Source organism: Phyllobates terribilis, unplaced genomic scaffold (genome assembly GCF_046119375.1).
Source record: "Phyllobates terribilis strain yellow unplaced genomic scaffold, ASM4611937v1 Scaffold_9__5_contigs__length_417890890, whole genome shotgun sequence".
Classification (NCBI taxonomy): domain Eukaryota; kingdom Metazoa; phylum Chordata; class Amphibia; order Anura; family Dendrobatidae; genus Phyllobates; species Phyllobates terribilis.
Window position 1 is genome coordinate 400960802 of NW_027362769.1, and position 58150 is coordinate 401018951.

The 58150-nt window shown below is 49.4% G+C and overlaps 1 protein-coding gene across 1 annotated transcript; it reads left to right on the top strand.

Annotated features, from left to right (window-relative positions):
* The first annotated feature begins 11878 nt into the window (after positions 1-11878).
* LOC141162626 (serine protease 33-like) lies at positions 11879-23604 on the top strand. Its single transcript, XM_073648911.1, has 5 exons — positions 11879-12120; positions 18879-19083; positions 20126-20397; positions 20894-21063; positions 23208-23604. Exons 1-5 carry the CDS (start codon positions 12078-12080, stop codon positions 23484-23486), a joined length of 969 nt encoding a protein of 322 aa, XP_073505012.1. The 5' UTR covers positions 11879-12077; the 3' UTR covers positions 23487-23604.
* The last annotated feature ends 34546 nt before the right edge of the window (positions 23605-58150 follow it).

Here is a 58150-nt window from a genome sequence, read left to right on the forward strand (position 1 = left end):
CAGAGAGGAGTGCGGGCAGTAAGGGATCCATAACATGGAGAATAGAGAGAGACATGGAGCCCAGAGAGGAGTGCGGGCAGTAAGGGATGCATAACATGGAGAATAGAGAGGGGCATGGAGACCAGAGAGGAGTGCGGGCAGTAAGGGATCCATAACATGGAGAATAGAGAGAGACATGGAGCCCAGAGAGGAGTGCGGGCAGTAACGGCTCCATAACATGGAGAATAGAGAGGGGCACGGAGCCCAGCATACATAAAGACGAGAGCTGGTACCAAGCATGCATATTGCAAAGAAGAAAATGGGCACAAATTCCACCATAAAACAACGGGAAGAAGAATGAGTGGGCACTAGTGTTGAGCGAGCATGCTCGACACTGTTCGGTACTCGCCCGAGCATCTCACTACTCGGGATGTTCGGCGAGCACCGAGCATTTCCGGGTTACTCGGGCAGGAGCTCGGGTCCCCTCCCTGCATGTTTGGCGCTCTTTACAGAGCCAATGAACATGCAGGGATTGCCAGCCAGTCACTGTAATGCTGCAGCCATGTTGGTTGTGGGCATTACAGTGATTGGCTGGCCGCACAGCGTCACCTCGAGTATTTAAAACCGGGCTCCGCCATCTTGGACACAGTCGCTCCGGATCAGACAGTGTAGGGACAGCGCTGCTGAGCTAGGGAGAGATTTATACTGCGAAATAGGTAGTGTAGGGTCTGTAAAGGCTGCCAGATCAAACAAACAGTCCTTCTGAGGACTAATATCCATCCCAGGTATATCAGGCAGGCAGGCAGGCAGGCTGTAGCGGAGACGCAGTGGATATGCCAGCAAACGCTGCATTACAGTCCTGTGTGCTCCTGTTGCTGAAATTGCTGGACTTAGCACCAGGTGTCTGGGGCCAGGAAAAATCCTTTTTTTTTCATCTAAATCCTCTTTTTTTTTTTCCCTCAGTCAGGCTGTACATATACCCGTCTTATTAACTTTTGGTGTCCCCCCCCCCCCCAAAAAAAAAGAGTGTGTCTGTGAGTGTTCAAGAAGAGAAAGGGAGAAAAAAAGCGCGCTATGTGAAGGACCTGATAGGTAAATGTGACGGAAATATCCAAAGGGCCACTCTCCTATTTGAGTTGTGCACCACTGCACAACTCCGGTGTTAGTGTGAGGATAGAAGGAGCAGATACGTCTCACCTCAGGGTGCAGGTGGCTTGGCACACCACGTGCCGTGTGCTGCAGACCGCCACTCGTGCTCACCGCTTCCAGGTTCCAAAGTTGCAGACCACGTGACCGCCCACAGATCACATGACTCAGGATCACAGGTCCTGAAAGTTAGGAGAGTGCAGCCCCTAACCGCAGGTCCTGAGTTGAGCAACAATGGGGAATTTTATGGTAGGGGGATTAGGAATGGTTGACTAGAAGCTGCTCCTGCCGCTAACCCCCAAAGGGGTACTGAAAGTGATCCAAATTAAATAAAATAAAAAAGCGGTCTATAGGGCGCTAAAAGAATGAACACTAGAGGTAAAAGATTTAGGGCTAAAAAATAAATTTAATGAGCCCTTTCCACAATGCGTTTCGATAGTAAACTATCTTCCTCAGGTGATACTTTTAGCTCCCTATAGACCGCTTTTTTATTTTATTTAATTTGGATCTGTGATTGTTCAGACACAAATATATTTTGTAATATCCAGCTTTTTGCCTTTTTTTCCGTAAAAAAAACAGTAATAGTGTCTCCCTGACTGTTCAGACACAAATATATCTGTTTAACAGATTCTGGTGTAGGCCAGAGAAATAGAACTGTGGTTTTCCTCTTCTACAGTTCTAATCTCCTTTTTATTACCCTTTTTCCATTGATAGTGCGAGTGTAAGCTATTTTACTTCATTTACAATGGGCAAGACGCGAGGCAAGGGACGTGGAAGTGGACGTTCTGGTGATGGTGCGTGCAGAGGACGGGGCCGTGGCCAAGGTGAAAATGTGCCACAACCAACAGCCACATCTTCTCACTCCCAGTTCTTGACCGAATTACTAGGGAAGCACAGAACAACACCAGTATTGAGAACTGATCAGTGTGAACAGGTTATTAATTGGATAGCAGACAATACTTCCAGTTACCTGGGCACCACCACCTCCGGTCTGTCTTCCACACGGTCAAGTCTAAGTAGCCGTGAGTCTCGACCGCATACATCTCCTCACCCTGATGCTCCTTCCTCCCACCATGCCGAGTGTCGTCAGACAGCAAGTGATCCCACACTTGGACACTCTGAAGAGCTGTTCACTGGTCCATTTCCAGATTTGTGCCCCTGGCCTGCTCCGCTTGAAGTGGTGGAAGAGGAGATCCCATGTAGCGATGCCCAAATATTTGAACAGCCACGGCCATAGGAAGGCGACGCTGGCAATTTGTCACAAGAGGTGGACGATGACGAGACACAATTGCCACGAAGTGAGGAGGAGGATCGTGGTGCGCAAGTGGAAGAGGAGGAGGAGGTGGATGATCTAGTAACTGACCCAACGTGGCAGGAGGACACGCAGAGCGAGGCCAGCAGCACACAGGGGGAGGGAGGCAGAGTACCCCAACAGGCAGGAAGAAGCAGTGTGGTGGCCGCCGACAGAAGGCAGGCAACCGATCCCCGTAACACCAACATGAGGGTCGTTGCCAGTACAACCAGTAGGTCTTCCAGAGTCTAGAAGTTTTTTAAAGACTCTGCTGAAAACCCCAAAAAGGCCATTTGTACCACCTGCCATGCCAGCATCAGCAGGGGTGACAAAACTACCAGCCTGACCACCACCAGCATGATCAGGCACATGTCAGCAAAGCACCCGACTTTGTGGGGCGAACCCCAGGGTCCACGACCAGTGTCAGCGGGTGTCACCACTGCTTTTTCCGCTGTTGTGCGTGTAAGAGAACCCCCTGTTGTGCATGTGACTTGCCCCCTGGGCCGAGGGGCACACGAAACCGGGCTTCTGGGGGTTGTAGTATCCGTGGCAGTGACCCGGTCCCGTGGCTCAGGGTGGTCAGGCCAATGGCGGTATTTTATGGGGGTTTTTAGTTTAATTGTCCGACTACGCCACCCGTGGATTGCGGTCAGTGCGGACCGCCGCTGCAAGGCAGACCTCTGGGGCTAATGGTGTATGCAGCTGAGGTAGTATGACTCCCCACGGGAAGAGTGCAGCCCCAGGGCAGTGTAGTTGATGGTGGGGGTGATAGTGCACGGGAGTCCCAGCACTAGTAGTGCTGGTGCGGCGATGAGCAGGAATGACTCAGAGTCTTTGCAGTGCAGTTCAGGGTCTTTACTGGTGATATGAAGGCAGACCCTCCCGGGAGTACTGGCTAGCATAAGGGGCCTGGTCAGTCTGCGAGCAAACAGGAGTTCCCCTGGCCAGGTGGAGTTGTAGGCCTCCCCGTCTATCTGCACTCTTTCTGGCTACCTTGCTGTAAGCGGGTAGAAGTAGCCCACGTCCCTGAGTATACCGTGTGGTGCTCACCCGTATGGCTGGTGACTTGGGGCCTTCTGTTAGCCTCCGCTCCTGGATGGCGGTGCTGGTCCCTTCCTTGTGACTGAGCCTCTGGGCTTCTATGGCCAGAGGACCTGGAATCCCCTGCCGGCTGGTTTCTGCTGGGTGTATATCAGTCCTCACAGCCGCGGACTCCGGTGTCCGGTTATTAGGTTCTTCTGCCAGGGCGAGCTATATCTCTGCTTAGCTTCCAGCCCCTGGTCTTCTGCTCCTAGCTCCTACAGAGCTCCTTGCTGACACTTTCCCTGTGACTGGAACTGTCTCCAGGCTCTGACTCCACTAATCCCGCCCCAGACCCAGTTTATAAGGGCAGATTCCTCCCCTCCCAGGCCTGGGCAGGAAGGTGTTGCATGCTTAAGGGCTCCTGACCAGAAAAACCTCCCACTTGCTCTCAGACGTAATATTTCTATTACTGTGGTAACCAGACCCCTGGGGTGCCACATTCCCACCTAGTAAATTTTAGTACTCCGGGACTAAACACATTTTTAAGAAAACACAAATACAGGGTATAAACAATAATACAATAACATATGTACAAGAAGCTTTAGTCTTTAGAGGTCACGGCGTGTCCGTGACCAGGTGTCCATATCACCCAACAAGGTGAAGTCTTGGCACAGAGTAGGGGACCTGTCCAAAGCAAACCCCAAGCGTTGGCCCTGGGCGTGGCTGCAAGGCTGAGACTAACTACTGTGGGCCACAAGGAGGCCATGCCAGACAGGTTTTCTCTTCTGCGGCCATCTTCGCAAGAGGCACCAAGGTGCAACTATCTACAATGTAGTTCCAGTTATTCAGCGTCCATAACCTGTCAGTCCAAATAAACCTGCAGGGTAACTAGAGAAACATAATCAATGAACAGGCAACAAAAACATAAACCTTTTTCAACATTGGCAATTTACAAGTATTACAATTTAGATTCTCCAGCGAGCGGGCATCTGTCCTCTAGTGCTCCTGGTGGACCTATGTAACCCACTATCTGGTTCTGCACTACAGGGTGTAGGAGGTGTTATGGGTAAGCTGGGCAGCTTTCTGCGTACTCTTTGGCTTACTAGGGGCACGGCAGGCTCACTACTAGCAGAGGGTTGATTCTCCTGGTCTGATGGTATGGAATCTTCTGCCTCCTGGGCCGGCTGCTCTTCTGACACTACCTGTTCTTCTGTAGGCCCTTGAGGGGCTGGCTGGAGAAAGGTGAGGACGAGTACCACGATAGCGTTGTTTACTTGTGTCCAACACCGGGGAAAGTCTCCGAGTACGGTGCTGATCATTTCTTCTCTTTCCTCGGCGGGTTGAGGGTTTCCTTGATCGTCATCATTGGCTTTGCAGCTGCTCGGGACACTTTTTCAGGTGGTCTCTGGAGACAATGGCTGTGGTCTCTCCTCCATCCTTACTGATTACGCAGACTTTTGGGTTCTCATGACTTGAGGGCAGTACGGTGTACAGGTCCTTCTCCCACTGGTCATCCAACTTGTGGAGCCGCCTCTTTCTCTTCAAGACCTGCTCTCCAGGTACCAGGGAACTGCGGGAGCGTACTGGTTATAAGCCTTCTCTTGCCTTTCTCTTGCTTGAGACAGACTTCGCTCGACGCTCTCCTGTACTTTCCGATACTGCTGCTGCCGTTCTGTATCCCAGTCTGCCTCTGGCGAGGTGTCCTCAGGTGTCAGGACTCCCATATCCAGGTCAATAGGCAGCTTACCAGGTCTTGCTCTCATTAGGTAAGCCGGGGTACAGTTGGTGGAACCTACAGGGATGTGATTGTACAAGTCCACCAAATCAGGCAGTTTTTCAGGCCACAGACTGCGTTCTTCCAGGGGCAACGTTTTTAGCAAGTCTATCACCACCTGGTTCATTTTCTCACATAGTCCATTGGTCTGAGGGTGATAGGGCGTTGTTCTTATCTTCTTGCAGCCATACAGGTTGCAGAACTCCTGGAAGACCTCCGCTTCGAAGGCTGGTCCTTGGTCCGTCAACACTTGCTCCGGATACCCGTGTGGACGGCAGAAGTGCTGCTGGAAGGCTCTAGCTGCTGTTTGAGCCGTTAAGTCCTTGACAGGGACCACCACCAGGAACCGGGAGTAGTGATCTACTATTGTGAGGGCGTAGACGTACCCAGATTTGCTTGGAGCCAGTTTCACATGGTCCAGGGCTACCAGTTCCAATGGCTGCCTGGTAATGATGGGCTGCAGGGGAGTCTTCTGGCTGGCACGGTCCTCTCTTCTTAGGTTGCACGGGCCACAGTCTCTGCACCACCTCTCGATGGCTCCTCTCATGCCTACCCAGTAGAACCGTTCACGCAACAAGAACTCCAGCTTCTTCCATCCAAAGTGTCCTGCTCCGTTGTGGTATGCCTCCAGAACCATAGCCGCGTCTCGTCTTGGGACCACTACCTGCCAGGTCAGCTCATGTGTTCGAGAGTTGACCATCCTCCGGCACAGCTTCTCCCTGTAGAGAAACAGCTTACTTTTCTCCTTCCACAGTTGCTTGGTCTCCTCCGTAGCGTCTGGGTCGAGACGGGCATCAGCCTGTGTCAGCATTTCCTTCACCAGACGGACTGCGGGATCACTGTCTTGTGTCTCCGCCCAGCTGTAGTGGGATAAGGGATTGAACGTAGCAGAGCGCCTGTCCTTCACATGGTGGAACGCAGGGAGTTCGACTTCTTCCAGATCTTCTGGATCTTCCCCTACATCCGGTAAGTTTGGCATTCTGGACAGGGCATCTGCGTTGGCATTTGAGCATCCCGCCCGGTATTTGATGGTGAATTCGTAGTTGGACAGGCGGGCCATTCATCTCTTCTCCAGGGCACCAAGCCTTGCAGTGTCCAGGTGTGTCAACGGGTTGTTATCCGTGTACACGGTGAACTTGGAAGAGGCAAGGTAATGCTTGAAACGTTCGGTCACTGCCCACACTACTGCCAGGAACTCCAGCTTGAATGAGCTATAATTCTCAGGGTTTCTCTCCGTGGGCCATAGTTTTTGGCTGGCGCAAGCGATTACCCGTTCTTTCCCCTGCTGGATCTGGGACAGTACGGCTCCTAGCCCGATGTTGCTTGCGTCCGTGTGGAGGATAAAGGGCTGGCTGTAGTCAGGGTATGGCAGGATTTTATCCCCCGTGAGGGCCATCTTCAGCTGGCAGAAGGACTCCTCTTCCAGATTTTCCCACCTGAAGGGCGGCTTCTGGTTTTTGGCTTTCCGAGATTGACCTATCAGGAGGTCCTGCATAGGGGCTGCCATTTTGGTGAAACCGGGAATGAATCTTCGGTAGTAGCCTACCAACCCGAGGAACTGCCGCACTTCCTTTATGCTGGAGGGTCTTGGCCAGTCTTTAATCACGGTGATCTTATCGGGGTCAGGAGTCACTCCGTCAGCACTCACCACGTGTCCCAGGTACTGCACCTTTGGTTTCAGGAGGTGACACTTGGAGGGTTTCACCTTTAGGCCGTAGCTTGCCAGGGCGTCAAACACTTCTGCCAGGTGTTTCAGATGGTCCTTGTAGGTTTTGGAATAGACGATGACATCGTCCAGGTATAACAGGACCGTCTCGAAATTCCGGTGTCCCAGACAGCATTCCATCAACCGTTGGAAGGTTCCTGGTGAGTTGCAGAGCCCGAACGGCATACAGTTGAATTCGCTGAGACTCATCGGGGTGGTGAATGCGGTCTTCTCCTTGTCTGCCTCTGCTACAGGAACCTGCCAGTACCCGCTAGTAAGATCCAAAGTGGAGAAGAAGTTAGCAGATTTTAATGCGGCTAAAGATTCTTCTATACGAGGTAACGGGTTCGCATCTTTGTGTGTGATACGGTTGACCTTTCTGTAGTCTACACACATTCTCATGGTGTTGTCCTTCTTTTTCACTAGAACTAGTGGAGCTGCCCAGGGGCTACAGCTGTCCCTGATTACCCCAGCCTTCTTCATGTCCCGCAACATCCCCTTTGCATGCTGATAGTGTGCAGGGGGCACAGGTCGGTATCTTTCCTTTATGGGCGGATGGTCTCCCGTGGGGATGTGATGTTCTACCCCCTTTACTCGCCCGAAGTCTAGCAGGTGTTTACTAAAGACTCATTCGTACTCCTGAACCACCCGGTAGACTCCCTGTTTTTGGTGTGAGGGAGTGGAGTCAGTACCCAAATGCAGTTGCTGACACCAGTCCTCCATTTGTTTCTTAGAGCCGTTACCTTCCTCTGGTTGAGATGGAGGCAAGGGTTCTACGGCCTTTACAGAATTTTGGTTTATGGTGAACAATTTGGCTAGCGTGGCATACCGGGGCAGGTATACTTCTCTCTCCCCGATATTTATGATGCGGACGGGCACCCTCCCATGGCGTACATCGACCACTCCCCGTGCTGTCAAAATGTTGGGCCTACTGTCTGAGTAGACGGGTTCTACCATTGCTTGGTAGTCTCTACCTCTTAGACCAATAGCTGCCCGGCACCAGATCATCATCTCACTTTTTGGGGGCATGGCAATAGGGAACGGGTCACACATTCTCACTGGCGTTCTTGGCAACCTGCTGTAAAATGAGAATCACCTCTGCAAGACAATTTTCAATCAAGTTAGTCCCTAAGGTTATTTTAGGGTGACTCTCATGACGGTCAATGTCCACAATGATCAGTCCTTGTGCCGCCAGTTTGACCTTACCGATCTTAATGGTCACCTCTTTGAATCCCACCTGCGACACGGGCTGACCATTACTGGCGATGATACTCAGGTCGTCATCTGGGTAGCGGGTTATGTCCGAGTCATTCCAGTACCGCTTAAAGAGCACGTACGGGCTGGTAGTCACTTGTGACCCAGTGTCCAGGAGGGCACTCATAGGAATGCCATCCAGTACCACAGGCAAGACCGGACGTTCCCCTACGTATTTATCACGCCAGTTCGATGGGCCTGATGATCTCATGCCTGGGGGTTGGCCCTCTACCCCAGGTTGTGCCCGTTTAAATGACAGTACCTTGCCATATGTCCAGGTTGATTGCAGCGGCGGCAGATGGGTCGTCCGTCCTCGTTGTATCTGTCGCTGGGTCTTCCTCTGGACGTTGGGACCCTCCTCTGTCGGTGCCACGGGACGTCCTCCGGTCCGGATGCCAGCTGGATCTTTTCTGGAGGGGAGACCTGCAAAGACTGCACAGTTCTGGTTAGCGCGGCTACGCTTTTGGTTAGCTCTTGGACCTGATGGTGCAGGTCTGTAGCCGGGTTGTTATCCAAAGCCTGCGCATCAGCTCCCACAGGCCCTGCAGACAAGGGCGCCGCCTCCTGGTGATAGGTAATAGCAGGGCACCAGTGGGTTACAGTGCTACCCGGTGCCGGTTCTTGGAGCACCCGGATGGCCCAGTCTTTGAACGTTGCAAAGTCTAAAACAGGGTTCTGCAAGGCCATTGCACGTGACTGGGTTCGGTGGGCGTTGGACAGCAGACCCTCAATGAATTGCTCAGTTAACAGTTCATCTGCATTCCGCACGCTGTCAGGGTCTGCCTGTTTAATGGCTCTCAGGGCCTCTTGTAGGTTTAGAGCATAGTCTCTTATACTTTCATGTGCCCGCTGCTTGCACCCGTAAAATCCGAGTTTTATTTTAGCTGAGGTGCTGGTGTCAAACGTGTCTTTCAGACGGGCTAGTATTTCTCTGACAGTCCTCTTCTTCCCAGGTGGCCAGGACTTTACCTCCCTTTGGGCTGCCCCGATTAACTGGGCCACCAGGATGCTTATTTTTTGCTCTTCCGTGAGGGGGTATACCTGGAAGAGGCTGTCCAGTCTTTCCCTAAAGTCACTTAGGCTATGTGACTCCCCTGAGTACTGGGTTAGCCAGGTTGCCCCCGGGATATAGGGTATGGTGAATGGCATGACCGCAGCAGCGGTTGCGTTGGTGGTGGCTGTGGCGGTGGAGCTCCCCTCTGTATCCGACATCCCCTTTCCCCCCTAGTGGGCCGTGGCCTACCTTGCGATGATCTTCCTCCGTAGGCCGCGGCTCCGCAGTCCACCGTCGGGGTAGAGGACCTTGCATTGCGCTCCGATGACGTCAGCGTCGCTCTTTCTCCCTTCCAGCGCCTTGCGCAGCGTCGGTGCGTGGGGCGGAGCTTCGGGTCTCGCGCGCTTTCGGCATCCACGCCCCTCTTCTTCCCGCGCGGCGTCCTAAAGATGGCGTCCGATGGCGGGAAACCGACTGCAGATGGCGGGAAAACAGCTGCGGATGGCGGGAACCGGCTCCGGATGGCGGGGACCTTCACCACGACAGGTAGGACAGTGTTTTGAAGGCGCGCAGTACCCGGTGGTTGCGGGCACGAAATGTTTTGGTATACGCGCTTGTGTATAAGGTGCACCGGGACAAATAGGGGCGGCTGGGGACCGTTTATGGACACCCGGCCATCCCCATGCGGCTGGGGACCGTGTGTGGGCACCCGGCCGCGGGGTGGCTGGGGACTGAGTATGGACACCCGGCCGCCCCCTGGCAGCTGAGGACCAAGCGTGGACACCCGGCCGCCGGGCAGCTGGAGACTGAGTATGAATACCAGGCCGCCGACACAGCCATGACGTGGTGGCCAGATTCCGCCTCCACATGCCTAAAAGGCGCAATTTCAAGTGCAAGCAAGCAAGCAGTTTGGTATTGCAGCCTGGGGGTGGGTGGGTGGCAGGCTGCATACTTGCGCTTGCATTGCAAGGAATGGGGGAGGTACAATTGAACACTGCCCTGGGACAAGGACTTGCACGGGGATAGTTGCAAGTCTGCATCTTCTGATGTGGCAAGGATCAATTCTGATGGGCACACTTTTAGGCAGTGACCTGGGTGTCAGAGATGCTTCCAGGGGTCTTCCCCATGCTGTTCCCATGTCTTTTCAGCACTGTATGCATGTGTCACACAGCACATGGCCAGATAAGGTTGTAAAATGTTAAAATGACATTTCCCAGTGAATGCATTTGTCCCGGTTGAAAGCAATACAAAAGTGCAAAAACGCATAAAAAATGCTACTTGTGAACATAGCCCAAGGTGTGGAGGAGTATTTTTGTTTTTGGTTATTTATTTTACTTTATACACAAGTCTTTACCCTGGAAAGGAAGTTCCTTAACATATTTCACAGGAAAACCGTTTCAGTTTCGTTTTTGAACGTTTTATTGTGAGCCCATAAAAGTGGCTTAATACCTCTGACCACGTTGTTGACAGCAATGACCTGGGGGGTCAGAAATACTTCCTGGGGCGATCCCCATGCTGTCCCCATGTCATTTGAGCACTGTCACTATCGTTTTGGGCACTTTTTAGGCTTTCTACAGACTGCCGGGGGTGCCGCCGCAAAAATGCTCGGGTCTCCCATAGACTAACATTGGGCTCCCGAGTATCACGGTGAGCTCGGCCTGAGCTTCGAGCACCCGAGCATTTTAGGGCTCGCTCAACACTAGTGGGGACAAAACCCACCATAACATGAGGAAAAGTGGGAGGAGGTCTCCAAGCTACCATAATGCAGGGAAGAGTCAAACCTGAGTTGTGGAATCTAAGACTTCCCTAGTTTTTAAGTCCTTTATAAAGATCTGGTCTTCACTGCATCAGTTCCTTAAGGACTAGTCTTAGATTTGTGATGGTAGCGTTGGAGTATAAGAAACGTGTTAATAACAGGTCAAGAGTCCACAATGGCAAGTCAGAAATTGCAGTGAGAAAATATTGTCAGGAAAAAATTGAGGCTGATACACACAAAATGGCTAATTACCAAAAACAACAGTTCATACAACCCACCTGGGAATAGAGCTGGCTGTATATCGTTCTCCTTCAAATTTGTCCTCCTGCTATGGATTGTCTTCAAGGTTGATGATTGTGCCCGATACATCCCTGGGGCACAACTAAGTTTGATTTCGGTTTTGTTTGACAAGAGGGGCTTGAGATCTTTTGGTTGAAATATTCGTTTACAAATAATTAGCCCAGCTTCTGAGACCTCGCTGTTCAGGCGTGTGCTACTAAGTTCATGTCAAGAAAATGACTATCTTGACTTGTAGAAGAAGCAGTATGGATGATTGTAGACTCTGGTCAAGAACTCTATGTTGGAGAGGAGATGTCCGCATCTTTCTATGACTAGTCTTTCCTATTACTAGGCTTCCCAATAATGAGTCTAATGGTTACGAAAGGCCATAAAGTGTGATAGGTAATGGTTGAAGTACGGTGACCACAATCAAGCATGACAACTCACGGACTGGCTTTATTTGGACATTGTATGTCTTTACATTTTATTAAAATGAACGGGAAATACAGAAACTGTCAGGAAATATAAGGAGCTGTGTACCATCACACTATGGATTCTTTAAAATGCCATCAAAATCCATACCAGCTATTAATATTCTACCAGGAGCAGATCACGGCCGAACATGTGGACTTTGCCTAAAATATAGATTTGGGTATTGTGCTCAGGTTACTCATTTACAGGTACCTGCAGAAAGGAAGGAGAGAATGATTCAAGTTGTCAAATCCTATCAGGAAATTGAACAGAGGTGATACAAAGAGAAAAATCAATGATTCCTTGTAGATCAGTGTCAAAAATTTCCTTTCCCACCAATTCTCCGATATCTGATGAGCTGCGAGGAGTCATCTGGTCACCAAGAAGAGAAGACAAAGCGAAGGCATGGAGAAGAACCTGCTCGGTGTCCTGCTACTCCTACATGTTGGTAAGAGACCTGCCGTATATATAGTGTCTGTTGTGTTACAAAGGGATGAAGGTTGCATTGACTTTTATCTGTGAGATGTACCGCTGCTGGTATCTGGGGTGTTACACAGGACTGCAGAAATGGCAATTCCAGCATCTTCTGATTATCTATCACCCCCCCTCCCATTGTCTCTTCTCTCAGTTTCCTTCTCTCTTCTCTATGGTTCTACCATCTTTTTCTGATTGTCACTGACCCAGTCTTCTCTCTTCTCTAAGGCTTCACATTCTTATTCTGATTATCTCTCCACCATTGTCTCTGTTCAAAGTTTTATTCTCTGTTCTCTAATCCTCCAGCATCTTATTCTGATTATCTCCCCACCATTGTTTCTTCTCTCAGTTTCCGCTTCTCTTCTCTTCAGCTCCAGCATCTTTTTCTGATTGTCTCTAGACCATTGTCTCTTCTCTCAGTTTCCTCTTCTCTTCTCCAAGGCTCCAGCATCTTATTCTTATTATCTCCCCACCATTGCCTCTTCTCTGTTTCCTCTTCTCTTTGGCTCCAGCATCTTATTCTTATTATCTCCCCACCATTGTCTCTTCTCTGTTTCCTCTTCTCTTCTCTTCGGCTCCAGCATCTTTTTCTAATTGTCTCTCCACCATTGTCTCTTCTCTCAGTTTCCTCTTCTCTTCTCCAAGGCTCCAGCATCTTTTTCTTATTGTCTCTTGTCAAACTATTGTCCCTTCTCACAGTTTCCTTCTCTTTACTCTAAGGCTCTGTTCACATTTGGGTTAGAAGTTTTAAGAGAAGTCAGCATTAGCATAAAGGTCAAAAACGCAATGTCGATTCTCAAAGTGTTGGTAAAATATATATTATTTATTGATATAAATAATATCAAATAACCACAATCGCACAATATAAGCACAGGAGGCCGGCACCAAATCTCCAGCTGCTCGCCAGCACATTAGTAATAGAAGGATACTGTATATATTGTGCATCATTATAAATAGAGAATATAGAGAAATTGTACAGCGAAGAATTGTAACCTCAGGTAATATAGAAAAAGTTTAATATACATGTAAAATATATACAGTACAGACCAAAAGTTTGGACACACCTTCTCATTTAAAGATTTTTCTGTATTTTCATGACTTTGAAAATTGTACATTCACACTGAAGGCATCAAAACTATGAATTACCACATGTGGAATTATATACTTAACAAAAAAGTGTGAAACAACTGAAAATATGTCTTATATTCTAGGCTCTTCACAGTAGCCACCTTTTGCTTTGATGACTGCTTTGCACACTCTTGGCATTCTCTTGATGAGCTTCAAGAGGTAGTCACCGGAAATGGTCTTCACTTCACAGGTGTGCCCTGTCAGGTTTAATAAGTGGGATTTCTTGCCTTATAAATGGGGTTGGGACCATCAGTTGTGTTGTGCAGAAGTCAGGTGGATACACAGCTGATAGTCCTACTGAATAGACTGTTAGCTGCTTTTTTATTGCCATAATACAAATTCTAAGTAAAGAAAAACGAGTGGCCATTATTACTTTAAGAAATGAAGGTCAGTCAGTCCGAAAAATTGGGCAAACTTTGATTGTGTCCCCAAGTGCAGTTGCAAAAACCATCAAGCGCTACAAAGAATCTGGCTCACATGAGGACCGCCCCAGGAAAGGAAGACCAAGAGTCACCTCTGCTTCTGAGGATAAGTTTATCCGAGTCACCAGGCTCAGAAATCGCAGGTTAACAGCAGCTCAGATTAGAGACCAGGTCAATGCCACACAGAGTTCTAGCAGCAGACACATCTCTACAACAACTGTTAAGAGGAGACTTTGTGCAGCAGGCCTTCATGGTAAAATAGCTGCTAGGAAACCACTGCTAAAGACAGGCAACAAGCAGAAGAAACTTGTTTGGGCTAAAGAACACAAGGAATGGACATTAGACCAGTGGAAATCTGTGCTTTGGTCTGATGAGTCCAAATTTGAGATCTTTGGTTCCAACTACCGTGTCTTTGTGCGACGTAGAAAAGGTGAACAGATGGACTCTACATGCCTGGTTCCCACCGTGAAGCATGGAAGAGGAGGTGTGATGGTGTGGGGGTGCTTTGCTGGTGACACTGTTGGGGATTTATTCAAAATTGAAGGCATACTGAACCAGCATGGCTACCACAGCATCTTGCAGCGGCATGCTATTCCATCCGGTTTGCGCTTAGTTGGACCATCATTTATTTTTCAACAGGACAATGACCCCAAACACACCTCCAGGCTGTGTAAGGACTATGTGACCAAGGAGGAGAGTGATAGGGTGCTACGCCAGATGACCTGGCCTCCACAGTCACCAGACCTGAACCCAATCGAGATGGTTTGGGGTGAGCTGGACCGCAGAGTGAAGGCAAAAGGGCCAGCAAGTGCTAAGCATCTCTGGGAACTCCTTCAAGATAGTTGGAAGACCATTTCCGGTGACTACCTCTTGAAGCTCATCAAGAGAATGCCAAGAGTGTGCAAAGCCGTCATCAAAGCAAAAGGTGGCTACTGTGAAGAACCTAGAATATAAGACATATGTTCAGTTGTTTCACACTTTTTTGTTAAGTATATAATTCCACATGTGGTAATTCATAGTTTTGATGCCTTCAGTGTGAATGTACAATTTTCATAGTCATGAAAATACAGAAACATCTTTAAATGAGAAGGTGTGTCCAAACTTTTGGTCTGTACTGTATATAAAAATAACATAAAAAAATATGAAATAATAGATTAATAAAAATAGAAAGAATAAGAGTGAATACAATGAGATCTGTATAGGAAGTGTAACATTGCCACAACTCAGACTGCGGTCGTAATGAAAACCCGTGCGGATGCTTACTATACAAAAATAAATCAGGTTACAAAATATATTAAAAGTGTATAATTAACAGTGTAATTAATTAATATTCATTTATTCAAATACACTGATAATTATATATTTTGTAACATGGGCAAAAAAAAAATTAAAAAACAACAGAAAAAATACAGCCGAATCTACCAGCACCAGGTGACAAAACTGATGAGCTAGAAGCTTCGGCAGCCCCAGGATAAAGCCAGGGGCGGCACAGTGGCAAAATACTGATGGAGCAGCCGGTCACACCGCGACCATTCATCCGAATGATAGAAATGCACCTGGATGAAGCTTCCACACAGATACGTGTGTGCACAGTGACCGGCTTACAGCCTGTTTTGGGGGCAGATTCACAAGTTTTCTTTACATGGAGTTTTCTGGCTGAAAAAAAAAACTTTTTTTGTATTTTTTTTAAAGGGGCTTTTCTTAGTTTGACTTTTTTTTTGCTTTTGTTAATTCAGTAGTTAAAGTTGGAGTTTTTTTTTTCTCAAGCAGAATTGCCTTAAGAATTGATCTGTTGCTTCTTGGAAAATAAGGCAGCACCTTGTGCGGTATAGGAACGTTTAGTCATTAAAATCAATAAGAACCTTATTCAAAATCCACAACAAAAAGCTCTGTGTGAACGCGACCTCACAGATTTTCTGGAACAGGAAGAAGCCGCTGACAAATCCAGACAAAGGTAATCGATAAGAGTGGAGTGATTCATGGATCAGGACGCTCAATCAATCCGCGCACTGCTGATTATACCACAGGGCGAATGAAGGCGAGACATTATCTCATCCTGTCGCCCTCGGCTCCGCTGACCTCAAGCTGAACTTAAACTGCTCCATTTATTCCCCATTTGCTACTCATGTTTGGTACAAGTTTTGGGGATCATTTTATGGAGAGTCTTACTTTGTGCTTTTTACCCCCTCGTTGCTTCCCAATAAATTTGCAAGAAACAACTCAATAGACTATAATAGCATCTTCAAGACTTGTTTATTAGGATATGCCAACAAAAGTTAAGTTGTCCCTATCTATAGGATAGGGAATACCTTGCTTAAAGGAAATCTGCCACTAGGTTTCCACAATATAAAGTACGGCCACCACCTTTACTGCCTGTTTTACAGAATTCTAAGAAGATGCATATGAGTCTGAAACCCCCTCTGCAAAGCCACAAAAATATTTTTTCTAATGCCTCCATACAGCCCCCTGCGGAAGCCCAGACAAAACGCGCGTCGGGGCTGTAGACTCACACACATGGACATATAACTTTATGGGTGAGCATTTTACCTTATGTACATTACTGCTGATTGCTTCACCTGCCAGGAGCATCACCCGGTGTCTCAGCGCTGTTATGCACTATATGTGTTTGGTTCTACAAGATTACAGCTCAGTCACATTCCCTGTAAAGTTTTGCAGCAATACACAATTTTATGAATTGATCAGTAGTTCCATTCAGTCACTACTACATACTTACCTTTTGGTCCATTATTGAGCGTAATTGTTCATCTTTTAAGCCCTCACCATCGACCATCTTGCTACTTTATGCTATATGTGACTTTAATATATTTGTTGACATTGGATAAAATTGTTATACTTTTTTATATACAGTTATATGAAAAAGTTTGGGCACCCCTATTAATCTTAAGCTTAATGTTTTATAAAAATTGGTGTTTTTGCAACAGCTATTTCAGTTTGATATATGTAATAGCTGTTGGACACAGTAATGTTTCTGCCTTGAAATGAGGTTTATTATACTAACAGAAAATGTGCAATCTGCATTCAAACAAATTTTGACATGTGCATAAGTATGGGCACCTCACCAGAAAAGTGACATTAATATTTAGTAGATCCTCCTTTTGCAAAAATAACAGCCTCTAGTCGCTTCCTGTAGCTTTTAATGAGTTCCTGGATCCTGGATGAAGGTATTTTTGACCATTCCTCTTTACAAAACAATTCCAGTTCAGTTAAGTTTGATGGTCGCCGAGCATGGACAGCCCTCTTCAAATGATCCCACAGATGTTCAATGATATTCAGGTCTGGGGACTGGGATGGCCATTCCAGAACATTGTAATTGTTCCTCTGCATGAATGCCTGAGTAGATTTGGAGCGGTGTTTTGGATCATTGTCTTGCTGAAAGATCCATCCCCTGCGTAACTTCAACTTTATCACTGATTCTTGAACATTATTGTCAAGAATCTGCTGATACTGAGTGGAATCCATGCGTCCCTCAACTTTAACAAGATTCCCGGTGCCGGTATTGGCCACACAGCCCCAAAGCATGATGGAACCTCCACCAAATTTTACTGTGGGTAGCAAGTGTTTTTCTTGGAATGCTGTGTTTTTTTGACGCCATGCATAACGCCTTTTTGTATGACCAAACAACTCAATCTTGGTTTCATCAGTCTACAGGACCTTCTTCCAAAAAGAAATTGGCTTCTCCAAATGTGCTTTTGCATACCTCAGCCGACTCTGTTTGTGGCGTGCTTGCAGAATCGGCTTCTTTCGCATCACTCTCCCATACAGCTTCTCCTTGTGCAAAGTGCGTTGTATAGTTGACCGATGCACAGTGACACCATCTGCAGCAAGTTGATGCTGCAGCTCTCTGGAGGTTGTCTGAGGATTGTCCTTGACTGATCTCACCATTCTTCTTCTCTGCCTTTCTGATGTTTTTCTTGGCCTGCAACTTCTGGCCTTAACAAGAACTGTCCCTGTGTTCTTCCATTTCCTTACTATGTTCCTCACAGTGGAAACTGACAGGTTAAATCTCTGAGACAGCTTTTTGTATCCTTCCCCTGAACTATGTTGAATAATCTTTGTTTTCAGATCATTTGACAGTTGTTTTGAGGAGCCCATGATGCCACTCTTCAGAGGAGATTCAAACAGGAGAACAACTTGCAAGTGGCCACTTTAAGTAGCTTTTCTCATGATTGCATACACCTGGCTATGAAGTTCAAAGCTCAATGAGGTTACAAAACCAAAAAAGTGCTTTAGTAAGTCAGTAAAAAGTAGGTAGGAGTATTTAAAACAAAAAAATGATAAGGGTGCCCATACTTATGCACCTGTCAAATTTTGTTTGAATGCAGATTGCACACTTTCTGTTAGTACAATAAACCTCATTTCAAGGCAGAAACATTACTGTGTCCAACAGTTATTACATAGATCAAACTGAAATAGCTGTTGCAAAAACACCAATTTTTATAAAACATTAAGCTTAAGATTAATAGGGGTGCCCAAACTTTTTCATATAACTGTACTTTCTTCGTTCTTGTTTTTGAGGCTTATATACTCCATATTTTTGCAAGTATCATTTATTATTTAGGCGTCCCCTATTTTTAATCTCATTGGGATCATGATTTCCCGAACTACCTCTTGTATCCACGTTAGGATGTTATATATAAGGCAACACATGTAGCAGATTCTTTTGGTTCCGATTACTTCATCCTAACTGGAACCATAACAGGACACTCGGGTTCTTCCCTGGGCGAAGCTTCCAGTACAATCAACAGGAGAGACTTCAATTCTTGCTTCAGTTCCATTTTTTGAGAAAGCAGCTACGTTCCTAAGATAAGTTTGGTTTTACGCTGAATCTAGTTCGCACAAGATGAGGAGTGAGGATAGAGAAGATACAAATGGTCGCCTTGTCTTCACATGTTGGTCAACATTTGGCCCAGGAAAGATGAATATTTGGGTGACTGTCACCAGAATCTGGCAGTCGCTGTGCACCTGGGTCAGTGCGGACATAGGAATTTGAGAAGTCTTTTGGGAGTCCAAGAGATCTTTCCTTACTTTTTGTTCGCTCTGGATGTCTCGTGAGAATTGGTAAGTATGACTGACCCATATTAATATGACCGCGGTGACGTGTAGTAATAACGTTGGAGCCTGGGCACGGCTACTATTGACTTGTATGGATCTTTCCTTCCAGCTATCCCCAGCTCTGCAGATGGCGGCTCGGTCTGTGGATCCCCGCAGGTCACCAGCCGCATTGTTGGTGGCACAGACGCTCTGGATGGAGAATGGCCGTGGCAAGTCAGTCTGCTATACAGAATGCGAAGGAACTACTACCATGTCTGTGGTGGCTCCTTGATCACGTCCCAGTGGGTGCTGACCACTGCCCATTGCTTCGATGAGTAAGTCCTGGGTTCATCTCTCTCAGTAGACCGCCGTCATGCTGGATGATATACGTCTGTATAATTGATAGGAACCCCCGATATGTGCCGGACACCCCACCCCTCCCCCAACAACCAAGAAAAATGTTCCTTATTTGAACTTTCGTTTTTTCCCTTCTTCCAATTGTCGGAACGTTTTTCATTCTTTCATTACAATCTTTGTTTTTCGTGTGACGAGTTGTAGTTTTTTTTATATATACCATACGTATTTTTCTTTTTAAGTAGTGAAACATTTTAAAAAAAATAGTTGTGTCTCTATTTTCTGAAACCGATACCTTTTTTATTTTTCTATCGATGGAGCAGTGTGAAGGTTTATTTTTCCCATGGGGAGTTGATGTTTTTATTGATACCAGTGAGGGGTAGATACACTGTTAATTGCCTTTTGTTGCATTTTTTTATCGAGTATTTTCATTTTTTATTTACGTCTTTATTTCTTTATGTTTTAAGTCAGTTTGAGATAAACTGCAAAAAGCAATGTACTCACTTAGTTCTAGTCGCTGTTGGAGCCCTTTTCCTGTGACTTGAGGGGCTGTTGGGTGAGGGACCCCCACCCATCTCTATTGATCCCTCATAGAGTTCATTAATAATTTGGTCCTGAACAACCTCTTTCACAGTCACATATGTCCGCCTTTAAACTCTCCACAGATTTTGTAAAGGACTTCAATGTCTCATGATGCAAATTCCATATAATACTGTGACATGTTGTCAAAATTCTGCAATTCACATCATAACCACTGGGCGGCCGCACATTGACACATAAGGCATCTATGTTGCTCGACAGAGTATCACAAAATCATATTTTTCTGTAAAGCTGCTCATTTCAAGACACTCATCTTGGGTCAAGAAGAGTAAAGAAGGAAACCACCCACCGCACCTCCAAACCTTATACATGTGGAGAAGTAGACAATAATTGTGCAGTTGGGTCTTGTCGAGTGATTAGAGCCACCGGGTGTTGGATGTTTTCATGACTTGATAACATCTGATCATTTTCTCTGCTTCCCAGGGATCCCTACACTAGAAATTATTATGCAGTGTTAGGAGCCTACAAGCTCCAGCTTGACAATCCTAATGAAGTCGTTCGTGGTCTGGAGGTGGTTCTAATTCATCCGCAGTATCAAAATTGGCAGCACAACTGGGATATTGCACTACTAAAGCTCGACAGTCCAGTCATGGACACCAAGTACATCCAGCCCGTCTGCCTGCCGGCCGCCTTCGTCACCTTCCCCTGCGGCATGGACTGTTGGGTCACCGGCTGGGGAGACCTTGCATCGGGAGGTGAGGGACACTTCTAAATTACTCTACTGTTCCAGATGATGGTGATAATTTTATTTTGGTGGGATCTTATTACTGTGATAGCTAACCATATCTACTTCGTACTTGTTCGTTTAAATTTCAAGATTTTGATTTTGATAAGAATTTTCTTAGACAATTATTTTTAGAAACATCTTATTTTGTCATGATCAATTCTGTCCAAAAAATAGACAACAGAAAATAAAGAAATGGTGAAACCATGAAAGATCCGAACGATATTTCCCATTACTGGGATGCTCAGTGATCTTCTACATAGTTTTTTTTTAAAACTTGGTCAAATTCCTACCTCTATTGACTATAGAGAAGCTATGATCCCAACAGATACATGGCCAAGAGATTGGTAAGATGGTAATGGATGCTCCAGTTACGTCTGAGGTTTTGCACATGTTCTCTATCCTACATGACCTGGAAGTAGTTGAGAAGCCCATGAGACATTTAACGTGGCTCCTTCTTTTCTTAGTAAATCTGCCGTTCCCGTTGACTCTTCAGAAGGTGATGATCCCGCTGATCGACTATGAGACGTGTGACTTGCTGTATCACATAGACTCACAGACCAGCAGTTCTGTTACCTTAGTGTATGACACCATGATATGTGCCGGATATTCAAAAGGAGGGAAAGACTCCTGCCAGGTGAGGAAACGTTGAATCTTACAATGTTGTGTAAAAGTTGGGTCTCTCTTGGTCTAACTCAAAGTCTTGGTCATTTTTTAATCATAATAGAGTTAATGAGGTTGTTGGGTTTAAAAAAGCCATTTTGAATTAAACCAAATGGTTCCCCAATTTTGGGTTTTCGATTAATTTGCCAGAGCAAAAAGTGTATACTATAAGTGTCTTTATTTCCATGTGATGGTGCTACACGAGAAATAAACACTTTATCTGCAAATTACTGCTGATCCCAGTGGTCTAAGATGTAAGATATTCTATGGATCAGCCTACTACCAACGATTTATTCTTTTTATTAGAATCTGAGATCTTCTTTTCCCTTCTCAAGCACAAGCTACTTTTAGTCTGTGCTTTGCATTACACAATTCATATCTTGGCGTTAAGAGGACAGTTTTTTGCACTAGTCACTCTTCTTAGCAGGTTGAAAGAACACTTTAGTATGTTACCTTTCAACCTTGTACAGCAATCTCATGTCTCTGCAAAGGACTTGGGTTGCGTCCATGCACTAGCTGCTGGCTGGTAGGGCGAGTTGGCAGTGCAAAAATCAACAATCCATAGTCAAACACAATACAGGCAGAAGGCAGAGACCAGCTCGGAGGGGCAGAAAAAATCAGCAGATACCAATCCAGGGTCAAGTCCAAGTATCAATCCCAAGGTCAGACAGCAGAAGGCTAGTTAATGAAATGCGCAATGTATCAGAATTAACAATCAGGAATATTGCTGACTAAGAGGGTGGTTGGCTGAGTGGCAAATCCTCATAAAGAGGAATTTAGTTGTTAGACAATGACAAACTGGGCACCATTTGCTCCCCGACCATTCTGCTGTCAGCTTTGTTGTCTCTAGTCAGACAGGTGACTGGTGCCTGTAACCTAGACTGTAGCCACGTAAGAGAGTGTACAATGGAAGATGAGAGTGTGCACCAGTGTGCACCATTTGTAATTGGAGACTGACTGCCACCTACTGCTCAAATGGAACCCTGCGAAACCAGAAGAAAAAGGAAGTGTTGCAGGGAGGAGGAGTCCAAAGGGAGCACCAGGTCAAGTGACATATATGACGCAGCTCTCTGATTAAAAAAAACGGAGTGACAAGGCGAGAGTGAGTTTGGTGCCAATAAATGAGACCAGCAAGACGTGTACTGAGAGAGACGCCATGACTGAGTCACCAGTATGGCCCCGGGGGCATCGCGTGCCAGTGAGCAGGACTCAGATGACGGTCAAGACCCACGAGCCAGACTATGCCTGTCAAGACCTAAGGTCAAGTCCTGCACCAGTTAAGACCCGCAAGCCGGACTACGCTTGTCAAGACTCTAGGCCTAGCCCTCATCTGTCTTGGCACGACAGACGGCCGTCGCAGGTCAATCACCGAAGACCAAGTGCGGATTCCAATCTGGAAGTGGACGTACACTGTGGTGATCGAGAGGCACAAGTGAGCCAGGCCGTTACTTCCTACGCTGACATACAGTACAGGGTTCTATCTGAGGCGGTGCAGCATACGAGATGGGGAAAGGCAGTGAGAGGAAGGCCCAGAAAGCTTTAATTGACTTTGCCAGAAAGACTTTCAGCCTAGAGGGAAAACCCGTTGACCCCCCGTTAGAGCCTGTAACTTGAGTAGAACCACCTTAATGACACCTTTATCCCTGTGAACGCTACACCCACTGGGAATCAGCTAGGTAGGGAAGAAGAATTTATTTTGAGGAAGTTATTTTTGTATTTTGACATATTCTGTTCTCACATGGTTTACTTCCTCTTCAAAACTATCCCTCTCTATATCTGTGTTAAATAAGGAGAATAAACTGTTAAGTTGGTTACTTCTGCCTTGTCCCTATCTGACTCATTTGTTTGTTTTGGGATATTTGTTAGAAAGCTTCAAGTTTAGGAATCCTTACATCCATTCCTGGTCTTCTATCAGTCTATAGAAGTTCAAAAGTCTTAACCACCTCTGAGCTGTGAAAGCTAAGGCCAACTCTTCTTTATTTTCTCTTGGGCTTGATCTTGGTTGATATTCATGAACCCTTTTGGCCCCATTGTCTCTCAACCAAACTCTATATTGTACCCAGAGGTCTACGATCTCTGAATCTATTGTGCAGTAAGTATCTAGATATTGTCTTTCAGGGAGACTCCGGAGGACCTCTCGTGTGCAAGGTCAATGGTGTCTGGTACCAACCTGGCATTGTAAGCTGGGGTGCCGGATGTGCTTTACCCAACCGTCCCGGGGTCTACACACTGGTAACCGCCTACCAGTCCTGGATCCAGTCTTATGTGCCAGAGCTGAGCTTCTATAATGTGACCGACATCCCACAACCTTCCCAAAAATGCAGAGGGAACACGAACGTGGCTTGTTATTTGCTGACACTCCTCATTGTTACAGTCTTACTATCAGCTCGTCTTTAAGAACAAATCCTGATTACTTTTAATCATCAAGAGTTTGGATAGAAAATGTTAAAAGTGCAATATATTTCTCACATAAAAAAATAAACAAAAAACAGCAGAAAAAAATAAAATGTTACGTCATTTCTGATACATAAAAGCAATGAAGAATTTCTCATTGTTCTGCCAGAAATCAGGCATTGCGTGGATGAAATATGGCCCTGAGACATTGTGTGTACAGTGGATGTCTGCGCCTAGAGAATTGTACAAAGGAAAAGATGAAGAGGTGTCTCTAATTCGCGCGCTCCTCCGTGTGCTGAATTAGAACAGTGGATTAATAAAATAAGTAAATTAATAACTTATTTATTCAAACATGATAAGGCTAAAAACAACGCGTTTCACAGACGTCCTGTCCACTTCATCAGGTACATAGCCAGTGATATCTATCTATCTATTTGTATGGAACTCTACAGGGATTTCCACTCCATCGGGTTTTTCGGTTTCATTAAAAATCGGAGCAAAGGCTGGTGTTGTAATACATTAACATGAGCCCCTAGTTACCAACTGAAGCCCCTAATCCAACGCCGCCTTTCCGCTGATCTACTGTTTTTAATCCCCAGGCGTCATATCTGCGACACTTACAGAAAAACAACCTGGCACTCAGAAGACTCATGGGTTCTTTTAGTGATTTTTAATAAAGTAATGTAGTAAATAACAAATAAACAGACGTTTCGGTCACAATAGACCTTCATCGGTGTACTACAAAAGCAAAAAAAAATATATAATAGTGAGTATCACATAGAGATATGCAATTCATAAAACATAGGTTTGACAGAATGAGATCAAAATTCAATTGGTCATGGATAATGTACATAAAGAAAATACAACATCGGGAAAAGAAGTAGAAGATCTAGGGAAAGGGGATGGGAAGGAGGACTAGGTTAGGAGGGAAAGGGAAAAATAAAAAGTGACATACCGGTTTTATTAAAGGCGTGATGCATTTGGGCCGCTGTCTGTAGAAATTTGTAAACTAAGGGAACACATATAAAAAAAATTTTTAAAAAATGGTCTAGAACAATGTAGGATGTGTGATGACACTTAGTGTATGCGGTGACTATGAGGTAGGAAATACCCCGGTAGGTGCTGTGGGATGAGGAACAATGAAGAGCACATAATGTGTGAGGGCAGGGGATAAAAAACGTACCCGTTGCTGGCGGTAGGTACTTAAAGGCAATGGCCTGGTCGGTGCCGCAAGCTGTATAGAAAATGGAGTAATAAATATAATATCTATGGGATATAGGGGCACTAAGTATAGTAGGAGCCAAAAAGGAGAACATACCCGTAGAAGAAAAGCAGAGGCAGTAGCCTGGTAGGAGTTGTATGCTGAGAGAAAAAAATGGCACATTAGATGAAGCCCCAATAAGTATTAAGGATAAGGGGACCAGTGTAGGAGGCGTACCTGAATTTGAAAGGACGCAGGACGCGGTATCCACCGTTTGTCCAGGAGCATGTGGCAGGATAAGGCACCAGGGGTCTTTAAATAGGGGGTAGAGGGGGTGAAAGGTTGTAATAGGAGCCAATCATTGGTGGTAGTGGTGTGGGAACGCGCTTTACTGGATTCTGGGATAGGACCTGAAAACCGGAAGTAGCGTCAAATGACGCTATTCAGGTCCTGTAAGGAAAAAAACGGTCACGTGACCGGAAGTGACGTGTGTATGCGCTCCACACAGTGTTCTATGCGTTCCACTGAGCAAGGGGAGCGCTGTAATACTTGTAACAGCGCTGTAGAACAGAGGAGACCCACTAATAGATGTGTGGTTGCGTTCCACACAGGTACCATGCGTTCCACAGAGCGGTGGGAGCGCTGTAATACTTGTGACGGCATTGTAGAACAAGGGAAAGCCAGAATGGGAGTCCAGGAAGGATGGGGATCAGGAGAAGGGATGCCATATTAGGATGGGATCTGGAGAAACAGATAATGATAGCATAAGTTATTAAGGCAGAAAACACGGTGTATATCCTAAAAACCACAATAAGGTGTAGTCATATCATCACGACCCCCCAAGAAACAAATAAAAGAGGTTCCATCAAATAATATACCTGTGGTCTTAATAGTGAATACATGTATATATGCAATCCGTGTTGTGTGGCAAGAATCAGTCGAAGTGGAAGAACTTAATTGGTTACGAGGCTCACGTGTGAGTACACGTAAACATACACACACATACACACACATATACATTTATATATATATATATATATATATACACATACACACCCATTCCGAGGTGGCTACAGTCGTTCAGGTAAAGGAGCTGAGATCGTATTCCTTATTTAAGCCCCTCGGGGATAACGATTGTAACTCGTGGATCCAAAAAGCCTCTCTATATTTAAGAAGGCAAATACGGTCGCCTCCCCGTCTGGGAGGGGGTATGTGTTCAATCACTTGAAATTTAAGCTGTGCCACTGAATGGCCAGCCGACGCAAAATGTGATGGAACCGGTAGAAGAAGGTTTTTACAACGTATGGTCGATTTATGTTTTGAGATCCTATCTTTAACACACTGGGTGGTTTCCCCCACGTAAATGAGACCACAAGGACATTTAAGGATGTAAACAACATAGGAAGAGTTGCAGGTAAAGTAGTCCTTAATTTTGTACTGTTTCCCCGAGTGTGGGTGGTAAAACGTGTCGCCTCGGATGATATTGTTGCATTGGTAGCATTGAAGACATGGGAATGTCCCATTTTTGGGTGTGGACAGAAATCTTTGTCGAGGTTTAGTGATGGGGGTGCCTACGTCGGAATGGACGAGGCGGTCACGGATGTTAGTAGGTCTCTTGTAGCATGGTAAAAATGGAACTTTGAATTCTTGAACTGTAGGGTAGGCTGTTTGGAGTATGTTCCAATGTTGTCGTATTTTCTTGTGTATTATCGAGACTACAGGATGGTAGGTATGGACAAACGGCATATGGTTATTGGTGGAAAGACTGGGTCTGTTGGTGGGTTCTAGGGCTCGAGATAATGTATCAGGTGGGTAACCTCTGTTGAGGAACTTCTCTTTCATCTCGGTGATCCTAATGTCCCGTGTGGTAGGATTGCTAACAATTCGTTCAACGCGGTGGAATTGGGACTTGGGCACCGAGGTGAAGATGGATTTGGGGTGGAGGCTGGTATAATGTAAGAGGCCGTTTCTGTCTGTGGGTTTCACATAAAGGTCCGATGAGAGGTGTCCTAGATTATCTTTTAAAATAGTAGTGTCGAGGAAGTTTATGGATTCCCTGCTAGAGGAAATGGTGAATCGTAGGCCCTCCCAGGATGAGTTAAGGGTCTCAAAGAATAGTGATAGGGTTTCTATGGGTCCCGCCCAGATGCAAAAAATGTCATCAATATAGCGTTTCCACATCCTGGAATAGGTTTGGAAGAGTGGGTTCATATATACCACCTCTTCTTCAAACGATGACATGAAGCAGTTTGCATACGGTGGGGCTACATTGGATCCCATGGTGGTGCCCTGTTTCTGTAAGTAGAAGGTATCTTGGAAGAGGAAGAAGTTTTTGGACAGGACCAAATGTAAAAGATCTAGACAGAGGTGACTAATTTCAGGTGGTGTTTGGGACAACTCCAATAGATTTTTGACGCAAATGATACCCTTTTCATGTGGGATCGAGGTATATAAGTTGTTTACATCTAAAGTGACCAGTAGGGAGTCTGGGTGGACCTGTTTGATTTCTCTAATAATGGTAAGAAAAGCTCCTGTATCTAGAATAAAGGATGCAGTTTGTTTAACCAGAGGGGTCAGGATTTTCTCCAGAAAAATGGCCAAAGGTGAAAGAATAGAATCAGTGGCGGCGACGATGGGACATCCCAGGGGATTATCCATGTTCTTGTGTATTTTGGGTAGTATATAGAACACTGGAGTAATTGGGAATGTGTTTGTTAAAAACTCACAGGTTTTGATATCTATCGTCCCGTTTAGGGAATAGTGTTTCAATGTTTCGGAAATGGCCCCCCTGATCGTGGAAGTTGGGTCATGTGAGAGCTTCTGATAAACTGAGCTGTCATTCAGTTGTCTCTGGATCTCACCCAGGTAGAAGGATGTGTCCATCACCACTATCGCTCCCCCCTTGTCTGCCGGTTTTATGGTAATTGAGGGGTCGGATTGAAGTGTTTTGAGTGCCTGTCTATCCAAAGAAGATAGATTCTGGTGGTAGTGTAACCGGCCCAGGTCAATGTCCGACCGTAGTTTTAGAAAGGATTGTTTAATGAAATCGATAAAGGTCTCTGCTGCGTGATAATGTTGAGGGGGTCGATATGTGCTTTTGTTTTTCAAACCTAAACTGGTTGCTGTGATGCTAACGGAGTTGTTAGTGGGTATGGTGGTGTCAGTAACAGTAGTCTGGGAGAAGTGTGCCTTCAGTCTGATGGACCTAAAGAACCTCTGTAACTCCATTTCTAAGCCAAATGTATTACATTTATATGATGGGCAAAAGGACAGGCCTTTTTGTAATACCGTTAGTTCCGCTATACTAAGCGATCGAGAAGAAATGTTCACAACCAATGGGGTCGTACCTGGGAACGTGTGACTCTGTCACTTTTTATTTTTCCCTTTCCCTCCTAACCTAGTCCTCCTTCCCATCCCCTTTCCCTAGATCTTCTACTTCTTTTCCCGATGTTGTATTTTCTTTATGTACATTATCCATGACCAATTGAATTTTGATCTCATTCTGTCAAACCTATGTTTTATGAATTGCATATCTCTATGTGATACTCACTATTATATATTTTTTTTTGCTTTTGTAGTACACCGATGAAGGTCTATTGTGACCGAAACGTCTGTTTATTTGTTATTTACTACATTACTTTATTAAAAATCACTAAAAGAACCCATGAGTCTTCTGAGTGCCAGGTTGTTTTTCTGTATCTATACGGGCTTGTAACCCTACCTGGGCACCACCACCACTCCAGGAGTGCGGTAGTTTTTATTTTATATATCTGCGACACTTGACCTCTGGAGACAATCTTTGGGTTGAGTGTTCTTGTCCAGCCTTTCTTGACATCTTTCAGTTCAGTGATTGGCTGCAGAGGTAAATTTTTTCTAGATGGCAAGTCAAGAAAGACTTGTGGCAAGCACGAGAAAGGAAGTGGTGGAGTGGCACAGTTAAAAGTAGGGAAGTGACGCTTATTTTTCTTGAATCTTGCTCTTTCTCTACCGAAGCGTCTACTTCATTTCTGTTTGGTACTTTTCCTAATTTCTTCATTTGGGATCCCCCTGATGCACAGAGGAGATAACCCTGAGGTTCATTGTTGTGTCTGAACTCGGGCATACTCAAGCAATTACCGATATTCTGGTGGGTCAGGCCAATCTTCTACCATCTCTAAATCTCCCCAAGTTGGACATTGGACACTCCTGCTGCATTTATATTAAAATGTTGATACAGAATTGGCTTCTTCCACCACATGTGTTTGAATCCAGCCTGTTTGGACGAGGTATTAATTGTATTAGTTGGTCGGAGGGAAATTTAAACTGTTTGTGCTTACTATATGTGCACTGCTATCATCTTTATGATACACCAACTCGAGCAGCTACAGATGATTGTATCTTTTGTGCTTCTAATTTTCAAGCTTCGTTGAGATTTTCCCCAAAATTAGATTTGTCACAAATTACAATGCCTCTAAGTGAGTGGAATAGAATTGTGTAACCCGTAGAAGTCGCCTAGGACTGTACTAAACCCATGTCAAACTCTTTAATGCAAACACAGCTGTAGCAATGTCCATGTAACCTCAACCTATCTGGCTGGGGTTAGACAGTTGGTTACCGTTGGTAGATAACAGCCTGTTAATAAACAGATTGCAGTGACAAGTTTTTCATGCTTTTCAAATTTTAAAAATGGTCCAAAAATTATCCTTCTTAGACTTTTTTCGATCGGGCAGACAGTTCTGCCGTCTTTTGCAGGTTCATAAGAGTAAATCACATTTCCGGCCAACTCATAATTCACCTGCCAGTGGCTTTGGTTTAGGTCAAACTTGGTTGACCATGGATTTTATGAACAAGGTACGAGTGTCGTAGACTTCATCATGTCCATCCATTCTTGCCGAAATGACACTGTGACTGGAGTCCGATCAACTTTATATGGTACTTTCTGTGGGTAACATGGTGTCCACCCAAAGGGAACCCAAGTATCAGAGTCGGTTTCCAGATGTGACTTAGTGCCAATAAATTACACCGCTGAATGAAGAGCCTGTACCGGAGACTTGTGATGTTGTAGCTGAAGCTCTGACATATAAATTTCATCACCAGAAGAATTAACCATTACTAATGCAAATTTTTTTTGAGCCAGAATCTCTTGAAGAAGCGATATCTTTCCATCTCTTGAAGATATATTCGAAAGCAGGATCCGTCTCCCAAGTGACATGATACATATAGTGAATATAGGGAGTATAACTAGAGAAACACTTCCAGTCCGGGGCCAGGATCCAATCCTGCACAGTGAGCATCAAGAAATTATCATTTTTACCAAAATTGAGAATTTTGTGAAAGAAAGTTGCAGTCCCAAAAAAAACAAGATTTTTTAGTTTCCAATAATAAAGTTTCTCTTTGAGTCGACTACAGGGGCACAAACATACTCAGGGCCCTACTAGTGGAATTCCCCCCAGTAGATGCCCAAAAATCCTTTCTCTCACAAAAATTAGGAAAGATCAGAGAAGTAAAGAAAATTGGAGTCATGGAAGCTTATGATTTTTTTAAGACATTTTTTATTTGTTTAGGTCATTTGAGCACTGGCATAGATAAAACTTTGATGGCTTAAATATTGTGTGTATATAGAGAGGTGGCACACACGCCGTTACAGTAACATCTGAGGCACGTGTATCGCGATCGAGAGGTGTTCGTGACATCAATGCTATCAAAGGAGCGCAGGTCCAAGTTCTCTTGTGGGGCCAGTAACTGCTGTAAAACTAAAAAAAAATGTTTTTAAAAGTTGCAAAAAAAATCCTAAAATCACAGTTTTAATCATAAAAATCAGTTTATTTGTAAAAATAAAAATCAACTGTGACACCCCAGGGGTCTGGTTGCCACAGTAACGTAATGTTATGTCTGAGAGCAGGTGGGAGGTCCTTTAGTCAGGGATCCTGTGCATGCCACACCTCCTGCCCAGTCTTGGGAGGGGAAGAACTTCCCCTATATAAACCTGGGGCTGAGGCAGGGTGAGTAAGTAGAAGAAGAGAAGAAGTAGAGACAGCATAGGAAGAAACAGCAGTTACAAGGAGTCAGGGGCTGGCAGCTGCAGAGTTCGCCCTGACTAAGAAGATTCTTTACCGGACCCGGAGTCCGAGGCTGTGGGGACTAACTTCTACCCAGCAGCAGAATCCGTCAGGCAGGGGATTTCAGGTCCCCTGGCCCAGAAGCCCGAAGGCCCCGAGTCACCGGCCATACGGGTGAGCACCACACGGTACACTCAGGGACGTGGGCTACTTACATCAGCTTCTAGCAAGGTAGCCAGAAGAGTACAGTCAGCTTGGGAGGCCTACAACTACGCCTGGCCAGGGGAGATCCCATCTGCTCAAGGACTGACCAGGCCCCGTTCGCTAGCAAGTACTCCGGGAGGGTCTATCGTTGTTACCAGTAAAGACCCTGAACGCTACCATACCGTCTCTGAGTGGTTCCTGCTACCCCCATCATCCACGTCGGCTGCCCTGAGGCCATACCCCTCCCGTTGGGGGTTATACTATCACGCTGCACCATCCTTCCACCGGCCTCAGCGGTCTGCCCTGCAGCAGCAGCCCCCTGGCTGCATTCAACGGGTGGCGTAGTCATCAACCATTTTCTACCGCTAACAGACTGCCGTCCAGTTTGACTCCCTGGGCACGGACCGGGTCACCGCCACGAGACTACAACCCTAAACAGATCCGGCTCCGGGTAAGCTCCCGCGTGCGCAACGCAGCGCGACACAGGCCCAGGGGCGCGTCAACTTTGGCGTAGTCGGCAGGATCACGTGCCCGCAACCACCGGGTACTGCGTGCCTGAAAAGCAAAGACTGTTCAAACTTACCAGTGGTGAAGATTCCCGCCGTCGGTGAAGATTCCCGCCATCCGGCGCCATCTTCAGCCTTCTTCCCGCCATTGGTGAAGTTTCCCGCCATCCGGCGCCATCTTCAGCCTTCTTCCCGCCATCCGTGGAGTTTTCCCGCCATTGGACGCCATCTTGAGGACGCCGCGCGGGAAGAAGAGGGGCGTGGACTCCGAAAGCGCGCGAGAACTGAAGCCCCGCCTCACGTCTGGACGTTGCGTAAGGTCCTGGAAGGAGCCCAGCAGACGCCGACGTCACAGGAGCGCGACGGAAGGTCCTCAACCCTGACGATCCACTGCGGAGCCGCGGCCTACGGAACAGGATCATCGCAAGGTAGGCCACGGTCCACTAGGGGGGAGGAAGATGTCGGATACGGAGGAGAGCTCCACTGCCTCAACCCCCGCCAGCGCTACCGCTGTTGCAGTTATGCCCTTCACCATGCCCTATATCCCGGGAGCAGCTTGGCTACCCCAGTACTCAGGGGAGTCACATACCCTGCATGACTTTAGAGAAAAGCTGGATAGCCTCTTCCAGGTGTACCCCCTCACAGAAGAGCAAAAAGTGAGCATCCTGGTGGCCCAACTAACTGGGGCAGCCAAAAGGGAAGTAAAATCCTGGCCACCTGGGAGGAAGACTGTCGCAGGGATACTAACCCGGCTGAAGGACACCTTTGATACCCGCACCTCAGCCGAGATTAAACTTAGATTCTACGGGTGCAAGCAGCGAGCGCATGAGAGTATAAGGGACTATGCACTCAACCTACAAGAGGCCCTGAGGGCCATTAAGCAGACCGACCCTAATGGAGTGGGAAACGAGGACAGGCTGTTGACCGAACAATTTATAGAGGGTTTATATTGCAATGCCCACCGCACCCAGTTGCGGGCAATGGCCTTACAGGACCCTCATCTAGAATTTGCACAGTTCAAGGACAGAGCCATCCGGGTGCTCCGAGAACCGGCACCAGGTGGCGTTGTGACCCACAGACGCCCCACTACCACTTACTACCAGGAGGCGGCGCCCTTGTCAGCAGGGCCTGTGGGAGCTGATGCGCAGGCTTTGGACAATGACCCGGCTCCAGACCTACACCATCAGGTCCAAGAGCTAGCTAAAAGCGTTGCTGCGCTAACCCGAACTGTGCAGTCTTTACAGGTTTCCACTCCAGGGAAGATCCAGCTGGCATCCGGACCGGAGGACATCCCGTGGCGTCGACCAAGGAGGACCCCACCGGCCAGAGGAAGACCCAGTGACCGATACAGCGAGGACGGACGACCCATCTGCCGCCGCTGCAATCAACCCGGACATATGGAAAGGTACTGTTCTTTAAACGGGCACAACCTGGGGTAGAGGGCCAACCCCCAGGAAAAAGATCACCAGGCCCATCGAACTGGCGCGACAGATATGTGGGAGGACGTCCAGTCTTGCCTGTGGTACTGGATGGCATTCCCATGAGTGCCCTACTGGACACCGGGTCACAGGTCACCACCATCCCGTACGTGCTCTTCAAGCAGTACTGGAATGACTCGGATATTACCCGCTACCCTGACGACGACTTGAGTATCATCGCCAGCAATGGTCAGCCCGTGCCACAGATCGGATTTAAAGAGGTGACCATCAAAATTGGTAGAGTCGAACTGGCCGCACAGGGACTGATCATTGTAGATATTGACAAACATGAGAGTCACCCAAAAATAACTCTAGGAACTAATGTAATTGAAAATTGTCTTGCAGAGGTGATTTTCCTTTTACAGCAGGTTGCCAAGAATGCCAGCTCCGGCGAGCAGCGGGTGCTCCAGAAAGAGATCCGGGCACTGATGCAACGGCAACAAGTGGAACTCTCCGGCGGTGAGATTGGTAGCGTAAGAATGTGTGACCCTTTTCCTATTGCCATGCCCCCAAAAAGTGAAATGATGATTTGGTGCCGGGCAGCTATTGGTCTGAGAGGTAGAGATTACCAGGCAATGGTAGAACCAGTTTACTCAGACAGTAGGCCCACCATTTTGACAGCACGGGGGATGGTCAATGTACGCCATGGGAGGGTGCCCGTTCGCATAATAAATATCGGGGAGAGGGAAGTGTACCTGCCCCGGTATGCCACGCTAGCCAAATTATATATCACTAATCAAAATTCTATACAATCTGTGGAACCCTTGCCTCCATCTCACCCGGAGGAAGGTAACGGCTCTAAGAAAGACATGGAGGACTGGTGTCAGCAACTACATCTGGGTACTGACTCCACTCCCTCACACCAGAAACAAGGAGTCTATCGGGTGGTTCAAGAGTATGAGAGAGTGTTTAGTAAACACCCGTTAGACTTCGGGCGAGTCAAGGGGGTAGAACACCGCATCCCCACGGGAGATCATCCTCCCATAAAAGAGAGGTATCGACCTGTACCCCCTGCACATTACCAACACGCCAAGGGGATGCTTAGAGACATGAAGGAGGCTGGGGTAATCCGGGATAGCTGTAGCCCCTGGGCAGCCCCACTAGTTTTAGTCAAAAAGAAAGACAACACCATGAGGATGTGTGTAGATTACCGGAAAATCAACCGTATCACACACAAGGATGCGTACCCCTTACCAAGGATAGAGGAGTCATTGGCTGCTTTAAGATCTGCTAACTTCTTCTCTACCTTGGATCTCACTAGCGGGTACTGGCAGGTTCCTGTAGCAGAGGCGGACAGGGAGAAGACCGCATTCACCACCCCGATGGGACTTAGCGAGTTCACCTGCATGCCGTTCGGACTCTGCAACGCCCCAGGAACCTTCCAACGATTAATGGAGTGCTGTCTGGGCCACAGAAACTTCGAGACGGTCCTGTTGTACCTGGACGATGTCATCGTATACTCCAAAACTTATGAGGACCACCTGAAACACCTGGCGGAGGTGTTCGAAGCTCTGGCGAGTTACGGCCTAAAGGTGAAACCCTCCAAGTGTCACCTCCTGAAACCAAAGGTGCAATACCTGGGACACGTGGTGAGCGCTGACGGAGTGGCTCCCGACCCCGATAAGATCACCGCAATTAAGGGATGGCCAAGCCCCTCCAGCGTAAAAGAAGTGCGGCAGTTCCTAGGGTTGGTAGGCTACTACCGAAGGTTTATTCCCGGTTTCACCAAAAAGGCAGCACCTATGCAGGACCTCCTGATAGGCCAGTCCCGGAAGGCCAAGAACCAGAAGCCGCCCTTCAAATGGGAAAAGCTAGAAGAAGAGTCCTTCCGCCAGCTGAAGATGGCCCTCACGGGGGATGAAATCTTGGCGTACCCGGACTATAGCCAGCCCTTCATCCTCTACACCGACGCCAGTAACATCGGGCTAGGAGCCGTACTGTCCCAGATTCAGCAGGGGAGAGAACGAGTAATCTCCTATGCCAGCCGAAAACTGCGACCCACCGAAAGGAACCCCGAAAATTACAGCTCATTTAAGCTAGAGTTCCTGGCCGTGGTATGGGCAGTCACCGAGCGCTTTAGGCATTACCTCGCTTCTTCCCGGTTCACCGTATACACGGATAACAACCCGTTGACACACCTGGACACGGCAAGACTCGGTGCCCTGGAGCAGAGGTGGATGGCCCGTCTGTCCAACTACGAGTTCACAATTAAATACCGGGCAGGGCGCTCCAATACCAACGCGGACGCCCTGTCCAGGATGCCCAACCTGCCGGACGGAGGAGAAGATCCGGAGGGACTGGAAGAAGTTGAACTCCCTGCGTTCCACCGTCATGGGACTATCCAGTATTCCCACCGGGTAAGGAGTAAGCAGGCTGCTACGTTGAACCCCTTACCTCACTACAACTGGGCGGAAACGCAAGACAGCGACCCTGCCGTCCGACTGGTGAAGGAGATGCTGACTCGCCCGGAGGCTAGCCTGGAATCAGACGCTCCAGAGGAAGCCAAACAACTATGGGCAGAGAAGAGTCGACTGTTCCTTTACAAGGGGAAGTTGTGCCGCAGAATGGTTAACTCCAGGACGCATGAACTACTCTGGCAAGTAGTGGTGCCACGAAGAGACGCAGCCATGGTGATGGAGGCATACCACGACGGAGCTGGACACTTCGGGTGGAAAAAGCTGGAGTTCCTGCTGCGCGAGCGGTTCCACTGGGTAGGCATGAGGGGAACCATCGAGAAGTGGTGCAGAGACTGTGGCCCGTGCAATCTGAGAAGGAAGGACCGGGCCAGCCAGAAGACTCCCCTGCAGTCCATCGTCACCCGGCAACCGTTGGAACTGGTAGCCTTGGATCATGTAAAACTGACCCCCAGCAGAAGTGGCTACATCTACGCGTTAACCATCGTGGATCATTACTCCCGGTTTCTGGTTGTCGTCCCCGTCAAGGACTTAACGGCTCGAACAGCAGCTAGAGCCTTCCAGCAGCACTTTTGCCGTCCACACGGGTACCCGGACCAAGTGCTGACGGACCAGGGACCTGCCTTTGAAGCGGAGGTCTTCCAGGAATTCTGCAATCTGTATGGCTGCCGGAAGATAAGGACGACACCCTACCATCCGCAAACTAATGGACTTTGTGAGAAAATGAACCAGGTGGTAATGGATCTTCTAAAAACGTTGCCCCTGGAAGAACGCAGTCTGTGGCCCGAGAAGTTGCCCGATCTGGTGGACCTATACAACCACATCCCGGTAGGTTCCACCAACTGTACCCCGGCTTACCTAATGAGGGCAAGACCTGGTAAGTTACCTGTTGACCTGGAATTGGGAGTCCTGACGCCCGAGGACACTTCACCAGAAACAGACTGGGACACAGAGAGGCAGCAGCAGTACCGGAAAGTACAGGAGAGCGTGGAGCGAAGTCTCTGTCAGGCTAGGGAAAGACAAGAGAAGACTTACAACCAGTATGCTCCCGCTGTTCCCCTGGTACCCGGAGAGCAGGTCTTGAAGAGGAAGAGACGGCTCCACAAGTTGGACGACCAGTGGGAGAAGGACCCGTACACCGTACTGCCCTCAAGCCACGAGAACCCGAAGGTCTGTACCATCAGTAAAGACGGAGGGGAAACCACAGCCATTGTATCCCGGGACCACCTGAAGAAGTGCCCCGAACAACTGAGGAACCCTGAGGAGGAACAGGAAGACCATCGACCCGTGGAAGAAAGGGAAGATATGGTTAGTACCGTGCTCGGGGACTTCCCTCGGTCTTGGACTCAAGTCAATGGTGCAGTTGTGGTACCCGTACTCACCTTCCTCCAACCATCATCCCAAGAACCTACGGAGCAACGGGTAGAGCTGGAAGAGCAGCCGGTCCAGGAGGCAGAAGACTCCACCCAAGCGGAACAGGAGAATCCACCCTCTGCTTATAGTGAGCCTGCCGTACCCCTAGTGAGACAAAGAGCCGGTAGACAGCTGCCCAGTTTACCCTTGACAGCTCCTACACCCTGTAGTTCAGGGCCAGACAGTCAGCTCCGTAGGTCCACTAGGGCCACTAGAGGCCAGTTACCCGCACGTTGGAGGATCTAAATGTTTAAGCTATTTTATAATGTTTACCTGTCTATAGTTGCTTGTGTGTAATTTTGTATTTCTAGTTGTTTTTAGGAATCCTTGGTGGATTTACCGGGAATCCTTGTATATAGTTGGAGCGTAACCCAGGATGGACTAAAGACTGTCAAGGACTCGGGGTAGAACAGACCCCTACCTGGTTACGTCTCCCTGTGTTGGTGAAATGGACACCTTGCTTTCTTCAGAGACTGCACCCGGTTGCGGACACGCCGTAACCATCTTTATGTGTTTTCTTATTGTATTATTAATGTTTTGCCTTGTTATGTTTTCTAAATGTGTTTAGTCCCGGAGTACTAAATTTTACTAGGGGGGAATGTGACACCCCAGGGGTCTGGTTGCCACAGTAACGTAATGTTATGTCTGAGAGCAGGTGGGAGGTCCTTTAGTCAGGGATCCTGTGCATGCCACACCTCCTGCCCAGTCTTGGGAGGGGAAGAACTTCCCCTATATAAACCTGGGGCTGAGGCAGGGTGAGTAAGTAGAAGAAGAGAAGAAGTAGAGACAGCATAGGAAGAAACAGCAGTTACAAGGAGTCAGGGGCTGGCAGCTGCAGAGTTCGCCCTGACTAAGAAGATTCTTTACCGGACCCGGAGTCCGAGGCTGTGGGGACTAACTTCTACCCAGCAGCAGAATCCGTCAGGCAGGGGATTTCAGGTCCCCTGGCCCAGAAGCCCGAAGGCCCCGAGTCACCGGCCATACGGGTGAGCACCACACGGTACACTCAGGGACGTGGGCTACTTACATCAGCTTCTAGCAAGGTAGCCAGAAGAGTACAGTCAGCTTGGGAGGCCTACAACTACGCCTGGCCAGGGGAGATCCCATCTGCTCAAGGACTGACCAGGCCCCGTTCGCTAGCAAGTACTCCGGGAGGGTCTATCGTTGTTACCAGTAAAGACCCTGAACGCTACCATACCGTCTCTGAGTGGTTCCTGCTACCCCCATCATCCACGTCGGCTGCCCTGAGGCCATACCCCTCCCGTTGGGGGTTATACTATCACGCTGCACCATCCTTCCACCGGCCTCAGCGGTCTGCCCTGCAGCAGCAGCCCCCTGGCTGCATTCAACGGGTGGCGTAGTCATCAACCATTTTCTACCGCTAACAGACTGCCGTCCAGTTTGACTCCCTGGGCACGGACCGGGTCACCGCCACGAGACTACAACCCTAAACAGATCCGGCTCCGGGTAAGCTCCCGCGTGCGCAACGCAGCGCGACACAGGCCCAGGGGCGCGTCACAACCACCAACAAAAATGTCACATATTTTGGATTGCCGGGTTTATAATGATTTGTATAACTAAAGAATATACATTTTGATTCCATACAGTGAATGAAAAATAAATATATAATTGCAATTTTTGTTAATCTTGGCTAGAAAAAAAATAATATAAAAGTTATATATATATTCCAAAATTGCACAAAAAAAATCTACCATTTGTTACGCCAAAAAAGCGAGTCATAATGACGCGCCCCTGGGCCTGCTGCGTCGCGCGGCATCGCGCGCACGGGGGAGCTTACCCGGATCCGGATCAGATGGGGGTAGTAGTCTCGTGGCGGTGATCCGGTCCGTGCCCAGGGAGTCAAGCTGAACGGCAGTGTCTTGAATAGTAGGATGTTGTACGACTACGCCACCCGTTAAATGCAGCTTTAGGGCCGCTGCTGCAGGACAGTCCGCTGAGGCCGGTGATATGGTTGTGCAGCGTAGATGGTATAACCCCCAACGGGAGGGGTACGGCCTCAGGGCAGCGAGTGTAGATGATGGTGGTAGTGATGGTGCGGCAAGGAAGCTCAGAGACGTGTGATACAGTTTCAGGGTTTTTACTCACAGGTGTTGCTCCGGTCACTCCGGCCTTGAGTGACCACCCGAGTCGTGCTGCGTCCACCAGGTGTGGGACTCGGCCAACCCCCAGGCAGTTCCAGAGCGTGGTCCTGAGCTCCCCTCTCTTCCTTCCTACTGGCCGTTCCCACCAGGGACCCACCTTTGTCCGGCTCCCTCGGGCCTCTTGGTGGTAAAACCTTCTCTGGCTTTCCTGACCCTATTCGTGGTATGCCTTCCTGGTGAGTGTGGTGAGGGTCGTGCCAAAGCTTGACCACGACCTCCGGTTCCTGGTTAAGGATATCTTGCCTCTGCCAGCTTGGGATCCGGTACCCTTTTCTGCCAACCCTTCACCCGTTCACTTGTGGGATCTCAGGGTTCCCTCTTGTCCTGCGTCTCTGGGCCTTTCTTCCTCCTCCTCTCCACTACAGGCCTGGCCCTGGAGCTGGGCCCAGCCGGAGCCACAGTTCCCTATCAGCCCTCCTGGCTGAGCTCCTCTCTGAACTCACTCCCTGAACTCACCCTGTTCCTAGATGGTGCCCACCTTATATACTCCCTCTATGTGTGAGCCCAGGTGACTAGCACCCAATGGGCTCCTACCTCTATGACCAGAGCCCCTCCCCTATCTGCCCCTACACTACTGGGATGTTCCTCCCCCCCTCCCACTCCAGCCAGGGACAGACGCTGTCGTACCTGCACATCTACTTGGTGGGAGTACCGTTGTTCTGTCCCCCGGAAATGGGATGAGTGTAGTGCATGCAGCTATCTGAGCTCAGTCCCACACTCCATCCTTACCCGGGAGTGGAATACCACACCTCTGGTTTGAGGTGTAATACCCCTGTAGCAGCCGAGTCCTCGGGGTGCTACATTCCCCCCTGGTAAATCACAGCACGTCCTCGGGCTGGAAAAGAATAAAACATACCAAAACATACAAACTTTTAAAATATACACTAACATGTAAAACATCATAAACATTATCAGCAGATATAACATTACAGGTAACTTTTTAGATTACTATCTTAGCAGCATAAACTTTTGATATAAAACTTTTCCATATAAAGCATTCTTGTTCCTCCGGCCACGGTGCAACTTGTGACCGGGTAAAGTGCAACAGTCACTGGTAGAAAAACAGTTCTTTATAAAACCAGAAGGGGCGCTTTAGGAAGCGCAACTATTTACAGGGTATGGCCGCTCTCAGTCCTCGGCCAGTGGGGAATAGGGGAATGGCTGCTCACAGTCCTCAGCCTGATTAGGGATAGGGACACACACAGGTAACAGTTCACACTAGTCCCAACGGGGACCGCACTCTGATTAGCAGCATGTCAAGTACCCCTACGGGTAACTATATACAGTTTCAGTTTATGCTACTTCCCTTCAGCAGCGGTGTCCTCTCCTTGTCTCCTCCTGAGGGTAGTCTTCAGACCCGTCCGGGTCCTCTTGTTCCTCCTCATACCGCAGCTCTTCCTCCGTCAGCCGGTGCACATGAAGGGCGTATGGTCCTTTTGCACACTGATGCCGGGTGAAGGTGACCTCGTCACCCAGGTAAAGGTCACGTCCTCGGTGTCCCTCTGGCAGGTGGGACTCGACATCCCTGCGGGTAACAAAGACGTCGCCGGGGGTTCTGTGATCCCTGATAAAGCCCCAGCCGTGCTCCATTTGAAATTTTATTACAGTCCCGGTGGCGCGGGGACCGTGGGCCGCACGGGGGTTTCGTCGGGTCCGGCTTTTCTGCTCCGCACTTTGGACCTGCAGCCGCTCCTCGCGGACCCGCCTCTCTCGCCGTTCTTTGTTAAAGACCTCCAGTTGTTGTCGGCAGCACTCCGCACGCTGGGCTGCGGCCGCCCGGGTCTCCTGGGTGAACCCCATGAGGTTTTCACCGGTGGGGTCCCATGCGAACTGCGCCTCCTCCAACGGGAGTGGGGTGATCTTGGCGGGCGCCGGAGCCGGAATCAGGGGCTCACACAGGGGCCATTCCTTCCGGAGTCGGGGATTGACGTACTCTGGTGGCCACACAAAGGACTGCCCATCCGGGCAAGTATGTTGTGCGAACAGGTCTTCACCCAAGGGTAGCACTGTGGAGGTTGAGGGCGCGGTGGTGGTAGCGGCGCCCGGATTCACCAGGCCTTGCGACCAGGCCGGTGGCGCTCTGAAGGTGAAGGGCACTGTGGAAACGGCGGCGCCCGGGGGTACTCGGCCTTGCGACCAGGCCGGTGGCCTTTCCTGCTTGGCCGCGCTCTGGATTGAGGCGCGTGATGTCACAGGGGGCGCGGCCGCGGCTCCTGCCGCTTGAGGCCTAGTTTGGAGCGGTGGCGGTGCAGTAACGGGCACGGTCGGTGGGATTTCGGGCTCTGCGACGGGGAGCTGGGGCAGGCTTACGGCTACTAGGCTTGGGGTGGTGACGTCCCCTTTACCTGCTTCCGTCTCTTCAGCTCCTTCCACGGCGTCGTCTCCGGCCTTCGTCCCTCCTGCACCATCCTCAGAGGCAGACAGGCTCCTCGTCCCGGGTGGCGTTCTTTGCTGGCGGGTTCCAGCCTGCAGGGCCATTTCTCTGCTCCACTCGGCCAGCACTTCTTGCTGCACTCGGGACATCTTCCGAGCCAAGCCCTCCAGCGCGGTCTGTGCATGCTCCCGATCTTTGGGGAGCTGTGCCAGGATCTCCACCAGGCCTTCTGGGGTGGCGGCCTGCAACAGGCTCCTGACCACAGGGTCGGTGCTGCCTGACTCTCCCTCCATCTCCGGGTGCGATCTCTCCAGACTCCTCCAGGCTGCACCCATCCTCTCTCTTTTGTTCTTGATCCGCCCATACTGAGGGTGGTCCCGGGGCCACTTGGTGATTGTCAGTTCCAGGGGCAGACCCCTCGCTCTGATGGACATCTCTATCATTGCAGTCCCTGCTGGTGGGGGCGGTCTCCGCTTTTGGCGCTCTTCTGGGACCAGGCCCACGATGGGAGGTGGTCTCTTGCCACCCTCTGGCACGCCCATAATGGCGTCCGCTCTGCCAGGGCGGGAAATCGTCTCAGATGGCGGGAATCGTCTCCTAATGGCGGGAAACTCCGTGGATGGCGGGAAAAGGCTGCAGATGGCGGGCAAACGGCGGGAAACGACCCGAGATGGCGTCCGATGGCGGGGACCCTCTGGAATTGGCGGGAGACTTCTTCTTACGGTACATGTAAACTTTTCTTCAGGCACGCAGTACCCGGTAGTTGCGGGCACGAGATCCTGCCGACTACGCCAAAGTTGACGCGCCCCTGGGCCTGCTGCGTCGCGCGGCATCGCGCGCACGGGGGAGCTTACCCGGATCCGGATCAGATGGGGGTAGTAGTCTCGTGGCGGTGATCCGGTCCGTGCCCAGGGAGTCAAGCTGAACGGCAGTGTCTTGAATAGTAGGGTGTTGTACGACTACGCCACCCGTTGAATGCAGCTTTAGGGCCGCTGCTGCAGGACAGTCCGCTGAGGCCGGTGATATGGTTGTGCAGCGTAGATGGTATAACCCCCAACGGGAGGGTTACGGCCTCAGGGCAGCGAGTGTAGATGATGGTGGTAGTGATGGTGCGGCAAGGAAGCTCAGAGACGTGTGATACAGTTTCAGGGTTTTTACTCACAGGTGTTGCTCCGGTCACTCCGGCCTTGAGTGACCACCCGAGTCGTGCTGCATCCACCAGGTGTGGGACTCGGCCAACCCCCAGGCAGTTCCAGAGCGTGGTCCTGAGCTCCCCTCTCTTCCTTCCTACTGGCCGTTCCCACCAGGGACCCACCTTTGTCCGGCTCCCTCGGGCCTCTTGGTGGTAAAACCTTCTCTGGCTTTCCTGACCCTATTCGTGGTATGCCTTCCTGGTGAGTGTGGTGAGGGTCGTGCCAAAGCTTGACCACGACCTCCGGTTCCTGGTTAAGGATATCTTGCCTCTGCCAGCTTGGGATCTGGTACCCTTTTCTGCCAACCCTTCACCCGTTCACTTGTGGGATCTCAGGGTTCCCTCTTGTCCTGCGTCTCTGGGCCTTTCTTCCTCCTCCTCTCCACTACAGGCCTGGCCCTGGAGCTGGGCCCAGCCGGAGCCACAGCTCCCTGTCAGCCCTCCTGGCTGAGCTCCTCTCTGAACTCACTCCGTGAACTCACCCTGTTCCTAGATGGTGCCCACCTTATATACTCCCTCTATGTGTGAGCCCAGGTGACTAGCACCCAATGGGCTCCTACCTCTATGCCCAGAGCCCCTCCCCTATCTGCCCCTACACTACTGGGATGTTCCTCCCCCCCTCCCACTCCAGCCAGGGACAGACGCTGTCGTACCTGCACATCTACTTGGTGGGAGTACCGTTGTTCTGTCCCCCGGAAATGGGATGAGTGTAGTGCATGCAGCTATCTGAGCTCAGTCCCACACTCCATCCTTACCCGGGAGTGGAATACCACACCTCTGGTTTGAGGTGTAATACCCCTGTAGCAGCCGAGTCCTCGGGGTGCTACAATAATACCGTCCCATAAACAGAAAAATAAAAAATGTATGGCTCTTATAATATGCTGACTAAACTAAATTAGATTTTTTTTTTTTTTTTTTTAAAGTGATTTTCGCGTGAAAAAGTAATAATAAATTTAAAAAAAGCTATAAATTTGACATTCTGTAACGGGTCCGGGAGGCGGAACCTCTGAGCTACTATACAAGGGGGCGGCCCTTGTAAGGGAGCGGGTGGCAGTCTCTGGGTGAACGGACAGGGAGTTACGGCAAGTGATCAGGGCAGTCTCTGGGTAAGGGGTAGGTACGACCTGTGATGGCAGAGCCTCCGGGTAGGCTAGCAGGCAGATGGTAGATGTGTGCTCCCAGGTGAGCAAGCGAGAGTCTCTGGAATAGCAGGTGGTCACGGCACGTGACGGCGGAACCTCCGGGCTGGCAGGCAGGTAGGTAACGGAGAAGCGCTCCCAGGTGAGCGGGCAAGAGTCTCTGGAATAGCTGGTGGTCACCGCACGTGACAACGGGACCTCCGGGCTGGCAAGCAGGCAGGTAACGGAGATGCGCTCCCAGGTGAGCGGGCAAGAGTCTCTGAGATAGCTGGTGGTCACAGCACGTGACAACGGAGCCTCCGGGCTGGCAAGCAGGCAGATAACGGAGAAGCGCTCCCAGGTGAGCGGGCAAGCTGGTCCATAGACAGACTGACCGGAGTAGTAAGGCAGACCGTCGGACCTCAGGCAAGCAGGCAGGTAGCTGATATGCGCTCCCAGGTGAGCGGGCAGGCTGGTCCTTTAGACAGACTGACAGGAGTAGAAAGGCAGACCGTCGGACCTAAGGCTGGCAGACAGGTAACAAGTATTCAGGCAGGAATCAGGCAGGTAACTAGCAGGAAACTGGCAGGAAACTGGCAGGTAACTGGCAGGTAACTGGCAACGGGACCTGAGGGCTGAAGCACAGGTGAGACACAGGTGCAAACAACATTGCTCGGGCACCTCCATTTAGGAGGAGGTGCCTTTTATATGATGAAGTCCTCCGGCCATTGGCCGGGGACTCTTTAGGGCGGCGCGCGCGGCCCCTTTAAGAGGAGGGGAGCGCGCGCGCGCGCGCCCTAAGCACAGGGGCCGGGAAGGAGCGTGCGCCGAGAGCAGAGCAGGAGGAGGACGCCGGGCAGGAGCGCGCGCTGACAGCAGAGCGGGGAGAGGACGCCGGGCACGGAGCAGAGCGGTGAGGGGAGCAGCGTCCCTGCCTAGCAGAGGGCAGGGACGCCAGCGCTACAGTACCCCCCCCTTTAGGCCCCCCCTTTTTTAGGCCAGACAGAAATTTAGCTAGGATGAGAGGGGCATGGATGTTCTCCCGGGGCTCCCACGTTCTCTCCTCAGGACCAAACCCCCTCCAATCTACCAGAAAAAAGGTCTTTCCTCTTACCCTTTTGCTGGCAAGAATGTTCTCTACCTCAAACTTGTCCTCAGCAGAAACCAGAGCAGGAGGCGTACCTGTAGACTTAGAAAAAGAGTTAAGTACCACAGGTTTGAGGAGAGATACATGGAAGGAGTTAGGGATCCGTAAGTTGGCCGGGAGTTTCAATTTATAGGTTACCGGGTTGATCTGACCGATGACCACCAGTGGGCCGATGAACCGAGACCCTAACTTATAGGAAGGGATCTTGAGTCGGACATATTTGGACGAGAGCCAGACTTTATCCCCAGGACGGAATTGAGGAGGGTCCATCGCTAAATGCTGCCAGGGGGCAGCAGGTACTGGCAGAGGAAGAAGGCGGCCGGCCGACAGGTGTCTCGGAACTTTGTTGCGGGCGCAGGACACACAGGCAGAAACAAAGTCCATAACATCCTTGTGCAGGTTAGGCCACCAGTAGTGTCGGGTAATAAGCTGGAGGGTCTTTTTCCGACCGGCGTGGTCAGCTAGTTTAGACGAATGACCCCAGTGTAGGATTCTCTCCCGATCAGGTACCGATACGAACGTCTTACCAGGAGGGAGACAATTTAGACTCACGGGAGCCACCTGCATTACTCTGGCGGGATCGATGGGGCAGTCACATGGTCTATGAGGTGGTGATGTCTCTGCCTCCTCCTTAACAAAGACATCAGCACTAGACCAATAAGGAATCGGAAGTCCAGGTAGATTAGCTGGGATAGGAGAGGGACGGACGGAATGGACGGGAACCAGGCAGGTTTTATGACAGGCCTGTCCCCAGTGAAGGACTTCTCCGGTTTGCCAGTCAAGCACGGGTGCATGTCTCTGGAGCCAAGGCAGACCTAGCAAGAGGGCGTGAGGGAGACCAGGCAGAACGTGAAAGGAGATACTCTCTGAATGCAGCATTCCCACCTGCAGAGTAATGGATTCGGTGATGAATTGGATGGGGCGAGGTAAGAGGCCCCCATCCACGGCAACAACAGACAAGGGTACAGCCAGAGGTTTGGTGGGGATGCGGAATTTCTCCACCAGGGACTGTGAAATAAGATTTCCGGCTGCTCCAGAGTCAAGTTGGGCTAGTTCGGAATAACGATTCTCCCCGCAGATGATTGAGACTGACAACAGCAGGGATGGAGAGGATTTATTTTTGTCTAGATCGACCCCTCTGAGTGAACCTAGATACAGGCGTTCTCCCGACCTCTCCGGGCAGGCACGGATCAGATGCTCCTTACTGCCACAGTAGAAGCAGCTCCCCTCGGCACGGCGGAAATCCTGACGGGATTTGACCATCTTGGTCTGGTCGACCTGCATAGGCTCAGGAGAGTGTACCTGTGGAGAAACGGAAGGAATGACGGGTTCCTGGAAAGTAGGAGCTAGACGTGGAATCCTTCTCTCACGGGTGACCTCTTTGGCACGCTCCTGGAACCGTAGGTCAATCCGGGTGGCAAGGGTTATTAGATCATCGAGAGTGGTAGGAATGTCCCGACCAGCAAGTTCATCTTTAATACGGCCGGACAGACCCTCCCAGAAGACGGATTCCAGGGCTTCGTTATCCCAGGCCAGCTCCGAGGCAAGGGTACGGAACCGTATGGCATATTGGCCCACGGTGAGGCTTCCCTGACGGAGGCGAAGCAGAGAAGATGCGGATGAGGTCCTCCGTCCGGGTTCGTCGAAGGCTTTCCGGAAAGCCATGAGAAAGGCAGGCAAGTCGGACACCAGGGGATCTCCTCTCTCCCATAGAGGATTTAGCCAGGCCAGGGCCTCCCCGGTGAGATGGGACATGATAAAGGCAATTTTGGCTCGGTCGGAGTTAAACTGGTGGGATAATAGTTCAAAATGCAGGGTGCACTGATTTATGAAGCCCCGAGCCAGGACGGAGTCGCCTCCGAAGCGAGGAGGTGCAGAGAGCCGGGGTCCGGAAAAGGATACCATGGTACTGGCGGAGGTTGTTGGTGGATCAGACAGAGTGTTCAGGCGAGTATTAACATTCCGCAGGTGACCCAGGATGGTCTCCTGTTGGGACCTCTGACGGGACAGTTCAAGACAGAGGTCCGAGAGCGAGGGAGCTTGGGTGCCACCGGGTTCCATGGCCCGAGCAAACTGTAACGGGTCCGGGAGGCGGAACCTCTGAGCTACTATACAAGGGGGCGGCCCTTGTAAGGGAGCGGGTGGCAGTCTCTGGGTGAACGGACAGGGAGTTACGGCAAGTGATCAGGGCAGTCTCTGGGTAAGGGGTAGGTACGACCTGTGATGGCAGAGCCTCCGGGTAGGCTAGCAGGCAGATGGTAGATGTGTGCTCCCAGGTGAGCAAGCGAGAGTCTCTGGAATAGCAGGTGGTCACGGCACGTGACGGCGGAACCTCCGGGCTGGCAGGCAGGTAGGTAACGGAGAAGCGCTCCCAGGTGAGCGGGCAAGAGTCTCTGGAATAGCTGGTGGTCACCGCACGTGACAACGGGACCTCCGGGCTGGCAAGCAGGCAGGTAACGGAGATGCGCTCCCAGGTGAGCGGGCAAGAGTCTCTGAGATAGCTGGTGGTCACAGCACGTGACAACGGAGCCTCCGGGCTGGCAAGCAGGCAGATAACGGAGAAGCGCTCCCAGGTGAGCGGGCAAGCTGGTCCATAGACAGACTGACCGGAGTAGTAAGGCAGACCGTCGGACCTCAGGCAAGCAGGCAGGTAGCTGATATGCGCTCCCAGGTGAGCGGGCAGGCTGGTCCTTTAGACAGACTGACAGGAGTAGAAAGGCAGACCGTCGGACCTAAGGCTGGCAGACAGGTAACAAGTATTCAGGCAGGAATCAGGCAGGTAACTAGCAGGAAACTGGCAGGAAACTGGCAGGTAACTGGCAGGTAACTGGCAACGGGACCTGAGGGCTGAAGCACAGGTGAGACACAGGTGCAAACAACATTGCTCGGGCACCTCCATTTAGGAGGAGGTGCCTTTTATATGATGAAGTCCTCCGGCCATTGGCCGGGGACTCTTTAGGGCGGCGCGCGCGGCCCCTTTAAGAGGAGGGGAGCGCGCGCGCGCGCGCCCTAAGCACAGGGGCCGGGAAGGAGCATGCGCCGAGAGCAGAGCAGGAGGAGGACGCCGGGCAGGAGCGCGCGCTGACAGCAGAGCGGGGAGAGGACGCCGGGCACGGAGCAGAGCGGTGAGGGGAGCAGCGTCCCTGCCTAGCAGAGGGCAGGGACGCCAGCGCTACACATTCTTTGTATCAATCTGCAGAATGACATTAACATAAAAATTTTACTGAACGGTAATAAAAGGTAAAACCAATTCCAGATTTAATGCTCTTTTTTTTTTTTTTTGGACATGCCGGCTACAAAACATAAAACAGTGATCAAAAAGAAGCAAGTAACTAAAAGTGGTAAAAGTAAAAACTACAGTTTATTCTGCAAATAAAAAACAGCCCTCAAACAGATCCAGAAAATACAAAAAAAAAGTTACAAGCGTGGGAATATGGTGACATATAAAGAAAATATTTTTTAAAGAGTCATTTCTTGTGGAAATGTAAAAAGGTCTTAAAAGAAGAAACACTTTAGCGATCAAGGACTTTAAGGTGAAGGTAGTTGACAGATTTCAGAGAAGGACTCTAGAGAGGAAAGACTTTGGACCAGACGTCAGAGGTTGTGACATTACTACGTGTGAGCTCCTCCTGCCTGTACACAATTATTTCTCTTTTACCCATGTACAGCATTCACCACGATTCACTTTACAAGAACTTCAGGTTTGATTAAGTAAACTATGTAAATTCCTGATAGAGTGATACGGAAGTATAAAGAAGCGGGAGTGGAGTAACACATGACTGCAGAATCAGATTACACAGGGTTTGTCACAAATCAATCAAACTCCTTCTATAAACCAAAACTGATGCTTAAAATATATGAAAATAATCCAAAAGCCTCAGTGGTCTGCACTGGTGTCTTGCTATAAATGCAATTAAGTATTGTATATCCCATGTGTTGTGTTTTCTCCGGTTCATCCCACAACATACTATTATGTTAGCTGCCGGCCTATGAAACTACCCACAATATGAAAAAAAAAGATATTGAGCTTGCAGGTAACATGTAATGATGTGATGATAAATTGTTCTGTCACTTATTGAGCATACAATATCTAGGTTGGGGTGAAATGAGTACCCATGGCGGTACCTGATATCCAACTGCATATAAAGGACAATAACTGCCCCGAACAATATGTGAAAATTAGGCATGGGAGTGCACTGCGGGCATTATCTATTTGGAAGAAGCAGCCTGAGTGCAGTGACATGCCCCTAATGCGCTTTCAGACTGAATGGCACATGACTTCAGCGGTAGATTTTTCCTGATACATCGGATCTACACAAAAAGGGATCATTTTGATTGGTGGCCAAGCAACTATACAGCCAAACCACTACTGCCATATGTAAAAACCTGCAGACAGATTACTTTTATGTCCCACAGAGGAAATCCTATCAAGAAGGAATCTTATCCATTAATAATGCTCCAAGGACAAGTCAGTGGTGGGGAAAAATCATGGATTGGGGCATGTAATAGGAGTGGACAGGTTGTCGGTGGGAAATTAGACCATTCATATTCACTCTTTTGGATGAAGTTGTCGCGCCCCCGGGGCCGTGGGGTACTCGGTAGCCGGGCCCTCAGATGCTTGGGGGATATCACGGTGGCTGGACCGGTCCGTGGCCCAGGGCGGACAACTGAAAACAGGGGAATGTCTATTGGGATAATAAGTTTGTAAATGTTCGTGACGCCACCTGTGGTGTCTGGTGAGGATCATCAGTGCTGCGACAGTCCTCTGAGGCCGGTGTTAAGGCAGCTTGCGTGGTATAGCTCCCCACAGGTGGAGCTAGGCCTCAGGGCAGCGTAGATGAAAGGATGCAGGGACAGATGGGACCCAGCCAGGTCAGAGCAAGAACAGGGGCAGACACGATAGTTACTTCAGTACCTTTTACTGATGGAAATTCAGGCATGTCCCGGAGCACTGCAGGGTGAGGGGTGCACGCCCGGATTCTCCCCAGTGAGCGGATGTAGGGACTCCTGTTTCTTGCCTTTGTGTGGTAAGTTTCTGACCTGCCTGGAGCTAGGCCTAACTTGGTTTCTGTTCTGCACCTGCTGACTTAGTGATAGGGCCTTCTGTTGGAGATTACTCTAAATATTCTTTGGGGTCTCCGTGATTCCTGACCCTGGTACGTATCAGCTTTTGGTGATCCTGGGACATGTAGTTTGCCAGGGGTTCCGGTTGTTTTCTACTGGTCATGAAGATCCACATAGACTCGGACCCGGTGTCCGGTATATTCTTCGGGGTGAGCTGGTTAAGCTCCTCTGCCCCCTATGTTACTCACTTTCCACTCGCCTTCGGCCCCGCTCGGGCCCTCACTAGGTTACACACACTGCAGCCGGGACGCTGCTCTTCTTCGCCGCTCTCAGAGTGTCGGCACACTCCTAGCTCTCTATCCTGAGCTCTGTGAGTTCTAGTCTGGACTCACTCTACAGACTGTACTGAACTCTTTCTGCAGGAACTGCTAGGCTCTGGCTTGACTGCACTGACTCCTTCTGTATCTGAGCAGGAACTCCCTAGCTGCTCTGTACTCTAGCAGGCTAGGAACTGAACTGCCTAGCTCCAACTTCCCTATTTATATCTCTAACGGGCTCCCTCTGGTAGTCTGAGGTGGAAGGTGGAGGTGTGTGTATGCTGTGGGGGCCTCTTGTGGAGAAATCCAGTAATGCACCGCTCTAGGATCTGTGGTACCAAGCGCAGCTGGGCGCCACACTGTTGTTAAGTTATTAATTTAACTGTAAAAAAAAAGATGTGAAAAACTTGAGTCATAAAATCCTAACTAGTGATGAGCGAGCACTAAAATGCTCGGGTGCTCGAAGCTCGGGTCGAGCACATTGGAATACTGGGGTGCTCGACCCGATCAATGAGCCCAATGTAAGTCTATGGGAAACTCCAGCATTTTTCTGGCGGTCCCCCCCGGCGGTCTGCAGAACGTCAAAAATTGCCCAAATTGATGGGAACAGTGCTCAATTAAACGTCAGGCAGGCAAAATATATAGGCAGACAGGCAGGCAGGGTATATAGGAGGGTGAATGAAAAACATAGCAGGGCACTTGGAACACACTAGTGCCCTCCGATTTTCATGCACCCGTCTCTTTAAAAAAGCCAGCCGGCAATTCATCAGCGGCATACACCGGTACCCGACAATTTAGAACAGAAAGAATAGAGCATCACACATAGATTAGATAGATAGAAACATGTCAGTCACATATATATGAAGTACAGTGATAGTGTTGGTTACTGTACTTGTCATTTAGTGTTAAAATAAAGGATTTATTTAAAAAAAAATTGGCGTGGGGGTTCCCAGTAAATTTAGGCTCTAGCGGAGGTTAAGCAGACGGCTGGGGCAGATGTTTGAAGCCTGGGAAGGGAGTAATACCCACGGAGCTTCCCAGGCTACTAATATCAGCCCCCAGCTGAATACCTAGCCTTTACTTGCTATTAAAATGGGGGACCCAAAAAAAAAATGACATGGGGTCCCCCCTATTTTAATAGCTAGCAAAGGCTAGACAGACAGCTGGGGGCTGATATTAATAGCCCAGGAAGGGAGCCATGAATATTGGCCCCCTCCCAGGCTAGAAACACCAGCCGTCAGCCGCCCAAGAAATGGCGCATCCATAGGATGCGCCAGTTCTGGCACTTAGCCTCCCTCTTCCCACTGCCCTGTAGCGGTGGCAGTGGGGTAATAGGGCTGGGGTTGATGTCAGCTTATAATGCCAGCTGACATCAAGCCCAGGTTAGTAATGGAGAGGCGTCTATAAGACACCCCCATTACTAACCCCATAGTCAAAGTTAAAAAAAAACACAAACACCCAGAATAAAGTCCTTTAATTTAAATAAATACACAATTCTTTAATGTTCTAAATTAAACCATACTTACCATCACGCCCATTCCAGCTGAAGCCAACGATCTCCTGCAATAAAAGAAAAATAATAAACCAACCTCATCCTTACCTTTCCATGGTTCTCAGGACAGCTCCAGCTCTGCTACATCGAGATGACAGGCTGGACCGCAGCAGAACGCCGCCATCCAGCCTGTCATCCCGCAGACACTGAGAAGCGCAGGCATGCTTGCGCTCCTCAGTGTCTGGCTGTGACGGCATCCAGATGAGCCGAGTTCATGTCCAATGAACTCGGCTCACCTCATGCACGTCACTGACAGCGTGGGAGAATTCTCCTGCACATGCGTGAGCGTGTAATGCAGGTACCGGAATGCAACGCACAGAGACACAAGGCGAGAACAGTCAGAGATGTTTATAAACAGTTTTATACAACAGGTATTCTGAAACAAGGGATTAGCAACAAGGGTAATGAACAGTGGTTTGAAACATCAGAAAAATACAACATTTCTCAAAGTAAGGCGCAGTCTCTTAAAGTAAGGCGATGCCCTCAAGCATGAGAAGCACCACACAAGTTCTTTAACCGTGAATTTGGCCCTAGCGGGGGTCACCGGTTATTCCCGCTAGGCCGTGAGTCTCTTTCCGGATGAATTCAATTAAATCACGTTGTGCTACTTTAGCCCCAACCGTCCCCCTCCCAACCTGAGTACTTAAACCCAATTGTCCCCGGTACCGTGGGTGAGCAGTGAAAGTGACGGCTCTGCTCACATATGCAGCTCCTCTCTGCTTGGCTGTTGGGGGCAGTCTCTCGAGCCTTGGATAGGGGGGTCCAGGCCTCGTCTGTCGGCGGCCGACGTCGGGTTCCGCGAACTCACTCAGCACCGCGATCAGGTTCCTAGTATCCTCAGCAGGCACAGCACTCGGGTCACAACTGTGAGAGATCCGGAGCTATTTTACCGGTGCCCGGCTGGAGCACCTCTCAGGCCTTTGGATTTGGCCTGTCACGTGGGGTTTCTCAGGACGCAGGGAGCACGTCTGCTCGTCTCTGCTGCTTGGCGCCAAAGACCCCTCAGGTTTGGCGCGCTGGCCTCTTATCTCTCTGAACTCCTTCCTGGAAGTCACCTGATCGGGTCCAGCCTCTGAATCTGCCCTCCCTGCAACTTCCTTTGTATATTTTGGTTCCGCTTTACTGTCTCTGGCCAGTAGATGGCAGTCTGGCTCCATCCTTGAAACGTCATGTTGAAGTTCTTTTACAAGCTTTTTTGCTCGTTCTACATTCCTCCCTCCTTTTTGCTCGCCAGTCCTCGGGCGAGTGGACTCCTCGCAGAATTGATGTCTCCTTCCAGGCAGTGCAAGCTCAGACAGGAGTTGGGCACACTCCTGCGTTTTCTGTTGGATTCGAGACCAGATAAACTCTTCCTGAGCATACCGGTTAGGAGGAATTCCGGCATTAGCCCGCTCAGTTCTGCGGGGCTCTGCTTGCGGAGGAGACTCCGGGAGATCCGAGGAATCAACTACTGGGGATTGCAAATCATTTCCTGACTCATTCTGACTTTATCAATGATTTAGATGAAGGAATTTAGGGTAAACTGATTAAATTTGCTGATGACACAAAGCTAGGAGGGATAGCTAATACTAGAGAAGAGAGAGAGAGGATTCAAAAAGACCTAAATAAACTGGAGCAGTGGGCAGCAACCAACAGAATGGTTTTTAACAGGGAAAAATGCAAAGTACTACATCTGGGCAATAAAAATGAAAAAAGCATATACAGAATGGGAGGAATAGAGCTAAGCAACAGTACATGTGAAAAAGACTTAGGTATACTAATAGATCATAGACTGAACATGAGTCAACAGTGTGATGCAGCAGCAAAAAAGGCAAATACAATTCTGGGATGTATTAACAGAAGCATACAGTCTAGATCACGTGAAGTCATTATCGGTCTTTACTCCTCTTTGGTCAGACCTCATCTGGAATACTGTGTACAGTTTTGGGCACCACATTTTAAAAAAGACATAGACAAACTGGAGCAAGTTCAGAGAAGAGCGACCAGAATGGTGACTGGTCTGCAAACCATGTCCTATGAGGAACGGTTGCAGGATTTGGGAATGTTTAGCTTGCAAAAAAGAAGACTGAGAGGAGACTTAATAGCTGTCTACAAATATGTCAAGGGCTGTCACATTGTAGAAGGATCATCTTTATTCTCATTTGCACAAGGAAAGACTAGAAGCAATGGGATGAAACTAAATGGGAGGAGACACAGATTAGATATTAGAAAAAACTTTTTGACAGTTAGGGTGATTAATGAGTGGAACAGGCTGCCACGAGAGGTGGTGAGGTCTCCTTCAATGGACGTCTTCAAACAGAGGCTGGACAGACATCTGTCTGAGATGATCTAGTGAATCCTGCTTTGAGCAGGGGGTTGGACCAGATGACCCAGGAGGTCCCTTCCAACGCTACCATTCTATGATTCTATGATTCTATGACTTCCACTCGGGAGTGGCACCAACGGTTCTGACGGGCCCAACTGCATTGTGGCCCATCCTTCTTCATCCCCCAAGTTTCCTGTATGTGGCACTTCAGCCAACACGTCTGAGGGCCCAGCCCTGTTACAGACTTCTGCTTCAGATCAGCAAGATCGCAACATATTACGGTGCAACACCCTGGATGTCGCGGCGTCATCCCCTTCGGGCCTAACCTCGTAGACGGGGTTGTCTGGGTGAACCTTCTTCACCACCCGATATGGTATTGCCTCCCAACGATGGTCCAGCTTACTCCCAAATCGTTTAGCCCTCACCAGCACTCGGTCTCCTGGCTGAAGCGATCCACCTGTGGTCGGGGGCCGAACTGCATGCTCTACTTCCTGAAACTTCTGAGCAAGTATGGAGTCGACGCTGGTGTTCTCGAATCCAGGTACTTGGGCTACTGCCCGGACCGGGGTCTTCTGAGTCTAGCTCCAGTTCGGTGATTTCTCGGCCACTTCTTCCAAACAGCAACAAGTAGGGGGTGTAGCCGGTGGTTGCATGAACTCGATTATTATACACCCACACCAGCTCGGACACGAATTCGGGCCACTTCATCTTTTTGTCCGCTTCCAGTGTTCGCAACATTTGCAACAGGGTTCGGTTAAAGCGCTCGCATGCACCGTTCCCTTGCGGGTGGTAGGGCGTTGTCCGGGAACGGTCGATCCCATAGATGCGGTATAGCTCATCCATCACTCGTCCTTGGAAGCAGGCCCCCTGGTCAGAATGTATTCGCTTCGGGCACCCATAAATCCGGATGAAATCTTGACAGATGGCCTTGGCTGCAGCTTCTGCCGTCTGATCTTTAGTGGGCGTCACTACTGCAAACTTGGTGAAGTGATCAGTCATGACTAAACAGTGTCCATAACCGTTGTATGAAGTTCCTACCATCAAGTAGTCAATCATCAAGACTTCCAAGGGGGCAGAAGTTCGGATGGTCTGAATGGGAGCTCTTTGCTCCGGGGGCTTGTTCAACTCACACTGGCGACATGTTCGGCAGACCCCCTCGACTTCTTGTCGCAGTTGAGGCCAATACACCAGCCGTTGCAACCACCGGAAGGTCTTTTCTACTCCGAAGTGAGCACCTCTTCTATGAGCTTCTTGGGCTAGCTGTGTTACTAGCGCTCCTGGAACTACCACTTGCCAGGTAACATCAAACTCTCGAGGCAGCTGGATTCTTCGGCATAGCAAGCCATCCTTCAGGAGGCGCCTCTCCCACTGGCCTAGGATTTGTAGGGTAGTTGGAAGTGAAGCGGCTCTGGTTTCCTGGTCGGGTCTCTGATTAAGGGCGACCCATTCTCTCAACTTTGCTAGCTCCGGGTCGGATTGCTGCAGATGTATCCATTCATCTCTTGGTCTCTTGAACGTCCCAGAATCTGAGTGGGCCTCGGCTCCCCTCTGGTCTCTTGGGCGTCGACCACAGCAGCGGCGAACTGGCTGAAATCCGGGATCTCGTCGCCTTCGAGCTCCTCATCTCTGTCCTTCTTCGGCCCCGCCTGAGTGACCCGGGACAGGGCATCTGCATGTGTGTTCAGGGCCTTGGACCGATAGGCGATTTTATACTGGAATTTGGACATCCTTGCGACCCACCGCTGTTCTAACGCGCCCAGTTTGGCGTTCTCCAAGTGGGCCAAAGGGTTGTTATCTGTCCGCACTTGCACTTCTGACCCTGACAGGTACTCAGCAAACTTCTCGGTCATGGCCCACACCAGTGCCAGTAGCTCCAGCTTAAACGAACTGTAGTTGTCCGGATTCTTCTCCGTATCTCAGAGTGACCTGCTGGCATACGCGATCACTCGCTCTTTCCCTCCTTGTACTTGAGCCAGCACTGCTCCCAGCCCATGCAAGCTTCCATCAGTGTACAACATGAACGGCTGCGAAAAGTCAGCGTAGGCCAGAATCGGGGCATCTGTTAGCGCCATTTTCAATGCTCGGAATGCCTCTTCTTGTCGTGGGCCCCACTGAATGGGCTACCGCTTGGCTCCCCCGGCTGTTCCTCTCAGCAATTCATTGAGCGGGTTCGCAATCTTAGCGAAGTCTTTAATGAATCTGCGGTAGTATCCAGCGAGCCCCAGGAATGCCCTTAGTTCCCTTAGATTGGCGGGCGTGGGCCACTTCTGCACGGCAGCTACTTTCTCCGCAGTGGGGTGCACCCCTGCACTGGACACAGTGTGCCCCAGATATTCAATTTCTCGTTTGAAGAGACGACACTTACGAGGCTTAATTTTCAGGCCATGCCTTTGTAGCCGTTCAAACACTTGTTCCAATCGGTGGAGATGATCCTCAAACGTTGCGGAATAGATAATTATATCGTCCAGATATATTAAAGTGGCTTCAAAGTTGAGGTCCCCCAAGCATCTCTCCATCAGCCGTTGGAAGGTTCCTGGCGCATTTGTTAGTCCGAACGGCATTCAATTGAACTCAAACAGGCCCATAGGGAGAACAAAAGCTGTCTTCGGACGATCCTTCTCAGCTACTGGGACCTGCCAATAGCCACTGGCCAGGTCGAGGGAGGAGAAGAATTTGGCGCTCCCTAGTGCAGATAGAGACTCTTCGATTCGGGGGAGTGGATAGGAGTCCCGCACTGTACAGGCATTCAGCTTCCGATAGTCTACGCAGAATCTCAGGGTACCGTCCTTCTTTCGGACCAGCACGATCGGAGCCGCCCAGGGGCTCTGGCTTTCACGGATCACACCGTTCCGCAACATGTGGGCCAACCGCTCTTTCACCTCCTGGTACATTTGAGGCGGGATCTGCCGATATCTCTCTTGGATGGGAACAGTATTTCCGGTGGGTATTTCGTGCTGAATGTCCCGAGTGCACCCAAAATCATCTTCATGCTGTGCAAACACTCCCTGATATCGCTGTAGAAGTTGTTCGATCTGCCTTACTTGTCCAGCAGAAAACTCAGTCAGGTTAGCTTCCATTTCTTCCAGGAGGTGGCATCCAGCCAACGGTTCTCTTCCATGTTCCTGGCTATTGAGGGACACCTCTAGGGTCCATGGTTTTCCTTCCACAGGTGCCAGCCCTATAGCGTCAGCTCTAGTAAGGGCCTCCGGCATTACGCACACTCGCGCCACCTCTTGTCGGGGCAACAACTGTAAACTGGTGCCACTTAAATTGATGCAGTTCACGGGTACTCGACCGTGCCGCACGGTGGCCAGAGTTCGAGCAATCAGGAGTCCAGAGGGCGCTTCTTCTCCCTCCATTGGTTCAACTTGAATGTCCACGCCCTCTAAGGACACATGTGCCAGCACCGGCAAAGTGAGTACAGTCTGTCCCACCGGCAGTGTCATTGTGGCTTCGGGCGGTATCGATACCTTACCAAGGTACTGGGAGGTAGTGGGCAACTTTTGAATCTGACTGACCCGCACGAGGTGCTGGAACACTCTCTTGTTAGCTGGGTCTCGAGTGGCGCGGGTCCAGTTGTTTTTGCTACAGCCCTCAGCCAGGAACTGTCCGACTTCTTTCAGCACATTCATGCCCAGGGTTACAATGGGCCCATCGCCTCCGGGCCCGGTGGTCAGTACAATCCCTTTTCGACCGAGGTCCTTTCCACATGCCCGCACGGACATCCATACTACTCCCGCTACTGGGATAGGTAGTTGATTAGCCGCCACCAGTTTGACAGTGGGTTCCCGGCAGGAACGAGCGACTTCAGGAAAGTGACTTTGGAAGTACGTCTCAGGCATAGTGGTCACTTGAGACCCGGTGTCCATCAAACAGCGGATCCGCTGCCCATTGAATTCAGCCCAGATAAAGGGCCTCTCGGAGACAATGTCTTCAGAGCTCCCTCATCTACTCTCTGAAGCTCGAGACCCCACGGTATGCTCCACAACCGTGGGGCATTTTAGTTTAACGGCTGTCCCCTCCTCCTCCTTTCTCGGTTGGGACAGTCTTTGGAGATATGCCCCCTACCTCCGCAGGTCCAGCACTCCGGTCCTCGTTCTGCCGATAGGTCGGGTACATGTCGTGCTGGGGCCGGATAGGAACGTCTTTCTCGTTCTGGTCTCCGTCCGCATTGAGCAGTAC

Bases quoted from the DNA above. Each gene is read 5' to 3' on its own strand.
- LOC141162626 (XM_073648911.1), top strand. From the start codon at position 12,078: ATGGAGAAGAACCTGCTCGGTGTCCTGCTACTCCTACATGTTG. The intron at 19,084-20,125 runs GTAAGTCCTGGG...TCTGCTTCCCAG, and splicing joins ACTGCCCATTGCTTCGATGA to GGATCCCTACACTAGAAATT. The intron at 20,398-20,893 runs GTGAGGGACACT...TTCTTTTCTTAG, and splicing joins GGGAGACCTTGCATCGGGAG to TAAATCTGCCGTTCCCGTTG.